Below are 72089 nucleotides of genomic sequence, written 5' to 3' on the forward strand. Positions count from 1 at the left end.
TGTGTGTGTGTGTGTGTGTGTGTGTGTGTGTGTGTGTGTGTGTGTGTGTGTGTGTGTGTGTGTGTGTGTGTGTGTGTGTGTGTGTGTGTGTGTGTGTGTGTGTGTCAGATTAAAGCACAAAGACAAAGAGATAGAGAGAGGAGGATTGAGACGAAGACATCTCACTCCAGAACTTCTTCAGTACCGATAGCAGAAACGTTAACTCCGGACCTTATCAATACTCCAGGTTTTCCCATTTAAAACCGGGTTTCTGGGACATAAATCCATGACTTTGATCAACAACAGAGTTTAACTGAAGCTGTTATGGATCAAACCGCAACTTGATCCAACAAAAAACTTGTCAACTCAGCTCCAAACTCTCCCTCAGAGAGACTTTCTAATTGTTCTCTGCAGCTCCCCTGTCGTGAATCTGTAATTACGTGAGCCAGTGTGACACTGAGGTTAAAAAAAAAAAAAAAAAGCTCCTGTAGCTGTCAGATGTGATGTTGCAGAGTTATTGATCAAGAGAGGACTGAGGGGTTGTGTGTTTATTCAGCCTACAGTGAGGAGGAGAGGAAAACGTCCTCCGAATGCCAATTAGGCCGGTTGATGGTCAGATTATTGTTGGTGACTTGCAGACCTGACAAGATTACCGAGCGGCACATGTGGCTCCTTTAATTAATTTGCCGGCGGCTCGGCTTCACGTCGACGGAGAGCAGAGTTTGCGCTTTCGTTGTAAAAACAAAAAAGTGAGAGTGAGTTGATCTCCGGAGCACATTTTGTTGGTTTCTGCAGAGCAATTTGTCTGCAAGCGAGAAAGTAAACGTACAGCACTTATCTGAGCTAAAGGTTAGCTTTAATCTCTGTGTGTATTTGAAGCACGTCCCAACGGGCTGCAGCCACATTCAGGCGCCAAAAGTCAACATTAGCATTTCAGAGGGCTCTCTGTCCCCATCAGCTAAAATCTTGTACACGTTTTCCCCCCAAAAAAACTCCCCATCGGGCGTTAGACGGGCTCCTGGTGGGGCCGGATGCCATTTCGGCGTCACAAATTAAAAATTCATTATCCTCGATAATTAAAGCAAATATATGAAAGACTGCTTACACTGCAGCTGCACTGTCTGTGGACTCCGGAGGGACCGACGCCTGCAGCCCAGGTGGCTTCTAAGATATTCAAACACACACACATACACACAGATATACATATATAAACATAGCATCTTGTTAAATGCATCCTAAGGGTTCTCTTTACTAATTTAACCCCCCAAAAATACGAGTCATCTCTGCGTTCTTCGCAGTTGTTTTCCTGCAAAATGTAATCACATTTAATTACAGTGTTTAGTCCGATGGCGGTGAAATTATTATTTATTAGGCAAATAAGAGCTCCTTCAACAACAGAAGACCGTCATGTGATCTCTCATTCTTCATAATTTTGGGTATTTTTCTTTTACTTTGAAGAGTGTAGCAATTATAGAATCTGTTATATTAAAAAGCATCCTTTTGTTTTAGATTTTATTCAGAGTGCTTCATGTTTTGAATGGTTTGAAGCCCTTTGGTTTTTAACACTTTCAAACTTCTTTAGAGAGCCGCACACTGCAAGAAATATCAACAATGAAAAGCTAAAATATCACTTTTAGGTTTACCGATGTCACTTTCAACGATTTACTTAAGAGGAAGTTAAAGTTTGAATTTTGGCCATGTTAATATAGTTTGGATATTTATTCCAAAACATGTTGCTTCCTGTAAACTGCAGGATGTTTTGTAGGAAAAGTCACAAAATCATCTTATATTTATGATGTCAAGATGTCAGAATATTTCAGTTTTTTTTAAGAGCAAAAAATTTTAATCTGCACACTATGAAGTATTTTAAACATATGTCTTTGTATGAATTAATTCAAGGGAATAACCACGACGATGGCACATGATTTGGTGGAAAATATATATTAAAAACCCATGTATAATATGCGGTTTAATAACTTTTACATTCTTCTTGCTAAGTTGCAGCTGAAGTCATATTTGAAGCACTTTGCCTCATTTGGTCATAGCTATCTCCATGGATTATTTAAAGACACAGCTACACGAGCTACAACTTGTTAACATATAAATGCTTCTTAATTTGTTTAATGAATTAATCATGTAAGTGTATTTAATGGCCTCTTAATATTTATATTATATATAAGTATATATGTGATATAAAAGCCAGATGCTCTGAACATTGGACCTGATATCAGGTGCGGTCATGGAAGACATCCAATATTAATATAAATGTACCTTTTGATTTGTTACTCTTTTAAAAAAATGCAATAAATATGTTTGCAATAACCACAAATCCTCTAAAACTCCAATGAAGAAATAACTTTATGACATATATTATGATATATTGGTTTGGAGTAGCTTGTTTAAAAAGGGTGCCGATCATACTGAGGGTCTTATTTCTGGGTTTCTAATAAAAGATTTTTCCCTTTGCCCCTCTATAAGGGCGGGGGGCCGCTCAGAGGAAAGGCGATACGTTTTTATACGATACAGTAAAGACTTTATGCTAAGATCACAGCAGAGCTAAGAGCGACTTTTGGTTTGACCAGAGAGAAATATGGGCAACAGGAGGAGCAATTTGGTGACTTTTGTGACAAGGAAGGGGCTTTTAGGAATACCAGAGGGGTATTTTTAGCAACTAAAAACACACTTGGGTAACCAGAGGATACATTTGGTTGAACAGATGGCCTCTTGACCAATCAGAGGGGCAACTAGGTGAAAGGAAAAGCACCAATTGGTTTTAGCCAACCAAGGGGCATTTTAACCAACCAGAGGGGCATTTAAACCAACCAGAGGGGCGTTTTAACCAACTAAAAGGGCATTTAAACCAACCAGAGGGGCATTTAAACCAACCAGAGAGGCGTTTTAACCAACTAAAAGGGCATTTAAACCAACCAGACGGGTGACTTATCCAACCAGAGAGTCGTTAAAACCAACCAGAGAGGCATTTTAACCAACCAGAGGGTGTTTTAATCAAAGAGAAGGGTGTTTTGACCAACCAAAGGGGCGTTTTAACCAACAAGATGGGGATTTTAACCAACCAGGGGAGTGTTTTAACCAACAAGATGGGCATTTCAACCAACTAGGGGAGTGTTTTAATCAGCCAGAGAGGCATTTAAGCAACAAGAAATGCACTTGGAGTAAACAATGGGACATTCAGGCCGACCATAGGGACACTTGGACCAACCACAGGGGCATTTACCAACAAGAAATGCACTTGGAGTAAACAAGGGAAAATTTAGGCCAACCAGAGGGAACATAAAGGAGATAACAAAAGTGACCAGAGGGATACTATGACTAACCACAGAGGCATCTTAACCAACAGAGGGGCGTTTAAACCAAACAGAGAAGCATTTTAGCAACAAGATAGGCACTTGAAGTAAACAAGGGGACATTTAGGCCAACCACAGGGGCATTTATATGACAAGATGGACAATTGGACCAACCACAGGGGCAGTTTTAAGTGACCAGAGGGACATTTGGGTGACGTGAAGGCCGTTGGGTAATTAGATGGGGCATCAAGGCAACCACAGGGGAAATAGTGTGACCTCACATGTGCAGGAGGCTTTTAAAACCGTGTCAGAGACCAAAAAGCCATGTCAGGAGGGGGATTGTTTTTTATTATTATTATATTATATTATATATATATTTTTTGCAGTGCAGTCAGAGTGCAGCAGGACAGACTCACATCACATCACACACACTGTGGTGACAGCTTTTATCCTCAGTGTCACCTGGAGCCTGTAATGTGCGCACATTTCTTCCTTTCTCCTCCTCCAGTGTGAAGGCGTTTCCAGGGAGGAGAGAGGGGAGAGAGAGAGAGAGAGAGAGAGAGGGAGAGCCAGTAGAGCAGCAGTGGGAGGGCTGTTCTCTGGGTTTTCTCTCTCTGGTTTAAACATAGGAGGAAAACAGAGAGCAGCCACGCCGCCCACTGAAACCATTACGCAAAGAAAAGCCTCTCCGAGGAGCGCAGACAGCCGCAGACAGGCAGACATACAGGCAGACACACAGGCAGACACACAGGGGGGGGACTGCTGCATGCATCCGACAGAAGAACAGACAAAAGGTGAGCTTTACATTCATCCAAAAACATCCATGTATGCATGGAGTCTGGCTGAACAAAAGTTCTATATGTGAGGATGCTTTGGAGACATTGTTTCTTTTGTTGGGGTCTGGAGCTGCAGCTCTCTGTTGGGCTTTGTCTGCACACTTCTCCTGCATGTGCATCGGGCTCCAGCCAGCCGTGCAACACCAAATGTAACGTTGCTTTGTGGTTGTGCCATTGGTTTAATGGGATAAGAATGCATCTGCTTTTTGAGAGGTTTTTAATGGACTTGAAGCGTTTCATTTCAGTGTTATTTGCAGAGATTTCGTCACAGTGCTCTGCAGACATGTACAGGGCTTTATCTGAATCCATATGTTCCCTTTGTTGCGTTAAGGGTCCCGCTTTGTGTTGTTATCTCAGTTACTGTACCTTCAGCAGACTGGTTACAATGGGGGGGTGTTAGGGTCGTTGTCACCCATTGTTACAGTGATTGGTTAAAAAGCAATAAAGTAAACTTCTAGATTTACCTCCATTCTTCATCCTTATAAACAGGAATGAGGGTTTTTTTTTGTGTGGTTTGGAGACAATTTGATCTTCTCTTGTTATTATTATCCTCTGTTGTTTTGGTGTCAAATTTAGAGTTGAACTGTTTTTTAAAAGCATCCTTCCTCTGAGGAGATGATGAAATGGTAAGTGGCTTGTTTCCCCCTTCTTTCAAGTGTGCTTTCAGATGTAGAATTTGATCAGATAAGAGCTCCAGCTGAGCCACAGGCCATCAATGTTCTGCTTGGTGAAAGCGATTGTTGTTTCAGTTTTGTGAAATGCTATAAAAAAAAAAGAGAGGATCAGATGAGGAGGATTGTCTGGTCAAAAACTCTGCTTTCTTCTTTTCCTATTTCATTTACATATAAATCTTCCTCCATGAATTCAAAAAACCTTATAATCCCCCCTGCCTTTCCTTTTTAATGCCTGATTTGCTGCTGCTGGACTTCATCCAACATTTAGGATGTGTTTAAACTCTCGCTTAATTCTCGGCTAACTTAATTGCCTGCAGGATTACTGCTTTAGAATGAGAGTTTATGTCCGTTTGATTTCTTGTCCTGCAGCCTGTAAACCTTCACGGCGCTGTGAGCCGTTTCCTCCTCGTCTGTAAAACCATTTCCTGCACAGGTCTTTTTTCGGTCTCACGCCGATGATGACATGCTGTAGATGGCAAGTAGATAATGTATGGGCCTTGACTGTGTGTTTACAGCGGTGTAGATGGCAGCTTTTATTGACAACCATTGTCTAATTGTGAATGTGTTTGGTCTTTCTCTTGTAAAATAATGTCATCATACACAAATCAATTCAAGGATATGCAACATCTGAAGAAAACTTCATTTTGACATATTTTTAATGGTTAAATTTAAGTTGAATAACAATCAACAATGAAAACAGTCAACCAGTAGGCAATCTGAAAATTGAAGCCAATGCAGAAGTGTCTCAAAACTTGCATTCTCTCCAGTGACCAGCAGGGGGCGACTCCTCTGGTTGTATAGAAGTCTATGAGAAAATGACTCTACTTCTCTCTTGATTTATTCCCTCAGTAAACATTGTAAACATGAGTTTATGGTCTCAATCTCTAGTTTCAAGTCTTCTTCAATACAGCATGATGTTCATTTAGTAAATGATGCTCCATTTAGAGTCAAACAGACCATAAAGCAGGGGATGCTTTAGGGCGGGGCTACACACTGATTGACAGGTCGACACCAGAGACGTATACGACGTCTCTACGTCACTCCTCCACAGTCCAAATATGGCCATGATGACTACGTCCACTTCTTATATATAGTCTACTGTGCAACCCTTGTTTGATGTGGCCCTTTTGGAGGTTTTCAGTCAAGTCTCTGTATCTCTAATCCAGTGTTAAACTACTGATTAATGTCAGTATGCGCATGGAGTTTACTGCTTTCTCAAGTGCATTAACTGAACAGGGATCAGTGTCGGTGACTCGATGTAGAGAAAAGAAGTACAACCATGCTGCAGGAAGAAGAAGAAGAAGAAGAAGAAGAAGAAGAAGAAGAAGAAGAAGAAGGATGCATGCACAGTACCCTACAGTTTATCAAGCTGTTGCAGGGAGGTTTACTTTATTGCTGCATTTTTGCTGTGTTAAAGTTCACATGTACAGCGGCTGATAATATCCAAACAACAGTCACATGAGCTGCTTGTTTATTGGACAGAGTTGTGGTAACCTGTCAACCTGCCAGGTAGAAAGAGAGTTTGGCAGCAAGGAGACGGGGCAGTAAAAACAAATCTGATGGTTTGCGTGTGAAACGTGATGTGTTTGACAGGGGGGGTATTAGCGTGTTTATACAGTTTGAGATTAAGAACACACAGAGAAGGAGCTTTATCTCGCCCATAAAACCTGTTATGTTCTGTTATCGCTCCTAATTCTTCATTTTCCAAAGTCCAATTTGCATTGTTCTCCAAACAAAATAAGTGTTCTAATGAACCTTTCATAGATTTGGGCTCATGATACCCTATAAAGCTGCTGAGGCATTTCACAAAAAAAACATTGTGCTCTTTGTTTTAAAAGAACAATGTGAGAAAGAGCAAAGGTCTGGAGCTGCAAACAATAAAGCTATCTCACATCAGATGGTGACATTTGCTCGAGTTCTTGGAAAAAGATAACAAACCGGCCTTCAAGTTACGAAGCACTTTTGTTTGCATGTTGGGAATATTCGGGTGTGGTCGAAATATCATGAATACCTGGAGAAAGTATTACAAACCGATGACAAATGCAACAAATGCAACATTTCTAAAGGTTAATATGATAGATTTTGTTAAGGCGTATCTTATTTATATTTTGGACATGTGTTAGTGTGATAGGAAAGGCTCCAATGACCTTAGAACCCTAAACATGATTGAGATAAGATACGCTATTTGGACAGGACGTACTATTGTGATGTTTTAATGTCAAACACTGGTTTGTATGATATCTCACAAAAAAGTTACTCCTCATTTTTGGCGTCAATTTCCACTCGTTACATGAATACAGTCTTTTCAAAATCTGGTGGAAACCATAAAGAGTAGAGGCTGGAGTTAGATGATCAACAATCACATATTGGCGTCCATATACTTTTGGCATGATGAAGCAACTTTTTTTCTTTTGCCCAACATAATCAAAATCAAATCAATAGCACATATGTTTAGGGATCTGTGTAATACCCCTGCTTTTATTTTGAATACGTTTCTTGGAAGAACCCCAGATTATGCAGATTCATGGGATTCAGTTAGTGCGACTACATCTCCGGGGGAATATGTCGCCTTATATCACCTACACTTATCAATATTTACTCGGCTTTATCTAACAGCTGCCTGATACCTCTTGCGAGCAGTCAGAGGGAATGAAGGTAAACATTGCTTTCAGTTTGCTGAGGCACGGAGCTTTAGACGCGTTCACAGCTTTTGAATTTGTCCTTCAGAGCTTAACTTGTCCTGGCATCTTATTCCAGACTCTCTTTTTTTTTTCTTCTCTTTCTCTTATTTTAGAGGAGTGAGAGGTGTTTTGAAATGTGATGCTGGGAGTTTTGGCATCTGAAAAGGTTGAGGCTTCATTCTGTTTCAAATTGCAACAGGCATCTTATTTCTTTTTATTTGAGTCATTTGCAGGTTTCGGATCTTTCAATGCATTTGCAAAGACTTTGGTGACTTTCAAGCTTTGAAATAAGATAAATCATGTCATGGACGGCTGAGCGATTTGGCCAAACAATAAGATGTAAATGTTGTTTTTAAGCGTGTAATTTAAAACTACTGTACCTCAAAGACTCATCTTTCATCATGCAAATGTCAAGAGTCTGCAGCCATGCTAGCAGCCAAGCTAAATGATCATGCAGGCATGCTAATATGCTCACAATGACAACGCTAACATGCTGATATTTTGCAGGTATAATTTGCACAATGTAGGCTTCAGCTAAGGATGATGGGAATGCCATTAGTTTTGCATGAACCCGTATCCTTCTTAAAACCCTTTGGATATGTGATGCAAACACACAGTCACGTTTAGCAGACTTTTTAATGTTTCTTAAATACACTACACAACCGGCTTTAAATTGAACATCACGATTAAAGTCGTGATGTTCCTGCACTGCCAGCAGCCTTCTGGCCTCGTCAGCACTTCACCTAAATAAACATGACAAGATGTTCATTAACTAGATCAATGATTCCACGTTGGCCTCAGATTGAACGTGTCGAGCCGACGTTTAGGTGTTGGCTGATGGAGGATTCTCCGCCTGCAGGATGAGACCTCCCGCTCGTTGTTTCTGTAACCTCTCCGGGGAACTTCGGTCCAGCTCTGCGGCGCTCTCCATACATCATTTCCCCCTTTATTCCACTTTCCATTTTTTTCCCCAAAACTGCACCTCTGCTGTCGCCTCCATTAATTTCCCTTCTCCCAAGACAGTTGGCAGGTCCGCTTCCACCTTTTCTCCCTCTGCTTCATTTGCATCTCGGCTCCACACGGCTGCCCAAGTGCTTTCTGGGAGTCAGGTGGCTAATTGGTTCCCATCTGTTGGGAGGAAGCGGCCTTTACGGGATCTTTTGTAATTTGTGTCAGGAGTCCCACCCTCCCCCTCTTCCTGCTCTGAATCTGCACTGGTACTTTTGGTTTCCTTCATATTGTTGCAGCAGGTGAGCTCTGGGATTTAGTTGTTTTTCAATGTGGGAGAAATAGTTTCTCGCGCTGTTGGAATGTTTTTGCACAGAATGCATGCTTTACTCTTCATCCTGTGACTCTGCCAGTTGTGAAGTCTTCTGAGGCAAGAGGAGCGACAAAAATCCCCCAATCAGCCACTTTTATTCAGAGCGTCTCCGCTACATCTCTTCACTGCTGCTTTGATCACATAGCGTGCACTTCCCAGTTTTTTTTTGATTTCACAACCGCTTTATCTTGTAGCGTGAGTTGCCTTTTTCTGTGCAGAGATAAAGGTTCAGAGGAGGAAGTGGCCTTGGTCTAGCGAGCGCCCAGGAAGCCAACAAAACAGGAAGTGACAGGAAGCACCCAGATGCTTGTTTCAGGCAGACATGAAAAGGACAGTTTGTTGACGTCTGTGCTACCTGAAGAAAAGCAGAGACAGTTGGCTCTCATCCAAACTGCACTTTACTGCAGCTATTAACATTCAGCATCAACAGAGAGCGCTGTGTTTGGTCTCTGAGGGCGGCCATTCAGGTTCAGCTTGTAGCTTGTGGATGGTAATTACTGTTTGCATATTTATTTAGTATATGAGTGTGGCCAATTTTATACATGCAACAGCATATATCACACATTTTTGGGACCAGTAACCTCAAGAACTGATGATATTTTGGAAATGAGACGCTGATTCTCAAACGTTTTCTCTTTCCTCCTTTGCAAGGAAACAATATAAGCACATTTGCACAAAACAAGTCAAGTTAAATGTTTTTATTTTATTGAAATAAGATACTAAACGTCATGAATTGCAAAGTTTCTGTCGCGCAAATAGTTCAAATTGAGTTGTAGGACACTAAAGAGCTTGATACTTGTTTTTCTTCACAAAGTCACAAAACTATTCTTCTTGTACTTAACATGTTCCTCTGCTGTCTTGATAAATATTGCTAAACTTAATCTTGATTGGAACCATTGAACTTTAATTCCACAAAACCGCTGAATTAGTCAAAGACATAAACTGACCTGGTCACAAAGATGTTTCAATACCTGAACCTGTGTATCCGGCATGTTTTGATAGGATACCAGTCATAATTCCCTCTCTAGTTTCTTTTCCATATTGCTGTGAAAAATTCTCTCTCAAACCAGTTTCTTGCTAGAAACGAAAAGATTACATTTGAACACATCCTACACATCCCATTCGCCTAATACCCATTTTTACCAAATAGAGCCTGAACGCATCACAATGCAACTCAATGCAACCTCCGTTAACATTAAGGTTAAGTGAAAAAGCTAAGTTCAAGTACCTTTTTACTGTAGGTTTAGGTATTTAGGTATTTTATCTACCAAAAAAGCAGCCAAAACACACCTGTATATTAACAATACATATGTAAAAAAAAATGTCTAAAACTTCACTTCTAGTAAGAATTAACAGTATTGCATCCCACAAACTAGCTGTAATCCCAGATTAACATTAGTCTCCTTTTAGTGATATATACTGACGTATATTTCCTTGAGACCTTCTCCTCTCCTCCCCCCATGCCTCTGTACACCTTTACTCATAATAAAATAAATGTCACATGATCCCCCTCCTGAGAGAGAGTTGTGTGTGATGAATCAATTTCAAGCTCTTTTTTTTGAGCGCTTCCTGACAAGTGATGGCGGGGGGGCGCCGGCGTTGACCTTCTGTAATGAGGTAAGGTCTCCGCATCTGCCAGCGGGGCTTCCTCCTCCTCAGCAGACGGAGACGGTGGATGGGCAGACTGAAAAACAGCGCTGCATTGCTTGGGTAAATTTAATTTGCCATAAGAAAATATATAAACAAGAGAGAAGAAAAAGAAGAGATGAGAGCCGGATGAGCTTTAAAGTGGCTATTGAGGGAGGATGATAGAACTAACCGGCGGCGTTGGACCTCCAAGGTTATCCCACAAACTGAGCTGCTCTCAGATAATTGCACACATCAGGAGAAGTGTAATTTAATGCACTTTATTGTGTTTTTTACTTAGTTTTTTTCCGCAGCAGGGCTTGTGTGCTGATACCGCTGTTTGTCTGACACTCCATTTGTTTAGCCGCTATATCTGAAATGAGGCTTGCGTGCATACAAACAGGCATATTGATAGGCTGACTCGTCCATCTATCCTCACTGACGGTATTTAACTTATTTTTTCGGGAGGAAAGCCTTGAACCTGTGGCATCTGGCTTCCGCTTGCTACCTCCTCTCGCTCAGGATTCCTGAGAAGGATCCAGTTGGAATCAATCACCGTCTCCCCCCGGTGTTCCCATTGTTTTGCTGGGTGTCTCCTGCGATGATTGATCGCTATTTCTGCTCCCGGGATGGATTGTAAACGGAGACGAATGGTGAAGGCTAATGCATCCTCTGTTGTCAGAGGCAAAATCATTTACCCTGCTTTCACAATCCATTAAGTCAATGAGAAGAAGGAAAAAGTTGGATCTGCAGAGGTGGTTTCACTGCGAAAACGACACTGACGGAATATTCCGGCAGTTTACAGAATCCGTTATGGACATTCATTCATGTTTCAAAGTGCAAAATCCAGTGATTTTACTCCAGAAGCCATAGTGGCTGTAGGTCAATGGTGCATGGGCTGAAATGACATTTGACTTCTTGTAAAGACTAAAGCACAGGTGTAACTAACAGCATGGACAGGGCTGCAACTAACAATTGTTTGTACTGCTGTTAATCTTTGGATTACTTCTTTCTAATCGATTGATTCATTGGTTTGTCGAAAAGGGGCCAAAAATTCTGAAAAGTACATAATTTGCAGAGAAAAGCAACAAATCCTCACAAATGTTTGGATTTTGCTTGATAAATGATATATACAGTTGTTTAAAGAGGTTATGGCTGCAACTAACAGTTGTTTGTGTAATTGTTAATCTGTGGATACCTTTTTTCTCATCAATCGGTTATTTCGTTTGTCTAGAAAGTGCCAAAAGTTGTGTCAAAATATGTCATGGTTACTTCCAAAACCAAAAAAATTTTCATTTTCAAAGATATTAAACACAGAAAAGCAGCAAATCCTAACATTTAAGAAGCTGGAGCCATCAAATGTTGATACTATTTTTGAGACGAGGTGTGCAAGTAACAATTTCTTTCTTCATCTTTAAATCTGAGAGACATTTTCTCAATAATTGGATTTATCTCAATAATTGGATTTATTGTTTCGCCCATGATGTGTCAAGAAAAGGTGACAACAGTCTAAAACCACCAAATATTTCATCATGTATCACATCTGATGAGAAAAAAAGCAGAAAATCCTCACATTTAAGAAAATGAAACCAGAGAATATTTGACATTTCTGCTCAAAATATGATCAAATATTTGCCGTTTTCAACACCAAACATAAATGATAGCTGGGTTTCCACTGGAGTGTATCAGTAAGTCATGCCAGTCTGCATGCACAATACCAAGGCCCTTAAAAGTGCTAAATGGAATGCAGCCGTTTTCAATATCAGTAGTTCCTCCTGTGGTTTTCCTGCTTTGACATGTCAAAACGTCCGCTTCTTCTAGTCCGATGTGCTTCCTCAGTGAATAAGAACACTAATAGAAATGGTTAGATGTTTAATCGTGAGAAAAGATGAATTGTGTAAAGGCTCCAGCGTCATTGCATGAGCGTGCAATTATGTAAAAGAAGATTGCTGCGGGCCTTTTTGAAATTAGTCTGTGGACGTGCCAGCTGTTGTTGCACAATATACACAGCTGCAAAAGGGGGAACCGACAAACAGATGGGAACAATTCCTTTCAAAATAAAACGTCCATGCTCCAGTGTTCCTCATCTATACCCGGCTCCATCTGCAGAGAATAAGCACCTCAATGGATGCTTTTGTGTGCAGACGAGTGTGCATGAAACATGTTCCAGCCTTCAGGTCTCTGCTCCTCTGAGTCACCTGCAGTCTGGTGTCAGACCCCCCCCGAGGTCGGACCGTCTAGGTGCCATCACACCTTTTTCTATTTCTATGATCATTTGGAAGACACTTGAAATGAAACATTATTTTGTTAGTTAATTAATGTGCTTTGTTGCAAAGAGAATTTTGCAATCACTTAGATCAAACGGTCAGACACGGACACTGATTGTCTGATCAGAGCTGCTTTCATTTTTAGAGCATGAGAAATTCAGCTTCTTCACTCGATTTAATGAGACATTATTCAAACTTATTGGATTATATTTCACTGGGTTCCTGCTTGGTGTGTAGCATTACAATATATTAATTCATCAATCCAATATCATTCGTGCAAAGAGACATCGATACATTTAATCATCTTAAGACGATGCATTTATTTTGAAATGACCTCGATACGTCTGTGTCACCATTTTCTCCTTCCTGCAGAGCCCAGTTATAAAACATATATATATTTTTTGTGAGTGGATATTAATGAACTGAATTAATATTATCTTAATTCCAATTCAATATAAGTCAATATATTTGTTCAGCCAAAAATCAGAGATTTGCCTCAGACAGCTTTACGATCTGTACAACACGCTACATCCTCTGTACTTGGACCAATGCATCGTAAAAGATAAACTCCCAGTAAACCTGTTTTTTAACTGGAAAAATTGAAGAAATCTCAGAGACTGGAGATGGAGCTCTTATGGTGATGAAATGTGTGATTTACACCCTTAGTACCTGCAGCAACATGCAAGAAAAACAAGAAATTTGTCATATTTTGTTTAAACAAGGCTTAAGTGAAAGGGAATTTGCTCATACAGTGAAATACTATATGCACACACAAGTTAGTGCAGTATTTATAAAACGTACAGTGCTGAGATCAAGACAAATCACCGACACTAAACCCGTCAGAGTCGTTATGGTTATGAAACCGATCATGAAAGCCACAGACATGACGTTGGAGCCTTTTAGGGCGTTAATAAAGGCTGTTTTCCTTCATAAACCTTGTGTGTAATTGGGTTTTTTACGAGCGAGCAAAGACCAGAGGAGACTCTTTAACTTTGCGGGTGATAATTGTTGTCATTACACCGGTGAATAAGGAGCTTTTAATTTGACGGGGGCGTGACGCGCGATTCGCCAAATGACCCGGATATGATTGACGAGCTGTGTGGGTGTTTTTATGGTCGATTTACGGCTTTGCATGATGATCCAGTGTTGGCTGGAGGAGCGCTTGATGTTGTTGTTGGGTTTTTTTTTACCCTGATGTGTCGCTTTTGATCAGATGCCCATAGGACGCTGGGGAGGGTGATGGATGTGTGGTGCTGTAGATGGATGAGCTTGTGTGTCATCATTGAGCTGTGAAGGTTCCACAGCTACATAACCCTCCACGTGCAGTGCGGTGATTATGGTGATTATTATGCTTTGATGGAGCCATAAAAGACCCGTGGGAGTCATTTACAGGTGACACACATCTGCACATGACCTCTTGACCTTTCAATGAAAAGGTGGAGTTAACGCCTCTCATTTGGCTTTTGATGCACACCGAAACTCGGTTCTAAATTAGTAAAAAGAGTATTGATAAGGTCCGAACTATGCAATCGGTACTTCAGAAGTACAGCGTGAGACACACATCACGTCAGAGAGAACACAAAGACCCAAAGTGTTTCTACATGTTTCCTCCAGTAGATGCTGAGAACTCTCGTTGTCTCAAACTCAATAAAACCCTCACAAGTTAAGGGAGGAAACAGCAGCAGTTTATCACAACATCTGGACAACAAGGAGAACATCTGTCTGCACAAATGATCAGTGTTCTACTGTTTGGAGATCAGCCGTCCATCCTCGTCCACTGCAGGCAACGTTAGTCTGATCAGAAGAACAGGATCATCAATGAAAGATCATCACTTTTGGAACTTTTTGTATCGCTGCTCAAGAAACAGTATTTATTTACATACACCATTAATAAAGCAATGTTGATTATTTTCTTAATAAATAGTCTTTTTTCTTCTCACAATATAATCAAAAAGAACCGATAAGGAACCGAATCGATAAGAAGAATTGATAAGAATACTAGAATCCATAAAACCCTAACGATACACATCCCTACATACCTGACTAATACACGTATATTCTCTCTCTGCCGTTGGTCCGGTTGGTCCGTATATATCCGGCGCCGTCTGCTCCGTCGTCATGCAGCCGTGTGGTTGGCATCCACCAGACACCTGACCCACTTTTCCTTTTATTCCAACATCTGGGGCTGTCTGCCTCCGCCCCGACTCGCACACGCCTCCATACGCCTCCATTATTTATCACAAGGACATGACACAGTCCGGGACAACGGCTCCACATGAAGAGAAGAAGCAGCAGTGTATGTTGTTTAATGATTTAATGGAAGCTATGAAAGATAAATCTACTGTTATGATTTTATTTGTTTTAGCTTCTTGTCTTGACGTCTTTTTTTTTTTGCCATTGTCCACACATTTGATTTTCAAGTTTGAAATCTGTCTAGCCTCGTAAAAAAAGGATTTAATTGATTCTAGTACTCTTATCGGTTCGGTTCCTTATCGATACTCTTATTGGTTCTTTGATTTTTTGGTGACAAAAAATGACAATGAATTAAGAAAAGAATCATCATTGCTTTATTAGTTCCAAATTCATTCTCAGCTAATCAATTATCTCAGTGATTATGTTTCATTGATGATCCTGTTCTTAGAATCAAACTAACGTCTCCTGCAGTGGACAAGGACGGACGTCTGATCTCCAAACAGAACCGTAACTCCGGACCTTATTAATACTCCAGATTTTTACTAATTAATTAAAGTCATAATAAAGATATTAAAAAGTCATAAATATAAGAGAAAATGTCTCAATTATGGTATAAAAAGTAATTATAATAATATAAAAAATCGTAAATATAAAATACAATGTCATAATATAAAAGTCATAATGATATTTAAAAAGTCATAAATATGAGACAAAATGTAAAAGATTATGAGAAAAAGGCATAATAATGATATTAAAAAGTCATAAATTTGATAAAATATCATAATTATGAGATGAAAAGTAATGTTGATGATATTAAAAAGTCATAAATATGACAAAAAATGTCGTTATATCGATCTTATTTTTTTATTTACCGGCAGAAGTGGGCTTCCATATACCATATATACCATATACCACACTAATTAATACCTTTCTTCGGGTATCCCTACTTGAACTGCAGTCAGCTGATGCATTGTGGGTGTATTTCTTTTTAAATCCAGGACCCGGAGGAGAGTTGTTCGTATGGTTGTTATCCCTGCGGAGGAAGGTCTTTGTTAAAATGCTTTTTTGTTCAGGGTGACTTCCTCTTTTGAACCTGCTGCAGCTCCTGTAATGTCTGTAGGGTAGAGGAGTCACAACACACGCCTGCTGTTCCTCTCATACACAAGGACACAACCCTTAAAGGGATGTGGTTTGATGCAACCTTGGCAATGAGCTCCAAATGAGGAGAGGAGGAGGGTGGGGGAGAAGAGAGATGAGGGATCAAGGAAAGGAGGGCAGATAAAAGAAAGGCAGCATGAGGCTCAGAGGCAGGTGAGCAGCGGGGGAGTTCATCTGATTTTATTTCAGCACTTTGGTCCGGAGTTAAACAGCAAAGCAACTTTGGTTGGATTGAAAGTTGGCATTCGGGGTTCCCAGAGGATGCATCCTAATGACTTTAATAAGCTTTTGAATGTTTGGGGGCTTTCATAACTATCCAATTTGGTTCAGTTAAGACAATCTAGGATCCGTTTTCCAGGTTAGTCTGGTGTGAAAAACTGGCAATTGAACCCTGTTGTGGACGGAATAATCGAAACCATGACCGCCAGAAAAGGTTTTGTTTTTGATGTGGAAGCAAATGACCCATCCACAGGATTGTATGTAAGCAGATCTTTGATTTTAGCATGATTTCAAAAGCTAAACTAATAATAAATCCATCTGTTGATCGGTAATCGGTTCAGGAAGCGAACATATTCATCTGTTTTTAAGGCCATGTACATAATAGTATTTATAATATTTACTTTATTTATACAGCACCTATAAAAGCTTATTATACAAAGTGTTTTGACGGACAAAGCAAAAGCAAGGCATTATAAGGTAACATTTAAACACTGATAAAACTGTACAATAAATGAAACAATAAAACTAATCAATACAATACGAACAACAAAAACATACATATAAATAAAGAAAAAAAAAATAATATAATTTAAACAAAACAAATGAAAAAAAAAGAAATAATAATATAAAAGCAGTAAAAAGGTGGGTATTTTACCTGATTAATAGGTCCAAAATTGTTCTCGTTATAAATGTGTGATGTGATTGTACAGTTATACGCCTCATGAGCTTGTCCATGGGCTCCTTGACTTTCATACTATGACTTTACATCAGTCGTCTGAGAGCGTGCTAAAGGGTCTTATGTTCAAACCTGTCTCTACGCTTATTAATCATAACATGTGCAACATTTTCAGTTTATGAGATATCGTGATATGAGACTAGATATCGACTTAGATTTTGGATGATGTGATTTTCTGAACTCACCAGTCCGTTCTAGCCGGTCTATTATTTGCATTTATCCACTTTGTCATTCTATCCACATCACTCATGATTATCTATAGAAACATCTCATTATCCCATCGAGGTATTTGGTCAAAAAAACATTGTGATATTTTATCTTCTGATCCTCCTTCCCTACATGCAACACATTCCCTCTCCTTCTCATTTTGTCCACCGCTTCACATTTTGAATCAGATCTCCGACTGCCGCTCCATCCATTCACACCGTAATAAAGACGTACTGCCTTTTTGGATTTACCACCGCTCACTCTGTGCAGCGCTGCCAAACGAGCCTGTCCTCGCAGCCAAATTTATACTCTTGGCAGTCGCTCCTCAGATCATTGTTGGACGTAAAACGGATCGCGGGTGGCGGCGATGGAGGAGGAGGTGTTGGAATGGATAATTTACATTTTCATCCAGAAAGGATACAGGGACAGGAAATTAGATGTTTTGTGTGATTTGCCTTCGATTGTGATAGACGAGTCTGTCACACGTAACACGGGAGAATTCTTCTTTTCTTATGCAATCCACACACTAAAAATGGTTTTCTGTATAATGCAGTATAACAGGATGTTACTATGGAAATCCATATCCGCGTGAAAAAAAAACCGAGATGAAAACCTTGACTTGATAGTAAAAATATACCTATGGAAAGTCATCATTATGAGATAATAGTCGTAAATATGAGAAATTATGAGAAGAAAAATTTAAATTACGAGATTAAAAAGTCAGAAATATGACATTAAAAGTCAAAATTATGTAACAAATCATGGTTATGACATGAAAATTCATAAATATGATATAGAAAGTACAAGTTATTGAAGAAAAAGCCATTATTATGAAAAAGTTGAAATTCTTAAAATAATGTCATAATAATATTTTTAAAAAGTCATAAATATTAGAGAAAATGTCATAATTATGAAATGAAAAGTAATAATAATAATACCAAAAATATATATAATATGAGATAAAATGTCATTATATTAGAGAAAATATCATAATTATGAGATTAAAAGTCATAATAATGATATTAAAAAGTCATAAATATGAGACAAAATGTGAAAATTGAGTAAAAGGTACAATAATGATATTATAAAGTGATATATTTGATAAAATGTCATAATTATGAGATGAAAAGTAATGTTCATGATATTAAAAAGTCATAAATATGAGATAAAATGTCGTTATATCGTAAAATTATGACATTTTATATTTTAATTCAAAGAAAACATCCTCCTGGCCTCCAGGGAGTCTGCAGCAGCATCTCGTTTACTTCATCCTTCACAAATCCGCTGAAGCGCTCCGTGAAACGCTTCACCAGCCACCTCTCTTTTATTTTAGCCTTAACTGTTTTTTAAAGTCTGGATCAGAAGAAAAACACAAACACGATGACGAAACCAGCCAGCCAACCAGCCTCTCCCTTCTGCCACATCAGGCGTCCCAGTGTCGGTGCGTTGCCATGGCAGCCGGCAAGGCTTTGCCCAGCACCTTGCCAGCGGGGAGGTCGATGGTCACATGTGGCACAGCGGCATCTGACCCGCTCGTATTCTTACACAACACACACACACACACACACACACACACACACACACACACACACACACACACACACACACACACACACACACACACACACACACACACACACACAGAGAAATGCAGCGGTATTTGTATAATTTTTTTTAAATAAAGATGCAGATAATCAGTTTAGACTGAAACAGATATTGAAAATTTAATATTTGTAAAGACAATTTTTAATTTATATTTAACTATTTTATTTATATTTTTTAAAATATTTTTCACAATATATTGTTATGAAGCTGTTATATTTTCCAGGATTTTATGTATTAATTTAAATATTATATTATACTTATATTTGAAAATATGTTTTTTTGTAAATATTTCAACTTCAATTCTATAAAAAAATGATATATTATATTGAAATTATATTAAATGACATTCAAATTCAACAATATTTGTTCAATATTATGCTTTTTTTTCTTAATAAGTCAACTTTAAATCAACCAAGAGAAGCTTTCAATCACATCACATGACCAAAGATTTATATATACAAAATAGTAGTTGTACCTTGGACATAGTATTCTTAACTCAAGATCACCTTACTATTTTTTTTCTGGAGCTTTCAACCACATCTCAAAGTCACATGACCTGAGAATGGAATACCAGGTGGTCATGTATAAATAAATATGCATTTGATGAACCATCTCCATGACTACTAAGCAACCTGCATCTGCTGACAAAAGACCCTGAAAAAGCTAGTAAGTGGACATGGAGTTGAGATGTTATATCATTTATTTGTCAAACGAATGAACTTTGATCCTTAACTTTTAACTTTTTAAAGGTGGCGATAAAACTTTTCTTTTTTTTTCAAAGAAAAATAATTCATTTATGCATGGAGACATTTTCAATAAGTAGAGCATCAACTCCTTGAGGTCAATGGCATCCCCTGCTTTATGGTCTGTTTGACTCTAAATGGAGCATCATTTACTAAATGAACATCATGCTGTATTGAAGAAGACTTGAAACTAGAGATTGAGACCATAAACTCATGTTTACAATGTTTACTGAGGGAATAAATCAAGAGAGAAGTAGAGTCATTTTCTCATAGACTTCTATACAACCAGAGGAGTCGCCCCCTGATGGACAGGAGAGAGAATGCAGGTTTTAACACACTTACCGCTTTGGCTTCATTTTTCAGAACTGGATAAAACATGTTTGAATTATTGAGCTTTAGCGGTGGTGGTTTAGACAGAGCCGGCTAGCAGTTTCCCCCTGCTTTCAGTCTTTATGCTAAGCTATGCTAATCACCTCCTGGATTTAGCTTTGTACTGAACACACACGTATGAGATTGATATTGATTTGTTCATCTAACTCTCAGCAAGAAAGTGAAATAAGCATAATTCCCGAAAAAGTCAAAAAGCCTCTCCACTGGCTCTGAACGATTCTTTCCAATATGGATTAATATAAGTTATTTTCTTGACTAATCGATTAATAATTTTGCATACAAACAAATTGTAAAAAATGTCCATCTTGAGTTCCAAAAACCTAAAGAAATTCAGTTTACAATGACATAAAAGTGAGAAAACATTCAGCAAATCTTCATATATGAGAAGCCGGAGTTTCTGCTTCGAAACAAAACAATTAATTAGTTATCGTGCGTTAAAATGAGAATGAAACAAAACAACTGTGCTGCAACAACTTTTGAATAATAAATCTTTTCAATAATGGAAATGCTGCATATCAGCATCAGATACTCACTGCAGCACTTTTATGTAGCGTCGTATTGTATTGTTGTACTGAAGCATCAAAGGCTGCATGTCAAACACATCAGTTGTCCTCCCTTTCCTTTCTGCTCCAGACCCCCATTACTGTGAAAACCTACTTGTGAGCATGTTTCCGCACATTTTGAATTAATTGGATTGTAAATTGATCCTACTTTTGGAGCCGAAAAAACCCCTTGAAAGCCGGAGCTTTGGCTGCATACAACAGTTTAATCTGAATACTAAATGTTATTAAAAGCCTCCGCCTGCTCCTCCTGTGTAGGACAGTGTGTACCTGGTAATGAGAAAAAAAATATATATAAAGCCCCGAGGGCCTATTGCATTCATTGTGCACCAGCATGGTATAATTCAGTAATTAATTGCCTCAGTGCCTGGATGGCTCTGTAATGGCTTGGCGATAAACACTATGCCTTCACAAGGCTGCTGTACTTGTCTTTCCACGAGGAAAAAGGAAAGCGTGGAGTTCAAACAGTAATGTTTTTATAATGACTTGATAAGAACGTCGGGGTTATGCAGCGGCACATGTTCGCGTTTCATAGCTTCATTTTGGAAGAAAAACCTGAATCCAACAGGAAGAAATCAAGGCCTGAAGACTGATTATTGTTTTTGTCATCTATTTAGTAATCGATTAATCTTTTAGTCTATAAAACAAGTTTCAAAAGCAAAACGTGACGTATATAAATGTCCATTTATTTCAGTTTTTGTCCAAAATTGAACATCTTACATTTATAAAGATATACAACAAACAAAAGCAACAAATTATGCCAATTTTGCAACCATTTAACCATTTTTTTTGCTAAGTGGTTCAAATGATTGTAATTAATTACCAGTGGTGGAAAGTCTCTCTAACCTTTTTAAGTACATCTATTCGAATACTTTATTAAGTACAATTTTCCTGCAAATATTCCTGCAAATATTCAACTTTTTATCCCAGTACATGTTACTTTACTCGGCCTGTCTTATAGTAGAAATCGTAGTTTAAGGAGTAAAAATGTTCAGTATTTTATAATTAAAAAGTAAAAAATACAAAAAAAGTAAAAATACACACGTTTTTTTTAAATTATTTCCCTATTTTGTTGCTCATCTTACGACCTTTCGACACCTTGAGTATCCCAACCTCCACGTTCAGCATTCAGCCTCCATCTACAACAAACTTTATAAGACCGACAACTTCATTTAAAGCCTCAATCTTCTTTATTTTATTGCAAACAGCCACTTTTAAGAGTTTTAGATAATTTGCATATTTTGCATGTGACATTTCAGCGCATACGTCACCTCCGCCTCACATCTCGCTCTGCCGAGGCTCGGTGGAAACAGAAAGCAGACGCTCCTCACAATGTAGATGACAGGATAAAAGGAGAAAACGGGGGAGAATGAATGAGGGGAGGGAGGGACAGCGGGGGGGGGAAAAAAAAAAATGGAGAGAGTGATAGAACGAGAAGCGAAAAGGCCAGGGAGGGAGGACGAGCCATGTCTGCCTTGTCTTGACATTTCTCTCCATCTCTCATGGGAATGAATATCCCCAATATAAATGTTCCAACTGATGATGGAGTGGGACAGGAGGAGGAGGAGGAGGAGGAGGAGGAGGATAGTGTTTGATGTGTATTAGTTATTACGTGCAGCAGAGTCGCCCTATAATTCGGTTTCAGGTTGATGTAATTAAAGGCTCCGGGTCTCAGCAGTTTTCTCGGGGCTAATTTGTTTAGGACACGCTGATTTCCTCCCCCCCCACCACCTGCAGCCGGTGACGATGGCGCTACACTGATTCTGCCGTCTTCTGTTGCCGGTGGCCATGGCAACAGGAGGGCCCACAGGTGTCCATGTTGGTATCTGTGTCGAGCTGGCTGCTGCCTCTCACCGGGCTGGATTTACATTCGGCACTTTGCAACCAGCTGCTGGAAAAGAAGTTCATAAGACTTTTTTTTTGGTGCCAAATGAGACATCGAGCTCAGACTCAGATAAAGAGACATCTAAAGGGCTGATCACAGATCACCTGGAAGCATCAATGGGTTTATTTGAAGCATTATTTATTTAACATTAGATAGATGAGAAAGTGTCATGAATTTAAAACTGTTTATTGACAGGGAACATATTCTCTCTCTCTCTCTCTCTCTCTCTCTGTTAGAGACACAACTCTTTTTTTGTGCGATCTGTTTTACTCTTCTTATCTGCGATCAGGCCAGTGGATCAAAGCAACCCCGAGACATTCTAACCACATTTACACCTGGTATTAACCAGGCGGCAACCTTCAGTTCTGCAGAGTGAAGCCGATGCGGAAGTTTCTTAAAGCTGCATTCTCTCTACTGTCCACCAGGGGGCGACTCCTCTGGTTGTATAGAAGTCTATGAGAAAATGACTCTACTTCTCTCTTGATTTATTCCCTCAGTAAACATTGTAAACATGAGTTTATGGTCTCAATCTCTAGTTTCAAGTCTTCTTCAATACAGCATGATGTTCATTTAGTAAATGATGCTCCATTTAGAGTCAAACAGACCATAAAGCAGGGGATGCTTTAGGGCGGGCTTACTGTGATTGACAGGTCTCTACCGCTATCAGAGCGGTATACGGCATCTCTACTTCCTGACGCCAGATTCCATATATGGTTACTTCTGTTTATCAGTTGCAAAAAAAAACCACGGTGACTGTTGTAATCCAAGATGGCGACTTCAAAATCGCCGAACTAAAGTACATTTCATTTCCACAAGAAAATATCTGTCATGAAATCTACTTCCCTTTTGAAAGCAGCACAAGGACTTCTTGTGAAAATACAGCCAGGTTTATCCGTCTAAGTCACAGAATGAGGTCGCACAGTGAGTGTCTCATTCATTCCTGTTAACTGAGTCGACACGGATTCCCTCCAGAAGGAATCTGGCTCGTGTTGTGTGGAGTTAAAAGAGTCGAGAGCGTCTCCGTCCTAGACAAGACTGAACTCGCCAGCGTCAGATGTGTGACGCCTGGGGTTTCCTAGAGGTTCAAAGCCTCACAGTTTGGACATGAGCGCCTTGTTTTTTACTTGATGTCACCTTTCAAGGATTTCTGGGTAGAGATGTTTCTCAAAAGTTAACTCACACTTGAGTTTGGAGCTGGCGATGTTTTCAGATTTGAAGGTGAAGACAAGATAATGTTACTTGTTAGAGCTCTAAATTCCCAGGTTTTTTTGGTATATTAACTTGATCTCTTTTTAAAAGCCCTGCTGAAAGTTGGGGATTATAAACCACACACAATTTCCCAATTTTTACCAGGGCAATTTGGTTATTTCGAAGAGAAGCATCATTTTCTAAGGTGCCCTTCTGAAAATTGCTGCCATTACCTCCCTTATAATTCAACCACTTTGTAGCATTAAGTCTGACAGTTCTGCAGCGCCACGCCGCAGCTTTTGGGATTGGTTTTTCTCCACGAGGCGTTTGATAAAAGGTTAAAAAAAGCTTTATCTGCATCCAGAGGCCTAACCTCGCCGGGTCGGGGGACTGATCCCGCCGCTCCGCTTCCTCCCAGACAGCCGATGATAATCTGTCCACTCCTCGGGTGGCCCTGAGTGAAAGCAAAAGCTGGCAGTCGGATCAAACGAACCCTTTTCCTCGCTGTCCTCCCCCCCCTTACGTTTCTTGGAATATAAATACATTTTTCAGCTTTGTTGCCAAAAAAGCAGTGGATAACCGGTGTGCAGGGGGGGTTTTCATTTTGCGAGCTGCAGGTTTGGTAATCACAGAATCTATAAGTGGCATCGACGGGCTTTTCTTGATCTCTTCGAGGAATTTAACCTTTTTCTTCTGTGCACTTGCTATATTTGAAATCCCACAGGCAGGATCTTTACAGGATTGCATCTGCAGGGTGTTTACACTTGGCCTCAATATGAGTGTTGGCATCTCCTGTGGTGGCTGTGTTTACTAAATACCGGTCCAGGCAGGCTTTTCATGTATATTTATGCCCAATTAGATCAAACTAAATCCCACAGTAGGACTGGAGCAGCAAAGATGATTATTAATTGAGAGTTGAGATCTCTCTTTTTGTTGGAATTTAATCCTAGTGTGTGTTTAACCATCACCACAGGAAATAGTCTACTGAGGGAGCTGGATCACCTATAATAAACCACTAGTTTTGCTTGCTTTTAAGCAATTATATACTCCCAATCTGTCATTTTCAAATATTTTCACTGGGAAAGTTTGCGTGGAACTGGGTTTACAACCAGAGACTGTATATAAGAAGTGGACTTGGTCAGCGTGGTTTGTGGAGTACAGTTTTGTAGCCTCTAGGTCGGCATTTTGGCCATCGCCATCTTGTTTTTTTGCAACCAAACACTGAATACGACTTTTAGGCAATTACAATGTTGTGCATGAACTGAAAACACACTGGTTAAGGTTTAAGTGGTGAGACACCTGCTTTATGGTCTATTACTGAGGGAATAAATCAAGAGAGAAGTAGAGTCATTTTCTCATAGACTTCTATACAACCAGAGGAGTCGCCCCCTGATGGACAGTAGAGAGAATGCAGCTTTAAGACACTTCAACATTGGCTTCACTTCTCAGACAAAGAGGTTGCTGCCTGGATCCAACACTTTGCTTGAATTTACATTTATTTCTTGAGTTTTGTGGTCATCCTCTTTTCTTTTTTTTTTCTAGCAGTAATCGAATGACAATGTCAGTAAAACCTCCTTTTTTTATTCTCGTGCTTTGATCAGACGTGACCACATGATGAAAGTTGTTGCAGAGTTCACATGGAGGTATCGAAGGGCTTTTTTTCTTTTTTTTTTTAAAAAGGGGAACTGATGAGCTTAAGAGAGAGACATGGAGATGAAGGGTCTGCCTGACAGATTATTCATGAGTATCTGCCTCGGTACTGTATTGTATGTGTGACTGCATGTTGAAGCCGCCATGATTACCAGCTCTGGAGATATATAACCCATATCCCCGACTCGATTTTCATATTGTGCACGTTCATTCATGATGTAACTTACATTATTTTTTATTCTTTTCAAGCTTGAGATATGTCCTTGTGTTCCGGCTCCTCATATCTTACCCGAGCCGGTCGTAGTCCTTGGGGCTCTTGTGCGTGTCGTGCTGTTCAGCCTGTCTGTTGGCCAGTTGATTGAAACATGCCCGGAGTCTGACTCTGCTGGCTGATGACACACGATGCCAAGCGTCTGATTTATGACCTCTGTAGCAAACTTACTCTCCTGCTGTGAAACTTCTCTCCCATCTGCTTCCCTCTTTTATTTTTTTTGCACAGGGGAGTCTGTGTTTTTGGTTCGACATTGACACTGTAAAACAGCTTCTTTTTTTTTTGCGGTAGCTGGAGGCTGTTCAGGTCCCACTTGCTGAGTTTGCATTGTGCACTCCATTGACTGCGCATTGCCTCCCATTGACTGATTCTTTGTTTGTCTGGTCCCATTTTCTTTTTTTTACGACGATCACATCGGATGTCACCGGCATTGATTAACTCGGCAGGCCTCATCAGAGCTTGTTATCCTGTGAGTTTTCCCACTCGAGTCATTAGCATTTAGGTTTCTGTGCAAAATGCTCCGCCAGGTGCTTCTGTAGCTCAACGGAGTCCATGCACACCTGTGCTGCTGTCAGAGAACAGAGAGCGATGTGTCAATGCGACAGTTGCCAAATCGCTGTCAAATCTGTGCTTTGACAGGTTATTTATCCAACTCTGCAAGTACTAAAAAAGATAAATCTTAATAATGATATACCTGTTAACAGAACAGCTGTGACCGTCGCTCTGCAGACAAATATCGATGCAGTATCTGTCACGTCGCCCGTAGGCCTCAGTGAACCCTTTTTGAAGCCTGCAGTGTGAGTTTACACTGCTTTGGGCATAAACTCAAAAATTTGGCGTCTGTGTGGAGCAGGAACTAGGCTGAGTAAGTGGCAAACCACCATGAGGATGATAGAAAGAGACAGCTGTCAATCAAGCCGACACGGCACCAAACGTGACCCTCTTTCAGCCTTAATTTGACATCATGGAACTGTATGTATCATGGAAAAATGTCACTTATTTAGAAACATATTTGATTGGCCAATGCATCACATTTCCAGATGAGGTTACATTGCATTCTTGCAAAAGTATAGCCAGGTTAAATGTCTTCCTTGTGCTTTAAACTGTGAATCTAACAAGTATTTTCTTACGTAACCAACTGATTCCAGAGCCCAAGGTGATGTCATGTTTACATGATAGCATGCTATGCTAATATTTTCCATGTTGCATATAGTACCTTTTTGTTTATCATGTGAGTAATAATGTCAAGCATTATTCTAAATTCAACATGTTGAAGTTCTTACGCTATTATTAATATGAAAGCTACATACTATAGTTTAGCATCTTTTATGCTTTTCTAATAATAATCTAAAAGAAACTTTAACTTTAAGCAGGCTAGTATTCTGTTCCTGCATTCACCTAAAAACAACAGGAAGTTTTGCATGTTATTTTGATATTTTAGCATTTATCTCAAAGCAAAGATCCCAAGCTTTAACATGTTAGTATACTACTCTAGTATTATCCTAAAAGTACCACGCTTTAATAACATGCTAAAGTTTAACATGTTAGTAGCTTATGCTATACTATCAGTACATATGCTAACGTTTAACATGTTTGTATGCTATTTAAGCATTAAACATGCTAAAGTTTTGAATATTAGTATGCTATTCTAGCACTAAAAGTATTCTAGCATGCATTTAAAAGTAACAGGCTAAAGTTTAACAAACATTCAGAATGATATAAGAAAGAGAAAAGAAGCAAATCCTCTCATAAGCTGCAACCAGAAAATGTTGACATGTTTTGCTCAAAATGGATTATTACAGTTGTTGCCAGTTGACTACCTGATTGATTGACTAATCACTTTAGCAGCATTATCCGTTAACCCTGGACTGCTCATTTAGCAGAGGTTAGACGAAGCGTATCTTCCACTTCTTCCTCACTGGTTTAACACCCAGACGTCGTGATTGCTGTTCGTTCTTTAACGAGATTGCTCTGACAGTGTATGTATTTGTATCTGACACAATGGCTCTGTGTCACAGCGTGCACGAGGAAGCGCTGCATTCAAATCTTTTTTGCATAACATGTGTCCTCACTCTTGCAGAAGGAAGGACGGTGTGTCCTTTAGTCTTGATGTCTCTTTAACGTCGGCTACATGTTGTTGACCACCAAGACAACACCTCTCACTGTCAGCTGCAGGTCCTACGGCTTTGCGGAGATCCATTGCTTTCTGTTTCTACCTCGGGCTTTCTTTCAGCCACGCTTGGTGTCAGATATTCTGGCTCAGAAAAAATAATATTTTGAGGCTTTTCATTAGAGCCAAGGCTCGAAAGCATGTGCGAGAGGCTGTCTTTGCTTGAACACAGGTAGCCTTTCATATGTTTGGCCTCAGGAGACGCTGTTGAAGGTCAGCCTCGTCCGATGTGTATGTACAGTGTGTGCGCGCGTGTGTGTGTGTGGTTTTATGTTTGACATTTGTATTTTTTCTTTTTTCTCCTCATTCTCGTGGCTACAGGGCTCTTGTGTCAGGCAACATGAGAGTGTGGAGGTTCAAAGAGAGAGATGATGCTCCGAGAGAGAGAGGGAGAGTAGTGCTGGAGATGGAGAGGGAGGTAATCACTGGTTTGTCAGTGATGGTGTGTGTTTGATGTCTGTGCAGGTTGAAGGGCATCATCCAGCTCATGTGGATATAGAGACAATCATATGAGGCTCTTCTGGGTCTGTTTTCATTTTCTTTCTTTCTCGTTTTTTTCCACCCACCACAATCCTTTTTTCGCTGCGAACGCTGCAAGAGATATCCACAATAACAGCGGAGAACATTTCCCTCACACTGTCTGAGACCTCCAACGAGAACATGTAATTAAACAGACAGCTTTTCAATCTGAAAATGATCTTCTATTTCAGTCTGACATTGTAAGAAAGGGCTCTAACGGAGCAGTAACAAGATTTATATCTGTTCAGTTGATATATTTTCCAGTGGAGATGAGGTACGGTAGCGGAGGCAATTTTGTGTTGATCATAGAAATATGTCGAGATTCCTGCAAGTGAGCATCAATGAGCACAAAAGCAGATATATTTCAGTCTCTGAAAGGTTTTAGATTTGTGCAATAACCAGGACTTAAACTCGGAAAAGAGAAGTTGCTGTTTGGTATATTTAACCCTTTGACCACCAAAAACAAAATACCAAATTGTCCCTTTTTCATAGGGATCCAGAGGCCCGACATTGTGCATGCTGGCTCACTGGAATGGATGAGACACACTAAATAGAACGTGATTAATTCAATGAGTTACACCTGTGTTTACCCTGTAATGACGTCAAAATCTAGCTGCTAAGGAAAGGAGCTATTGGTTTGGCAGCAGCGGCAAAGATCTCAGAAAATTATCAAATGAAGCTTTAGAGTGCAGGTTTGACACATTTCAAATTAGTCTTAATTGACCAAACAATCAATCAATTAGCAACCATATAATCTTAAATGAAAACTGCCCAAAATTTGTTTTGTAACAACAACCGATTTCCTGACAACATCTGAGTAGAGGTCAACACCTGGAGCTTTGAGACACACACACACACACACACACACACACACACACACACACACACACACACACACACACACACACACACACACACACACACACACACACACACACACACACACACACACACACACACACACACACACACACTGCAGACACCATGCAGCTTTAATCCTGACAAATTGCCACCACGAATTACTGCAGTCTCTTTCTAAAGCCCTTTTTATCTGCCTTCTCCTGTCCATTCACCACACACACACACACACACACACACACACACACACACACACACACACACACACACACACACACACACACACACACACACACACACACACACAAAGCTCCCAGATTCATTCTCCGATCTATAGCCCCCCAACAGGAGCCATTATTTTAAGTGAGCGTCGATAGGATGCTGAGAGCTACACTCTTTTTATTGTTCACGCACAAATGAGCCGTGTGCTTCTGTGTGAATACGTGTTCTGGCTTGTAACATAGGTGGTGATGAATAACTGGCCTCTGTAATCTGCTGCACAAAGTCCTATATATATATATATATATATATATATATATATATATATATATGTATGCATATGTGTGTCAGTGCTGCAGGGCTTTGATGTGGGAGCTCCTGTTGTCATCCCTGGTGTCGTTACCAGCATCACCAGGTCCCGCTCAGCTGTCAGACGGCAGCGCTCCCTTTAAAGACCACAAGCTTGCCAACCGGGGATAAAAGCATGTAGGAATATCAAAGCTTATTTATTTGGCAACATCTGGGGACATTTTTTGGGAGGAAACTATTGAAAACTGTCCTTTTTTTTTATGTGCCATGGTTCCTTCCTTCAAAGACCTATTTTTTTATTTCTTTATAAAGAAGCTGACAGTTTCCCCCACATACATCGCAGAGGACCCGGTTCTTGTTTCGAAAACCACCGTGGTGTTTTTCTACCTCAGCTTCCTCTGGAGAGAAAGGCTTTAAGGCTGTTTGTTTGTGTAGAATGTGAGAGCATATGGTGAGAATAACACATAAGGGACACAGGGATTTCACAGAGGAGTGCTTAGTTGACACTGTTTATTGTTGTAGACATAAAGCTTTGTTTATACTGGTGTGAAGCAGCTATGAGTATGCACAGAGGAGTTGTTGCATTATTTGCATTGCATTATTCTCTGAAACACCAGAGGGTGTAAGAATAAAATGTACTATGAAGAAGCAAAAAGTGTAACCAGCAAAACGCCATTAACCAACCTCCAAAATGCTGCAGAGGAATTGTGGATCGTAATTAAATGTAAACTCATATCTAATATACACAACTTTTACTTTATCGTTTCTAACTTGCATTCTCTCTCCTGTCCACCAGGGGGCGACTCCTCTGGTTGTATAGAAGTCTATGAGAAAATGACTCTACTTCTCTCTTGATTTATTCCCTCAGTAAACATTGTAAACATGAGTTTATGGTCTCAATCTCTAGTTTCAAGTCTTCTTCAATACAGCATGATGTTCATTTAGTAAATGATGCTCCATTTAGAGTCAAACAGACCATAAAGCAGGGGATGCTTTAGGGCGGGGCTACACACTGATTGACAGGTTGCATTCCAAATATGGTAACTTTGTTCATCGGTTTGCGTAAAAAAACAACAGCATGGCGATGGGCGTAATCCAAGATGGCGACCATGAAATCACCAAACTCGAGGCTTCATTACGTCAGTCCACAAACCAATGGATGACGTCACGATGACTGCGTCCACTTCTCATATACTTCTGTGGAAAAAAATCACAATTTAGCTAATTTTCAACACAACTATTTTTAACAACCCCATAAACATAATCCGTTGTCGTCTGCACCACTCTGGAAAATGTTAATTAACATGCGGCTGACAGCCTTCCACCTACAGTATCAGCATGAGGTCCGTCCTGATGGATTCGTCTCAGTCCGTCAGAGGAGGACCCGACCCGTGACTCCGGAGACGCCTGCCAATCAGAGTATCGACCCGTTTGTGTTTCCACCAGCCGGAGGCGTCCGATCCGACATCCGTCTCCGTGAAATATTCCTCTCCTTGGCCGAGCGTCAAACGTGTCCTCAGCCTCGCCGCTGTCTGTCTCACTCAAAGAGATGAGGAGGGAGGGAGGGTGTGAAAATAGCCGATGGAAGACATCACGGCCATTTCTCAAAGTCAGAAGTGAAGCAGCAGGTGGCCTCCATTCTCACTTCTGCAGCACTCACAGAAAAAAAGACTTTCACTTTGCTTCAAAGGCTTTCATCTAAACGTCCTTCTGTAATAACAACAGCTGTTCCTAAATGATTTCTGCTATCTATACTACTCATTTCCTTCAGTTTTTTAAGATTTCAATTTGCCTTTAATCAAAGGATTAAATATTCTTAATTGGTTAATACTCAAATGATTTGGGATTATAACAAAGAGGTATTTCAACTTGCTTAGAAGATGGACTTAAAATAGAAAATTCTGCAATTAGAAGGACAAATTAAGAAGCCGAATGTTACTGAAGCTCACTCGCTGCCAAGAAACACCCCTGATTGATAATTATGGTGGAGTTTTAAGTGTGGAGCAATGATCACTGAGAAAAGGTAGAAAATGTATCAATTCTCAGATATATTGAATTCTCTCTTAAACAAAGCAGACAAATCAGACCAAACTCCTTAATCTGAATTTAGAAATGATCTATAGTGGTTATTTGCGTAAAAAACACTAAAATTCCAGAAAAATTTAAATGATAAGGAAAAACAAGATTGTATTTGTATTGATTAAAAACAAATATTGGTAATAGCAGTTTAAATGGTTTATTAATAGCTGCTGAGAGTTTTAGGAAGTTAAATATGTCATATTTCAATCTGTTTTTATATTACTGTGAAAACATCTTCTTCAAACTGGATTTATTGAACAAAAAGTATTCAGAGCCCTGAAAGACGTCTTTAACGTCCTCAGATTGAGCGTCCGCTGTACACGTTGGCCATATTAATTCATCGTGTTTGCCCACATAAAGACTGCTTGCATCCTCTAAATAGAAAAGTAAGCAGGCTGATTGTTTATTCTCCAGTGTCCCTTTCAATGACTATCAGCAGCCTGTGTTGACACAGTATGGATTACCGGACACGCAGCCTGTCATTGAGAGATGATGCTGCAAGTTTTTGTGCCTTTTACTTTTCTTAAAGATCTTGTTTTAAATGTCGTTAGTGAGACTTTATTGCCTGGCTGCGGCACACACTTTGCTCTTTTCATGTTACAAAGAATGATAGTCCTGTTCCTGTTTTATTGGCATTTGGCAAAAACTAAATTGCATTTAATGGGAAGTAGCTGTAATGCGTCAGCTTAAGAGGGGTTTCCATGGAGATAATCCACGGTTTATAAATATGACTTTTACCAGGGAGGAAATGAATGCATGAACTTTATTGAATCATGCGCCTCTTAGTGAAAAGGTCACCATGTAATGTAGCATTTTAAAGGATATAATAATGTTTTGTTCTTGACCTAAAGATGACTTTCACAGGTTTAGTTAGTTTGTGGCGGTAAATTACAAGTTATTTTTTTGTTCAGGGCTTCAACTAACGATTGTTTTCATAATTGGTTAATCTTCCAATTACTTCCCTGATTAACTGATTTAATTAAAACCTAAACAAAATACAAGAAACTGGGTGATTTTTTGCAACTTGCACCAAAAAACAAACAACCTGTAGGTGTGTTTCTGCCACTGAATCATCAGTCAGCTGCAGAGAAAACCGGTTTGAACACTTTCTAACCGACTCGGGCCTCCAACAGGCTGCATGAAGGAGGACGGCTGTGTTTGTTCATGGTGGACGTGTTGGCTCTTGATCTCGTCCGGTTTGTACTCTAAAGGCAGGATACTGCTGTCACCACATCGTTGGATTATATATATATATATATATATATATATATATATATATATATATATATATATACGCTTTGTGGAATTTGTTCCAGTCCGGGTGAGTTTGTTTTGGACCATCAGAAGGGTAAAATCATAGTTTGTTGTATTGAAGTTTGTCTTAAGATCATTTTGAGCATGCATTCTTTGTCTGAACTTATTGTGGTAGCAGGGAAACTGTTTGTGTGTTTGTGTTGTGTTACAAGAACTCATTAGATTGTGTGTTCTCGTGGGATTTCAAGGCTTTTCTAGTTGTCCTCCAGCTGTTCAATATGTTCTCCTTTCTGACTATCAAGGGTAATACAACGTGTGCATGTTGATGGTAATAGTTTTGGAAGCATTTGTATGTTTATTGTTATGCTCTGTTCCCAATTTAACATTGTTTTTTAGTGGCTTTCAAACCGGTTTACGACTCTGAGAACACAAAAAATGTAAACAATTCAAAAATTGCATATTGCACCACTGACAACATTCCTAAAAACTAGGAAACAGGGTTAAAAAACAGCAAGAATTGAACCTCTTTTACCTTTTTTCTGTTATTGAAAAATCTATTTTGGCCCTAAAACTTTTTGGTAATTGAGTTTTTTTCTACTACAAAAATAAAACAGTAGACAAAACCTAGTGGATATAAAACAAACTAACACTAACACCAGATTAAGAAGTCCTGTTACATGCTAACTAACCTATAGTTTAGCAGAGTCGCAGTAACTGTAGAGGAATTCATGGCTTTAAATTACATATTTAATTCATTAATTAGTTAAATTGGACAAGAAAGATGAAGACATTTTGTTACTGATACATCTTTTTCCCTGCAACATCTGGGTTTTCCAAATACAGAGCACAGAGTGCTTTAGAAGCTATAAATTAAGGTTTTAAAACATACATAAACCGCATAACAGATGTATAATATATATGCATTTCCTGTTACTGAACTCTGCATGTAGTCAGTTTTGTGCCGTGATAAATTACACTTTATTTGGAAGTTATTCCACACAGTTCTGAAGTGCATGCTTGCGTGCAAATAGTTGCTCAATAATTAAGACTTCAAGTTGAAATCAAGTTGTCAGAAAGCATGAAAAGAAACCAAAATATGCAGCTTATCATACAAAAAAAAAAACCCCACTCCTTGAGGGAAGCTTATCCTCGGCTCCCTCGGGCTTGTTTACTGATTCTCTTTGACTTTGTTTTTTCCTCCTGGAAGCACAGATGTGTGGGGGGGAGATTGCTTTGTTCGGTAAATGACGTCTTCCGCCTCGTTTGTTTGGGTTCACCCGTAATTATCGCGTCGAAGCGACCAGAGAGAGACTCCGAGGTGTCGACGGGTTGACAAGGTGACATGAAACAGTTTGAGGGCGACTCTAAAAATGTGCCTCTTCGTCACCTCGTTACTTCCAAAACCCCCTGGTCTGTTTTTATGTTTTCTTTTTTTTTGATTATCTCCCAGAGCGCCTCGGAGCGTTGTTTCTCCACAAAACAGCAATGATATGACAACGTCTGTCTCCTAGCAACATGCCAGATCTCAAATTGACTGAGAGACTCTTGAAAGCGTTAGCTCGCAGCGTCGCCGTGAGTGCGATGGATGAGCGAGTCGAGGTGCAGCTCCATGAATCTCTAATCGGGCTAGAAGTGTTTTCTTTTATTGTATTTCCTTTTTTTTTTGTATTTCTTTTTCCCCTGAGCGTTATCCTTCACAATGCAAGTTCTTCAATTCGTAGCAACACACCTAAACTCAAGCATGCACACACACAAACATCCCATGCACACACACACACACACACACACACACACACACACACACACACACACACACACACACACACACACACACACTCACCGCTGTGCTGCTCGCTGATGTGCGAATGATCTTGCGAACAGGGGTCGTGGTGCGTTCGCTGCCTGCTGCGTCGGATAGACTCGAAGCAGCTGCATGAAAAGATGCACGATGTTGAAACCCGTCTTCTCAGGTAACCGCCTCGCCAGGAATAATTCTTATTTACCGCCCTCCTATCAGACGCCAAGGTAGATTTCACTGCACGGCCTCTGATTTTTAAAAATGTGTTTTTAAGAGCCTCTGGAGAACTGGAGCCCCGAGGCCTTTCCTTAGCAGCACATTTTTTTATCATCCACTCTGTGGTGAACTCTTTTATTTAATAAGTGAATCAAAGTGTTTCATTCCACTTTAGCTCTAACTATATGATTTCTGGCGTGAGAGGAAAAAGTGCATTATGTTATGAGTCATCTTTCACTTGTTGAACTTTTCAGGATTGTTGACAGCACAGTTGTCCCCGCAGTTATTAATCATATTTCTTTTTAAATAATCCTCATTTTCCATGGCCGCCATCAGCAGCCTCGTAGCTTGATTAACAGTGTCAGCGCTGTTTGAAGTTTGTGCAGAGCTGCCATGCTTCGTCTTTCTTTATCTCAGGTCTCCCGGATCTCTATTTGGATCTGTAGATGGAGATCAGGCCTCCGGCTGCACAAATCACAGCGTTCACCTCTTTCATCTGCTTTGGAAATTGCACAATTTTCTCAGTGTAGAAGATGCCTTTCATCAGAGAGCGGTGATTTGTTTTGCTGATGAGAGTTTTTTGGACTCTGCGTGACCTCGCTGAGGATTGATGGGATGGTGGAGGAGCATCACAGGCATACAGGTTACTTTTAAGAAGTAAATAAAATATAGTTACTGTATCTTTAGACACTTTTATAGTAAAACTTTCTAGTATATACGTAGAACTGTTGCCATGTTTTCTGCGTACCTCAAATATAATGAATAAATTATTCTAAATGATGCATATTAACGTGATTTTTATGTTTTATCACTTTCCGAACTGGCAAATAAAAATGTTCAATTAATTCCTTTTTCTATTAATTTCTATTTTTTTTTACCAGTTTTTGCGACAGAGTACCTAAAACAAATAAGAGCTGAAATATTTGCGATTAAAATTTTAATTTATATATATATATATTTTTATGATGAAGTCTTATATTCATTATTGCACCGTGTGTGTGTATGTGTATATATATATATATACATATATATACATATATATATATATATATATATACCTTTTTGTACAGCTGAAGCTTGAAGTCAAAGCAGTAGTAAAAAAATTGTGTGTAGTGTAGTAACTAACTTAAGAATCTCTGTATAAAACCTGTGAAACTTGAATACATAACATAACACAATATAAATATACATAAACTTGAATACATAACATAAACATAACACCAACTTAAAACAACAATATATTTTTATGTGCAGAAAGGGCAGCTGTGAGCTATGTTTTTATTTTGTGATGACCTGCACAGAAAACACCTCAACATGCAGGCTGGTCTCATCCAGCATTCATATCTATACCTACCAAAAATGATGCAGTGTTATTCATATATATATCCCACAAAATAGAAAGTGCATGTTATCCACGTAATCTTGGAAATATAAAAATCGTTAAATTCATTCAACTCTTTTTAACAAGATAGATAGAAAAAAACTTGCACATGCATCAATGTTAGCTGTTTAACTTGCAACAGTCTGAATTTTATCAAAAGATCAGTTCAATCAGGAACAGTCTTACCGAAGAATAAGTTAATATGACTCTTCATTTAAAGTAAACTTTTCAGTACCACACTTTGTCTGTCCGACTGTAAACTTGCTCAGTTTTTTGCCTTTAGTCTCTCTTTGGGTAAACGTTTGAGGACACTCTGGCCAGAGAGGTAATTCAATCAGCACTGCCTCTGCTCTCCATTTTCCCAGGTGGAATAGTCGTTGTCAACTGTGGAAAAGGTCTCCTGTAGTCAAATATTAGCTTTAGAGAATGAAACCAAATACCTGGAGAGATGCACCGGACAAACACCCGATGTCCTCCGCTCACCTCCTGTGGTTGGGCGTCGTCCCGGCGGTGCAGGAGTCGGTGTCACGCTCTGACAGATCCGACGCTCGCTGGCTCCTCAAGCTGGAAATTGCCATAATGTGTCCTGCAGTGGTCGGCTGCACAGGCCTCTATCAGGGGCTCCATCTGCATTGACACACACACACACACACACACACACACACACACACACACACACACACACACACACACACACACACACACACACACACACACTGCATCAATGTACAAAATAAGCTCACTTTTATGAACGTATAAATGTGTGATAGTAGAGCATTAATCCTCGGCTGCAGGGATTTACTTCCTTTTAACCACAAGCATGAATAAGGTTCAAAACTGATGTTTGCCGATCAGGTGGACTCACAGTCTGCGGTCCTGTTCAACCCAGTATGGAAGTGTGTTAAAACTTGCATTCTCTCTCCTGTCCATCAGGGGGCGACTCCTCTGGTTGTATAGAAGTCTATGAGAAAATGACTCTACTTCTCTCTTGATTTATTCCCTCAGTAAACATTGTAAACATGAGTTTATGGTCTCAATCTCTAGTTTCAAGTCTTCTTCAATACAGCATGATGTTCATTTAGTAAATGATGCTCCATTTAGAGTCAAACAGACCATAAAGCAGGGGATGCTTTAGGGCGGGGCTAACTGTGATTGACAGGTCTCCATACTTTACACTGTAACCTTTAGTCAAGGACTGTTCTCTGCCCTTCTCGGCCGTGCAGTTAACAGGAAATGTATGAAAAATGGGCTGCAGTCTAAAGTTAATTGGTGAGTTCTGGATTAACTGGAGGACTGCGGAGCGTAAAAAGCAGCTGCTGTTGCCCTTTAGCCTCCTGCATGACTGTACTTCAGCTGTTAAAACTGTACTCAGGATGAAATGTTGAATGTGTGGGGCTGAGGATAATGGGGCACAGCAACTATGTATATGCAAATGCTGGCTCAGCACATTACCAACAGTAAAGACTTAAGACGAGAAGACATTTTTATTTAGACGTGTTTGTTTGCGCTGTAACATTTATGTTAATGCAAAGATCCCATGTCCGTTCTGTTACCAGCTCAGCTTTTATTCACTGATGAAAAAGGTTAATTTCATACTTTAGCATGCGTAAGTGACAAGCAATTGGCTTAAAGTCAGCACATGCATCATGGCACAATGCATTTATCTGTCATTTTGAAATGAGTGAATGTCCATTGGCCCGTAATTGGAAAGAGCCACAAATCACACGGACGAACGGAGTCAAAGTGGAGCCGTTCAGTTCCATTGTTTCTGGCTCATTTAGTGGTAGAGAAAGTGTCTGATCCTGTCAGTTTCTCTGCAGTTTAGATGTCTGATGAAGGAAAGATAGCGTGAGAAAGAAAAAGCTGAATGAAGGACGGCATATTGGAGCATATCGGTTAAAATCTCACCGTGTTTTCAGTCCTGTTTGGTTGTCATAGATATCGCAAAAGCTCGCCAACAGATTTCAATAAAGTTTAGTTGAATGTTCGGCAATGAGCCAAGGATCTGTTGGTGCCGCTCCAGCTATCTCTTTTGTAAAGGATTTATTATTATGACCAGATATGAGCTGCATCCAAGTGTCCAACCTCTGGCTTGTCAGGTCAGCGAGAGCGCTGGGTTTCAAGGATATAAAAGGATGAAAACATCCATCTTTATTTTTCTTTGTGGTGCAGAACAGAATTAAGATTTTTGTTTGCAAGCTTCAACTTATTTTGAACACAAAAGAATGACGTCCTCTACGGCAGCATGATGTGACCAGAACTCAATTCGTTTTTTTATATTGATTGAATAATAGTAATAATAATGCTCAATTTATAATTTTGTCTGAAACCCAGGGGCATAAATACAACACTAATACCAAAATAAACAATAAATGAATACAAAATAATTAAATTGTTCAACACTTCTAAACTTTCCAAATGTCATTGGACGGATTTGATTAAATTCTGGTATTCTAAAAAACTAAACAATGATTGAAATCTCCCAAAGAAGAAGCTGGTTAATGGACCTGCATTGTGATTTATTTAGTCATACTGCGGTATCCGAAGTAGAACGTAAACAACAATTAAATATTACATGTATTTATATTTCTAATACTTTCTAATTCTGATATCCATGTGAGCCTCACAGCTCCAGCATCACTCGGGCTCTACATGTAACTCAGGTGTTGTAGCTGAGATGACATCATACCAGGTAACTTTGCACCTGCTCCATGTGAACATACGTGTTATAACGGACCAGCATGCACATGCACCATATGAGCTGTGACATCACACTGTGACATCATCAACTCGTTGACATTTCACTCCTTCACACCCCCTCAGGGTTTCACACCCCCCCCGCTGATTCCAGGTAGTTTATTATATCGAGCGGGCTGTGTGTGTGTGTGTGTGTGTGTGTGTGTGTGTGTGTGTGTGTGTGTGTGTGTGTGTGTGTGTGTGTGTGTGTTTGTGCATGTGTGTACTTCTGGCTGTGTGTGTGTGGTTGTTTTGCATGTGTGTACTTCTGGCTGCGGTGGTTATTTTTAACTTCCGTCTGCGAGGACAAGTGCACTTTCTCCTCGGCTGATTGTGTGTGGAGGCCCTGAGGGAACGTGTGTGTTTCTGCTCGCTCCTGTGTGGGTGTGGTGTGGGTGTGTGTGTGTGTGTGTGTGTGTGTGGGTGTGTGTGTGTGTGTGTTGTTTGGGTGTGTGCGTGTGTTCAGTTACTCCCATTGGGCCACAGGCGTGTTGGGTTGGTGGGGGCCGCCGCTCGGTCACTCTGCATCATTACCAAGTCATACGTCCTTCGCCTTTCCCCTGACGAGGCCACAAAAACACTCAGAATTATTAAAGAGTCGTGCATTTACAAAAATAGACCCGATAGAGAGTCTCAATTAAATCCTAAACTTTCCTTTTTGATGGTTTTCTGCTAAATTTGTATCCAGATTTGAGAATCACTGTGATTTAAAGCTGCTTTAGGACATTTCTAAGGGCTGTATTTTGTTGTGTTTCTATGTAGGTGTGATCGAAAATAGGTCACAAACTGATTGGAATCCAGGTCGCTCTGGTGACAGCTCAGTTGAACCAATAAATCATAGTGTTGAGTCGCAGCCGTGGTCGCACCTCAAGAGAAGACGTGTTTTTCCTCAGATTCAGAGACACTAGATGTTGACACTAGATGTTGGTGTTTTCATTGTTGCCTCCATCGTGAAAGAGAGAGTTGATGTAGAGCGGTGAGGCAGAAACTGTAAATAAAAATCCTCAGATATGACAGATTTATGATGCCAACATAGTTTGTGATTTATATTCTGCTGAATAGAGCTGCAGCAAGTCAATCAATTGAAGCGATCTGCAGAAAGTGAATCAACAGCTATGGCTATTTCTGTAAAAAAGTGAATATCTCTCATTCTTATGTGATATTAAATAAAATAAAATAATGTGCAAATGTAAACCTGGATTTTGGGGGAAATTGTAGGCATTCTTTGCTGTTTCCAGACATTTGTTGGACCAGACAATCAATCAATTTGATGGAATAATCAATAGCACTCAACTCAACTGCATTTATATAGAACATTTTGTACAATCATGCTAACCAAAGTGTTTCACAGAGCAAGATTAAAACAGCTCAGACCAAAAACAAACACAATAGACAGCAATAAACTACATTTTGCAAGACTAAAAATGACAACATACTGTTTAATTAAATGTTAATATAAATAAAGATCACCAGAATAAAAAGGCTCAAGAGACATTTTACGAACACTGATGATTAAGACAATAAATAACGAGGCGTCTCAAGTATGAGCCAGGTTCCAAATATATACCTTCAGGTGTCTTCACATTTTTTGTAAAATGTACAATTTGCACAAAATACAACTTCATTTCTTGGGTTTGGATTTTGCATACAGCACAAAATTAACTTTTGTTGGAATGTTGGAAAAGCTACTACTTGATTTGGATCCTATATAGATGTTTTTTCTTTTTATTATGCAGCTTTATTCTAAGGCTTAACATGTAGAAAATGAGTGACAAGGTAGCTGTGGGAAGGAAAAGACGGTGGGGGAAAGGGAAAGGTGAAAAGTATGAAGAATTGATGCAAAGCAGAAGAGGGAAAGCTTTTCAGTCAGAAGGGAAGGAGGAAGGCAGGAGAGAGAGAGAGAGAGAGAGCGACTGGCTGTATGGGAATATTGAGCCACAAAGCATTTATGTCAGATCAAAGCTAATCCTTATCTTTGGGAAAAAGGATTCAGTAATACCCCGGCTGTCTCGCCCCCTCAAGGGCAGCTCTCTCTCTTTCTCTGCTCGTATTCCTCACTCCTCACTCCTCAAGAAAACTGCCAGGATTTTCTTTTTTTACCGCTCCTTTTCTGTCCTCGACTTTGACTCGGTAGCGGTGAGGAGAAACTGGGTCAGCAGAGAGAGAGGAAGCAGGTGGCAGAAGGAAGGAGACGTACATGATGCCGATGGCGAACACGGAGTTAAGCTCTTTGCATCCTTAGGTCACTTCCTGTTATCTTACTGCTAAAGTGACACACAGCGTTTGAGCTTGATGAGGCATCGTGGTTTGTTTTACAGTAAGATTGGATTACATTTTGTTTTCAGTTTCACTTAATAACGCTTAATAACACTTTAAACTTTTGAATTGTCGGTCTATGTATTCTAAGTTTGTATTAAAATAAAGGTGGAAAGAGTCAATTTTGTTTATATTACACGTCTTATTTTTGGATATTGAAGATATTATAAGTGTTCTTCAAGAAACTATTATAATAAAACCCTTATCACAGAAGGTCATTTTGAGTGGGTCCCTGTTAAATTGTAGTGTTACACTCGTGTGTGATGTTATATGGTTATAATTAGGCTTCCCCTTCGTAGTCAACTAATTGGTTGTTTTGGGTCTTTGAATGACTATTACGAGCACATATCTAGTAAACAATATATTTTAAATGGTGCTTCTGCGCGGTTCTTTGTGGAGCAATAAATCAAGTGAGAAGAAGGGTCCTTTTCTCATAGACTCCTATACAATCTGACTTATTTTTGCAATCCAGAGGATTCGCCCCCTGCTGGTCAGTAGAGAGAATGCAAGTTTAAAGAAACTTCTGGATTGGCTTCACTCGGCAGATCAGTAGGTTGCTGCCTGGTTTCAAGGAGTAACATCAGAAGCTTGTAAGCTGTAGGTGTGTGATTTCAACATTTGACTTTGAGAAACATTGCTGAGAACATGAAACCCTTTGAAAGACATTGTTAACGTGTCATGTAAGGAGAATATTAAGCTGGAGAACATTGATAAGCTCCTCTCGTTTTGCGTCGGCTCCACGATTAATTAGTTTGTTGATAGACGTCTGTCTCGGGGGAGTCGCCCCCGATGGTCATTAGAAACAATGCATGTTTAAGGCGCTTCAGTATTTGCATTGGATAACATGTGGCCTGGGAATGTCTGAAGGACATGGATTCAGACAAGGGCATCTTGAGACATTGAAGGATCAGTCGATGAATTGCTTTCAAAAGGATTCAGGTTTTGATAAGAAGATCCTATGTGGGATTTCGATTCCATCAAATGCTATCAAGTCCTCGTCTCGTTGCACTTATTCAAGGTCGAATTCGATCATCCTCTCTCGTCAAAATGAACCAAACTTAAGACTCCAGACGGGATAGACTGCTCCGAGCTCGCCTGGTGTGAGCTCACTCTTATCTGTCATTGCCACGTCGGTGTCCCCACGGGGCGCTGTGGCCACTTTAATTGCCTGAGATCTTGTTTTCCGATAAAGGACTGAGATGTACGGTGTCGCAGGGGCAATCAGTGGTCACCTTTTTTTTTTTTTCCATTTCTATCGCCACTGTTCTCTCCATCTCTCTCTCTCTCTCTCTCTCTCTCTACACTCCATCTGTCTCACTCTTCACTCTCGCTGTCTACCAACGGTCGATGCCCGGAAGGGACACCGGCGAGGAGAAAAATCTAGTCATCTTCTTCTCCTTGGCAGTTTTCACACTTCTTCAATTTGGGCAAAATAATAAGAGGAAAAGTCGGCATGGCTCTGTTTGGTATTCATTGTTTGCTTGGTGTTATTTTGACAGGGTTTAATCATGTGCAAAAGGAAACTATCGCTGCTTCCGCGTGGATTAACACGGTAGACGCGATTATGCAAGAAGAGTAGGAGGAGGAAGAAATCGTTTTTGGAGTCTGTAGCCTGAAGGAGACAGTTTAAAGAATTAGCAATACTTAACACAGATACAGAGGCCAAGGGTCGCATGAACTCGACCCTCCCGCAGTCAGCTTGGCAGCTGATATGTACGAAGTGTGCTGAACATGATAATGGGTCTATCGTTTATGATGCATCGCTTGACCTCTGCACCAACCCTCAATCAGAGCTGAATCTATAAGCGCCCTGCTAATGTTGGTTGGCTTCATGACAGTGTTAAAGGACAAATGTTTGCAAGTTTTAGCTCTTTAAATTCCAATCATGCATACTTCTCATTATTGCGTATTTTCAGATGCTTGGGAGGCTGCCAAACCCTGATTCGTGAATGTGTGCAACTGTTTTGTGCACACGCTTTCAAGTGTGCAAGTGTACTTTCAGATTTAGTTGCATGCATTTCTGTGTTTGTGCACTTGTTTTTAGAGGGTTGATTTTGTTTTAAGGAAAGGATAGGAAATGTAGCTTTGGTGTCCTGGTGAGAGTTATGATTGTGGTGTTAAAGAGATTTAACACCACAAGTGGGGACTGCAACTGTATTACAATGGTTTTGGTGTTGTTTTTTAGGGGCAATACTGATACCAATAACTCGCAATCAGGGAAACTGATATAGTAACTAATATTTAGTGCCAAAATTTTGTTTCAGTGAACCTGTAAACTTTCTTCTCCAAGCTTAGACCAAAGCAATTTGAGCAGATATGCATTATGCTTTTGATCGTTGCACGTCATCTCCAGAAACCTGCTTTTCTGACCCGATGGGACATTTCTTTATAGACTGAGACATCCAGATTTGCTGGAATGGATTAAGCTTTTTGGGTGATTTACCGGTTTGTTGACCAGTTGATTGCTGTTTTGCAAATCAAAATTGTCATACCAACAAATTACTCTTCATGTCTGGTCTTATTCTGTGGATCTGTAAAATAACACCAAATCAACTTCCTGTCAAAGTCAAAAACGTGAATCTCCACAGAACATTTTTGTTGCCCTTTTCTGCATAAATCAACACAAGTATTAAGGCAGTTGTTCCTGTTTCTGCACTCGTTGTCTCAACAATGCATTCTCTTCTCTTCTGTTGCAGATGGATGAACATGTTGCCACCAAAGAGCTGTGACGTCGCTGTGAAGTTGTCGATGGACGGTGTGTTTTCTTAACTTCACTTGGAGTTGTGCAACCTTTCTACTAGACCTGTTTGACGTACCTTCTCGAAAATAATCGCTGTTGTCTGCCAGTCAATATAATAAGACATCACCTACCTATCTTTAAAAAAATAAAATAAAAATGGAGACTCTTTCCCAAGACTCCATCCTGGAGTGCCAGATCTGCTTTAACTACTACAGCCCCCGCCGGCGGCCCAAACTCCTGGATTGCCGTCACACGTGCTGCTCGGTGTGTTTGACCCAGATGCGCAGCAGCCAGAAGGAGATCCGTTGTCCCTGGTGCCGCAGCGTCACCAAGCTCCCGCCGGGCCTGTCCGTCTCCCAGCTCCCAGACGACCCGGACATCATCACCGTCATCGCCATCCCTCACGCCTCCGAGCACACGCCCGTCTTCATCCGCCTCCCCAGCAACGGCTGCTACATGCTGCCGCTGCCCGTCTCCAAGGAGCGGGCGCTGGGCCTCCCCGGGGAGCTGGGATGTCGTTTCCTGCCCGGCGGCCAGCAGAAGGGGATGACGGTGGTGACCATGCCCGAGCAGCAGCCTCTGGGCCTGGCTATGGGTCTGGAGGGGATGAGGATGGGGCTGGACGTAGGCGAGGGCGAGAGGAGGGTTAATGGCCCCGTTGGAGGAGCAGGAGGGAAGGGCTCCACGTGGTCCGGCGTGTGCACGGTGATCCTGGTGGCGTGCGTGCTGCTCTTCCTCCTGGGCATCGTGCTGCACAACATGTCCTGCATCTCCAAACGCTTCACTGTCATCTCTTGCGGCTGAGGGCGGTGGGGGAGGCTGCTCGGACTGCCGCGGACCCCCCCTCCTGGATTTCCCCTGCTAGCCCTGCTTCTCCTCAAAGACAGGACTCTGCTGAGGAGAGGGGGACTAAACTCACATCACGGGCGTCCAAGGAAACTCCAGAGCAACATAAGTAGATTGGAGATGAAGAAGCCATTGTGTCCCATTTCCTTTATTTGGGAGACTGAACTTGAGATGGAAATAAAGATGCAAACCTTCACTTCCCTCTTTCCGGCCCAGAAACTCCTGTCCTTTTCCTGTCCTTCCGTTTTCTCTGAAAGAACGCTTTGGGAATTACTCCAGAAATGTTTTTTGGCCAGCTGAAATGTGTTTTCCCAGCTGATATGTTTTTGGCTAAGGGGGCCCGATCTAATAACTCACTCACAATCACAGCCGTTGGATTGCCTGTTTAGTCTGTGGTTGGTAGAAGTGCATCAGTTTTCATAGTGTTGTTTCGCTGAGTGTAGGTTCCAAGTGCGCTGTCTCCAGCCGGTGCTGCAGTACTAAAGGGTTCGGACTTGGCTGCTCTCCGTCCTCTGATGCTGCAGGAATTAACTGTGCAGGATCCACGTCTGGCTCTGTCTGAATCATCGGGGAAACTCAAAATCAACACAGCTTTTCTGTTGTTTTTTTTCTCCCTTTCATACAACCTGAGAACAAACTGTTGCTATAATGGGTCCATGTAGTTAGTAAAAGGACGGACAAAAACATGGATTGGACTGTTCATTCATGCCATCTTATTACCGGCCTAGACAAAAAAAACATGGGATGTGTGTTGCTTAATTAAGGTGGAAAAGTTTGTATTAGTGATGAAACGATTAGGCAATGAAAATATGAAGATTTGTCATTTTCTTGCTTGTTTACTAGATTTTTTTTCTGTAAATTCTACATAATTGGACACAACTTATTTGAAATCATCACTTGGGCTCTCAAAAATTGGGATGGTAACGTTTTTCCGAAAGAAAAAAAAAAAAGAAATTAAGAAATGATTGATTAATTGGTAGTGAAGATGATCACTTTCTGTCCTGTTTTGAATGTGGTGGTAGCACTTTGTGCAGCCTTTTATTAGGATCTTAGGTTCCAATGCTTTACAGGCTAACTGAAACAGGAATTATTCAAAATACTATATTTGCCATTGAAAACATTTTAAAAGGAACAGTTTGACATTTTGGTAAATGCACCCTTTCACATTCTGTCTAAGAATTAGATGAGGAGTTTGACACGTCTCTCATATCTGTGCGCTATACAGTGAACCAGGTGGCGATTAGCTTAGCTTAGCATAAACTGGTAGCAGAGGGAACATTAAGACTGGCTCACTTTACCAGCACCTCTAAAGCAGAGTTAGAAACACGTTGTATTGTGTCTAAACTAAAATGTAATGTTGTGCTAGATGCTAGGCGACATGTGTTACAGCCCATAACTCCAAATAAAACCACAGCTATAAATGTTTGTATGGTTTCAACAACAAAAAATATATTTTTAACAATTTAAAGCAATTTGTGATTTGAATCTGTCTTTGTTGATGTGTTTTCTAACTTTGAAAAGAGCACGTGCTACATGCTACATGCTACGTGAGTTGGTTGCAGCTCAAAACTCCCCATGAATCCACAGCTTTAAATTGTAAGGTTTACAAATAAGCTGTGTTTTCTTATTGTGTTTTTTTAACTTTGAAGAGGAGCAGGGTACAGACAGATTTACATTATGCTACATGCTAATAATACAATAGTTGCAGCATGTAACCCCTCATTAAACCATTATTTCATTTGACTTTAAAGATAGCCAGGCTAGCTGTTTCCACCTGCTTCCAGTCTTTAGGCTAAGTTAACTAAGCTTATCGCCTCGTAGTTATAGCTCTGTATTTGTACTTGGCAAGAAATCCAATAAGCGCAATGTCAAACTATTTCTTTAAGTAAATAGAATTAAAAATAGAAGAAAATTGGAGATGAAAGGCAACATTCTTGTTCTTTCTTCTTTGTTTCTCTTTTCCCACGGATGCTTAGTGTTTTATCTTTCATCGATTATAGTTAACTGTCCATCTACTTCTCACCCTGACCTGCAGACCTCCATCGTCCAAACACACACCGTCCACTCCCTCCATCTTAATACCTTTACTTCATTTCTAAACCGGTGGATATGGGCTCAACCAGGCGGTGCCGTGTTTGTTTGTGTGTGTGAGTAATGGGTCAGTAACGGGTCAGGAGTGGGCGGACGCTGCAGGATTCCAGTTAATGACGGCCGCATCGATTTATCTGCTTTTGAATATCTCTCGCATCCGCAGAGGTGGATGCTTCTCCCTTTTTCCCCACTTTTATATGTTGAGGCAAGCAATTTGTCTGTTTACTGTATCGTTAAAGCAATGGAGTGTACAGTGCACACAAACAGGGTCTTGTACAGAATGATTGTAATTTTCTTTGTTTTATTTTCTGATAACTTTCTTATTTTAACATGTTTTTACTTGGTTATTATTAAGATTATTATTAAGAGGGAGCTATTTTTCAGTACACTTCAGGGCACTTAGAGATGGCATGACACACCAGTGACACAATATAAGGAAAATAAAGTGTTTGGGATTTTTTGGTATTACGTATATAAAGAATTATATACTGTACCAAAATGCTATATATACTATAATGCGTTCTGTATATCCTCAAATAATTCCAAGATTAATTTAATGCATCACTGAAGCTTTTTCTATAAATTAAAATAACTTGTCTTTGATTTTATTGAAAAGTGGGGCTTATTTAAAAAATATATCTTTATTTCCCATGATTTAACCACCTTTTTTTATTTTTTAAAAAGAGCAGAACTTGTATTTAATGTTTTTTATTTTTTATTTTGCATCTCATATCAGCACGATTTCACCGCCTTTCACCAAACAAAAGTCTTGCACTTCTTCTGACCTCTAAATCAGACTTACATGGATTGAATCCAAAACAATAACAGGACATTTGGCAGCTCCAGGCTTCCTGCGCTTGAATATTCAGTTATGAAAGCGTTCAGGCTTCAATAGGACAACTGTTTGATTTGCAGATGCAGGTTGAGTTAAGTTCATCTGAGCTGGTTCATGTGGGACATACTTGCCGGTTGCAGCTTCTGCTGTTGCTATGAGACTATGTTAAAAGTCTCATTTGAAGTGCGGCGCCACTGCTTAGCTGGAAGTTGAAATATTTTTAGCTCTGAGCTCTCGGCGCTCTGTGGACTCTAAAAAAAACACGTGTTAATTTCTCAGTACTTGAGGTTGAAGTGTTTTCTGGCGCCACCCGTGATAACGCTGAGGAAAAAAGGAAATCCCTGTTAAAATAAGAAAAGTGCATGAATCATTTTTCATGAAATCTTGATGAAGGCAATGTGAAGTGACTATTATTAAGGCATTCTTTATACTGGGTTTATAAGTTGTAAATGATGGCTTTATTTTACTTAATGCTTTATAAATCAGTATTAATTTATAGGAACAAGTTTTATGTTGTGAATGAGTTGTTCGGCTGGTGAAGCTCTAAATCTTAATCTTACCAATATATATTAAGCATTAATAATGTATAAGGCCATTTCCTAAAATAAGCAATTCTTTATGTTATGGCTTAATAGAAAGTCGCACTAAGAAATATCTCATTTTGGGGAGAATTAAATCAAAGAATGGACGCAAATATTAGCTTGTTAGCTTCATCACTCATGTTTTAACCCCATGTTCATGCTAAGTGGGCAATGGTTGTATTAAGAAATGATCCTGCCAAATCTGAACTTGGTTGCTTGGACATTTTTTACATAAAGCCTCAATATCGGCTGTTAACATCGGGGAAAAAAGAAGAAGCTCTGCAAAAAAACAATCTGTCGTAAGCATTGTTTCTCTTAAAACTAAAAGAAAAGTGCAGGGATTTTAAAGGAACTAAACGTTAGAAGGGACGTCAACATATCTAGTTAAATTGGAGATTTCTTGCAGGAAATACAAACACAAACCAGTATGAACAGCACTAACATGCTCTTGGTGATTCTCCACATGGGGTTCACTCCACTCGTGATAAATGAGACTTTAGTCATTTCTGTCTGCCAATCCATCATGAACGAGGCTCATGAACGTGATGTTGGTTTTTTTCACCCCCATACTGTCCATACACTGCTGATATATGAGGTTATTGATCTGAAGGCAGTAAAATCCAATTAAACACTGTAAAATGCTGTCGGCCCAAAAAAATCAAGGATGTACACGTTTGGCTTCATGGCTTCTCGTATTTATTCCTTGTTAAATTAAATATTCTCCAATAAAATATCACAATGAAGAGACAGAATATTCTTGAACTGCTTCATCTTCAACATAAAGTTCTGCTCTTGTCATAATTCAACCTTTTCAAATGACATTTTTCCTGTAATTTGAGAGAATAATCCTTCCTGTCCTCTGTGATTCATCTTTTTTTCCCCATCTTGAAACATCAAAACATTTTCCACAGAAACCTAAAGAGTGACGACTGGAGAAGCGTAGAAAGGTAAAGGAGGCTTGTCATTTCTGTGCCCGTTGTGTTTGTTATGAAAAAAAAAAAAATGCCGTGAAGTTCCTGTTGTAGTTTCCTGTTTGTGTCGGGGTCGAACGACCGGCTGACGCAAGCAGCCGCTGTTTTTGGTGAAATATTAAAGAAAATGCTCTGAATCTGAACAAGGACTCCAGCATTTTTATTTAGCCGGTTATGGATCTTATTCATCTTTAACATAAACGTCCATTTGTAGAGAAATACTTGGACTCCACTATAAGATATTTCCTTGATTTATATATCGAAGTCCTATATTTAATGGTCGAGTGAACTCAGTGGAAAGCAGGCTCTCTTTGTTTACCCCCAGGAGCCTCTTTTCTCCTCAAATATGTATTGATATAGTGTCGTGGGTAATTAACACTCTCCAGGGACCAATTGCAGCCGACTTTTTGCTGCAGAAAAAAAAACACCTCTATTGCTCCCAGGCAGCACACTCATCACGGCCAGCACCTCCACAACCAGCCGTCTCTACTCACTCTTAACGATGGCTTTTAATGACCACAGAATAGGTTTTTATTTTAAATGCATCAATCAGAAAAGTGTGTACTTGAATCAAGAGTCCGACATTTATTATGATCAAACTTTTGCCGAGGTTTCTTTTTTGAGGACGCTCTGCTGATTACTTGATGCATAGTGGCTTGTTCGGAATAAAAGTTCTGTTTTTTAATCAAGGCCACACGTGATGATTTAATGATATATAACCTGTTTTAGGTCCCAAACTTGTCCACACTATCGGACAAAACAATCTCACACCAACAGCAGTTTTGTTATCATATTTGGAATGCGGAAGAGTGACGTAGAGACGACAACCTGTCAATCACAGTAGCCCCGCCCTAAAGCATCCCCTGCTTTATGGTCTGTTTGACTCTAAATGGAGCATCATTTACTAAATGAACATCATGCTGTATTGAAGAAGACTTGAAACTAGAGATTGAGACCATAAACTCATGTTTACAATGTTTACTGAGGGAATAAATCAAGAGAGAAGTAGAGTCATTTTCTCATAGACTTCTATACAACCAGAGGAGTCGCCCCCTGGTGGACACTAGAGAGAATGCAGCTTTAAGACACTTCCACATTGACTTCGCTCTATAGAACCATAAGCTGTTTCTGCTACTAGTTGATGACTGTTTCTGTCAGTTTGCTGGATGTGAATAATTAGATTTTAGTCACGCACAGAGACAGAATATAATGCACCTGGGAGACCTACGGTATTTAAGGGACTCGCTATATAAAATCTTCCCACGCAATAGAAAAAAAAACACTTTCAAAACTTGTTTTTAATGCGTTAAATCAGAATTTATGCAGCCAGGAAAGTTAAGTTCTATAGATGTTATAAACTCTCCTGCCGGCGTGTTTGTGTGAAAGTTGCAGCTTTGATTGGAGTTTCCTCAGCTCCACTATACTTTAACAGCTACTTCACACTCCTAATGTAGTGATTTTCCTCCCCATCAGATACGTTAAAAGATTTAAACTGACTGATCATCTGCATGTTTTATTCAAGTCAGGAAGTCAGAAATTCACACGGTATTAAACGCCGGGTTTGTCAAAGGAACTGCTTTCTCATATCACCGTATTATGCGAGCGCTCTCCAGGATGTATCATCAGTTCACAGCAATAGCTTGGCAGGCTGTCATCTGTTTAAGTCTGGCAGCAGATGAGACTCCTTTTCCTCACACTAGAATAAAAAAAAAGATGGTTTCTATTTGTAGGAGGCAGTGTTGGGTGACAGTGTGCAACAGAGTGAATAAAAGCAATATCATATTTTCAGAGAACACTCGTACAGTTTGTCAGGCAGCCGAAAAAACTTAAATATTTGAAAGGATTAAAGGACAAAGTTCACAAAGATGGAGGAGTCTGACCTGGAACCTTATTTTATAAGACATGGAGAGGATGAAGCGCAACATTCTCATTTTCGGAGGAGAGGGAAATGTTTAAGTCTCGAAAGTTACAGTTGAGAGCCAGTGATGGAAAGTAACATTACTTAAGTACTGTTCTCAAGTACACATTTGAGGTACTACTTTTACTTTTGGAAGCAAATATTCTGCCTTTACTCTGGTCCATTTATCGGACCATTTTTACTGCCATTTCCACATAATCTTATATTATTTTATCTTAATGCATGTTATCAAAATATAAATACATGTTAAATACTTTTTAGATGCATTCAGGCAGAGTTGAACAGGATCTAATTTTTTTCTATCATGAGTAAAATAAACAGAATGAACGCTAACCTTTCATTTTATATTCAATGTTTTAAGTAAGCTACAATTATCAGAACAATACGAAAATATTCCCAAAACTGCAGTTCCCTAAATGGCCACTTGAGGCATCAAAAGCGAGTCAATCCCCATAGACCTCCATGTTAAAAATGCCCAACTTCACAGCAAGAATAAACATGTTTATTCAGTTTTGATCTTTATAGCGAATATTGGAATTCATGACAACTGTAATGGGGTGATTTTTTATATAACTCACCTTGTAAAATGTATATTAAGGATTAAAGTCAGGCATAATTGAGGGCGTGGCCTCTTTAAGGAGCACTTTTGCTGCTGAACAAAACCAGAGTCAGTGTATTTTTAGTACAATTAGTCGTTACCTGATTTAATGTTGATCACATTGTGGCCTTCGATATTGAAATCCGTACTAAAGCACCTTCACATGGAAGCTTATTCAGCCAGAAAATGAACCCTTGTCCGAGCCCTCATTCCAGCTTCCAGGACCCGAGATGATCAAACAAATTGAAATATGAAAGCCAAAGAAAATGACCCTCACTTAGCCGTGAAATTCAGCGTACAGATGAGGAGGAAAATCAATTCTGTTACATGTGTGATTGTTCCTTTGATGGAGGTAATGACATGTTAATTAGTGTGTGTGTGTGTGTGGGTGCTGCTCATACATGTGACCCTCAGTCTGCGGGGTTTTTTCAGGATACAAAGCACCTCATTAGCATTTTGACAGCGTCCAGCATGCAGGAGGACATTACTAATCAATCCCACGCCCATGAAATTCAGACGCTGATCTTTTTCTGGAGGCCAAGAACAGTTTATATTTCTGAACCTTGTGCCCGAAGAAATCTCTGCCCCCCCGTTTAAAACACTCTAAAGTGGAGACAAAGCAATTAAGAAAAACATTGAATTAAATGTTCTTAGTGTTGAAGCACTCTTCGGAGAATTAAACCTCAAGGTTACTTTATCACAGAGTTTTTAAATCCCACCAATAGTAAAGTTAAATGGTAATTTAAATGCCCAGAGCAAAATAAATCAATGGGTTTCCTTCCAAATTGAATTAAAATGCCACCCACTAAGAAATGAGTGCTGGCACCACAGTTTTTTTTGGGGTTAAATGAGTCATTTTAAGACCTTTGCTTGCTTGCATGATTTCTTAAAATTTTAATGATAGTAAATGTGTTTTAATATATTGACCCATGACATTCAGACTTTTAAAAACTGGATGTGAAGCAGTAACATTTTCCCAAAAAATCACTTACATTTCTTTAATTATTCATTTTGTTTCTAATTGGGACTCTGATCCTTGAAAAACATGAAGAAGCTCCCAGGGGTCAGTTTACTGAGTATTGGACACAAAATGGGGACAATGCACGTCCCCAAAATGTAAATCATTACATTAGATTGAAGACTAGTTTTTTGTTTAGGTTAGGGTAAGTCTCCAGGAAACTAATGAAAGTCAATGTTATGTCCCCAAAAGTCATGAAAATGTGAATGTGTGTGTGTGTGTCTTGAAGTTACAACCTGTTTTAAGCTTGATCCAAGAGGGGGATTTAACATGTGATATAACTTAATATAGATTTATTTTAATTCACCAAAAGAGAAACAAGATAGACAGAGAAACAAGATGCAACCAAACCATTAAGTCTTCCAGTTTTCTGCAGGGCGAGACAGAGTTAATTAAAGGTGCAAGTAATTAAGTTAAAGTAGGATAACATCGCTATCTTGTAATCTTTACGTGTGACGTTCTTCTAAAGTTAATGTGCAATTATGAATCCCACAGCATTTCTTGGCAAGAACTGGCCTGTGTAGCTAGTTAAGGCAAAAGGGATAAGTTAAGGTTAGGCATTGACCTCAAGTATTTAGGGTTAGGATAGAAAGATATGTGAACAAATAATACCCTGTATTAAGGGACAATTTTACTTTCATAAAGTTGGAAAACTCACAAGAGTCAGATAGAAACAAAGGTCAAATGATGGTCAAATTCAAAGAAGCAAGGCTCGGGATATCCTGCCTTAAAAACAAAAACAAAAATCCTTTATTTCCTCCAACTTGACAAAACTCCCTGTGAGCCACAAGAAACATTTGACTAGTGTTTTAAGTAAATTAATCAGATTCTGTATCAAAATGTATTCAAAACAATTACACATCTCCATGCCAATGCAGTCATTTCCTAGCCAGGTGATGCTAAAGTATTGATGATGTTTTGATGCATTAAACTATAAAAAACGAGGTTTCTCAGTGACGGGTCAAAAGCTCAATTCTGCGTGCACTTCTGCATGGATAGATAAAAGCGCCTCAATGCATTTGAGATACACCCTGATATCCATCTGGTTTAATCCAGCTCAGGAAATGACTCTCATCACGTCGCTCCTGCTTCTTCATTTCTTGCACGTCCCACCTCAGAAACACGCACTCCCCGATTGTAGGCACGACACGTCCCAATCAGCAGCAGACCTTTGAGTTTCACTCAGATATTTTCACACTGTGGCCTTTGCCATGAGCAGGGCAGATGGCCAAACAGATCCTGAACCACTTCCAATGTTTTTCCAGCATCCAACTTCAACACTCGACGGGCCACAGCTGTTGTGGAAAAAAAGTTGTTGTTTTTTCGGATGCTGCTAATTGCACAATAGAATTCACGAACGCGCATGAAAGTTCAGGAGGTAACGGAGAGCTCATCGGGGGATGGGGAAAAAAGAAAAATATGGATTGTATTTTGAATTGATGTATTGGCTCCCATGTGTTTGTCTCATTTTCTTCACAGAGGATGGCCACGAGGTAGCGATGGGGTATAAACAACAGATGGTACGCTTTATCAACGGCGAGCACTCGGCTCCTCTGCTCAGCCTTCGTGCTTTGTCTTTGCACTTAAGTATTGTTTTCTTCAAGTCCATTCCAAACCAGGCTTCCTTCCTTCCTCCCACCCCTCCCCCCAAAAGCTCCAGGACCTGAAGTGCGTATACGTGCAGTCATTTCCCATCCACTCCCTCCTGGAAATCCCACTCTGACGCCCGACAATACCCAGATTCCCTCGTGCAATTACACTTCAAGGACTTAATCACACCGGTTGACACGCGCCGCTTTTTTCTGCCCCAGGATTCTCCTGTTTTTTTACCTCTCCGATTGACTCCCCGGCTCCGACTTAATTACTGATTTAATAGGGTTTTTTCGTTTTCCACTCAACATCTGTCTCTTCGAGCCCGTCGGTGTCTTCAGATCGCAGGGATACCCGTTAAGAGAAGGTTTAATTAGCAGTGTGGACAGCTGGGAGTGTTGCTTGTATAAGAAATGGCCTTTTTGTTGGAGAGTTCTCTGTCAGTCTTTCTCAGGGATTGCTGCTGTGATGAGGACGGAGATGGGTTTCAGAATGTTTTATGTGTGTGTGTTTTTCTTCAGGCTCTCATTTAACCCGTCACTTTAGCTTTTCCACTGCAAGGCCTTCTTATGTAACATTTAACGTTCCCTTCTTATAACAAGGCTGTCTCCGTTTTGAAATACAAGAGTGCTGAGAATATTCAGTGATTTTAACAATTGATTAATCCTTTTGAAGTGCTATAGCAAATAAAAAACCCTCCAATGGGAACACTTGCAACTCCATCTTCAAGGACAAGATATCAAATGAAAGACAGCACCTTGGACTCTCTCATTTATTAGATAAACAATTAAATAAATTAAATCAAACGCAATAAATCAATTGATAAATATTAAGTCCTAGAATTAATATTAAAAAACAAACTTCACTCATAGCGGAACACGTTTTTTAAGCTAAAGGCTAAAGCAAAAAAAAAAAAGCTTTACAACGTAGCTAGTTGTTGAGAAATTTCACTCAAAACCACAAATGTCAACCTCAAGGTGGCGCTAGAGGAAAAGTATTCATCCTCTAGAGAACATGAATGTATTTACTAAATTTCATAACCATCAATCCAGTTGTTGTGGATATTTTTCAGTCTGGACCAAACTGCTCTGCAGCTAGTGTGGCTAAAAGCAAAGATAAGGGATGACAATAAAATACAGGATAAAAGCAATGTTAGTGTGCATGTGTATAAAATATTCTGTGAACACAAACACACACATGCACACACACACACTCCTCTTGGAGTCTCTCCATGAGGCTCTTTTGATCTGCAAACCACAGAAGAGCTGAGTGGCTTGTTTCCGTCTGACCTTTGTGGTTTGGAGAGGAAAAGCATCAATTGGCATCAGTCTTTGTGACGGAGCGCTCGTCCTTCATCGCTTCGATACTGCGTCAATGACGATGACAACAAAGGAAGTAAACAAACCGGGGAGCAGTTTGGAGAGAGCAGACACTTTTCTTTATGAGGTGGTTCGGCAAATTCAACCCTATGTTTATTCGTAGATTGTGTTCTATGAAACAGTTTTATGATTCTGACTTCAAAATAGGTTTGAAGACCTGAGATTTGCAATCTATTACATTGAACTCTTTGTTAGCCTCGTTCTTATATCAATATATAATCGTTATTGTCACAAGGTTATGCAACCGTCAGCAAAAAACATTTTATAAAATCTAAAGGAAACCCAGGGGACAAACAATGAATAACCTTGAAGGATAATGTGAATTTACTCTTTTAGTGCATTAATAAGGTTGCTGTTTGAAAGTTTTGTCAGAGCGTCCTTGAACACATCACAAAAGAGTTTGGGATACAGTTGTTGCAACTGATATTTATCGCATATCAATATTTATATTTAATAACTTTGGAGATCCTCTGAATTTCCTTTTTTTACCCCCAAAAATGACCAAATACCTGCAAAACTAATGACATTCACACCAGCATTATCTCTACTTTATGTTCAGTGCAAATTAGCTAATGTCAGCATGCTAACATGCTAAACTAAGATGGTGAACATGGTTAACATAAAACTGCTGAACATCAGCATGTTAGCATCGTCATTGTGAGCATGTTAGCATAGCTAGCAAGGCTGCACATTCTTAAACCTCGGTTATACTTTTTGCAATGCAACAAGCATAAATCAATCTTTATTTTTGTTGATTTTTATCCTGTAGCTAGTGCAACACACAGAAGAAAATATGTATAATATATGTAAGTTTGTAAATTGCATGGGCCTTTAAATGACTGCAATACTATTTTCATTTGGCTCAAGCTCCACTGACACAAACCTACTACTACTTATTTCTTCATGGCTGTTTTTTCCTATCTTCCTCAGCCCATCAAATGGCGGTGACCTCCCCATCGGAGAACACATCCCGGCCAGCGTTTCACACCCGGCCGTCCACTCTTTCCCCCCTGTTGCGCCGGTAATCGCTTAAATCGCTGCTCCTCCTCTCTCTGACCTGAAAGGCTCTCCGACGCGTCCGTTTGTCCCACTGGGCCCCACATTCCAGCCATCTTTTCCACCTTTTTTATTGAGCCTGTGTTCAAATCTGTTGACGGAGAGACACAATAACCTGTTGCTCTTAACAACAGTTATTTTATCCACTCATCTCTGCACTATTTATAGCCTCAAAAAGATGGCGTATCAAATTTATTCCCCCTCTCTTCTGAATTCAGCAAAAGCTTGCAAACTCTGTGTGCCCTCACTGGTCCCAAGAGGGTGTTTAAATGCATTTTTCTACTCGAAAAACACTTCATCCTCAATTTTTGGTGGTTCCTTAATTAGATTTGCGTCACAGATTATTTGCCGTCATCGGTGACAGAGCTGTGAAACGAGCTGAGGATCAACGCCGCAGGGAGACGACCTTTGCTGCAGGTGTTATAAATGTACATTTGCATATTTTTATATGAGGAATGTGGTTCTGGCTCTCTCTTTCTCCCACCCACGCGCTCTTAACAGCCTCGTGTGTTTTGATAGTTCAAAGAGGCATAAACTGAAAATTAATTCTGCAAAGCGCCCACTCTCTCCATTTCACTGACGTTTCTTGCCGTTTGCCGATGTATTTTCTCCGACTGTCCCGTCGCAGGTTTAATTTATTTACCCACTTATTGATTCAGATAGTTCCCAGCGATGCAAATTATTGGACTATACTGGAGTATTGACTGTGGAAAAGCTTTTATTGTGCCATCATCACAGAGGCCCCGCGAGCCGATTTCTGCAAGTGGTGCATTTCTTATGCTCACAATCATAAAGGCAGACAAGCATTATTATGCACACACACACACACACACACACACACACACACACACACACACACACACACACACACACACACACACACACACACACACACACACACACACACACACACACAAAGAGAGAGGCAAACACCTGCACTTGCTCAGTGTGAGACGAGCCGCTTTTCTTCTCAGCCCTGCTCCAGCTTGTCTAATCCATCAGTTGTGGATAAAGCGCTACGCCAGCCGTTTTCACTAAATCCTCCACCGTCAAAGTCATCATCCCGGCCTGTCTGTCACACACCAGACCCCTTCAAAAGATTTTAACATTGCACTGCACACACTCTTTGTTTTTGTCCCTTTTTCTAAAGTGTCAGTTTGCCCAAATCCCCCCCCCCCCCATAATAACTCACTTACTCCTAGCTGTGTGACTGAGCTTTTTCATTTGTCTTCACTTTCTGCTGTCAAGTTGGGCCTCTTAACATAGGAGCCTATGGGGATTGACTCAGCCTCAAGTGGCCATTTGAGGAACTGCAGTTTCCTAAGGTTGAAGCCGCCCTCGTCAAGTGGACCTATAATACCTGGTCATGTAATGACCCCTTAACAAAAAACTCTGCAGATCCTCGTCTGGTTATGCATCATCGCAGTTCGGGCAGCACACGCAGACGAACAACTCCTTACATGCAGCTCCCCAGGTTGAGCTAGCAAGGGGGTCAAAGGTGAGGGAAAAGGCAGAAGAATTTGACATGAGCAAGTTAATAAGGAAGGTGTCATTATTTAATATTAATATAATACATATATGAATATCACTTAGATAATAATCTGCATGAGAAATAAAGAGAAACTAAAATATGTTTTATAATAATGATCTGCCTATAGTGATCAATCATAGTGTTTCCTGTATGTCTCTACATTTATTAACAAAATTAAGGCAAAATACCTCAGAAAAAACTAACCATAACCAAGAAAAACTGTCAAAATTAAAAAAAGCTGAAAAAGTAGAACCTTGTGGGGACCAGATTTTTGTCCCCAGAAGGGGGGTGAGTCCTCACATGGCATTAAAGGTAAACACACACACACACACACACACACACACACACACACACACACACACACACACACACACACACACACACACACACACACACACACACACACACACACACACACACACATTCATTCATTTTGACCTATAATCATAGCTATATACTCTTAAAGACACAGTAAGCTCTGATTTAATAAGGACATTCACACCCCACTTGACCACCTCAGTAACAACCGTCTGTTTGGATAAAATAAAATAAAATATGGGGAGACCACTTATGTGCTTTAAACTCCCTAAAATAAAAGCTTTTATACAAAAAATCGTTCTTGTCACATTTACTTCTATTTTTTATTATGATTGGGTCCCAACACAATCAACTTTATTATATTCAACTTCCTTTTAAGGCTCACCTGATTCAAAACATCCAAACATAATTAGAACACGAGAGACTGATGTGTTTGTAATTTATTACAAACTGCACCAGGGATAAAAAAAGATCAAGCATTTTAAAGGGGTAAGACATACACAATATTTCATTTATCCATCAAAGACAAATTTTAATGACTTTGATAAATGTCAGAATTAATTTCAGACTCTGGCTTGTGCTTTTAAACTCCATATCCCCTCTGGATGTAATGTGATGTGTGTGTGTTGTTAATAGAAATGTACAAAATTCTGCAGCGAGAATAATCAGGAATGTCCATACGTACAGCTCATAGATAAGAAATATACATTTAGATTAAATACAGTTAGAGTAAATGCCATAAGGTAAAAGTGCTAAGTGTTTTTCTTCACTGGAATGCAGGAAATGTGCATTTACGAGTTTCCTCCTTTTAAAAGATTCATCAGAACAAGAATAGTCTTTCTAGACGGCCAGACAAGCCTGTAATTATCCTTTGAAACAGCTGAAAGCATGCATGCATGCCTTGAAAGATAAGAAGAAAGAGAGAAAGTCATCCTTAAAGAGAACATGAAGCACATGAGACAAAATATAGAAAATTACATTGAAGCAACAACAAATTACAGTATTAAAATATTCTTTCTAGTAATGTGTTGGATTAGTACAATTAATTATTAATACCAATTTCAAAAATGGATAACCTTAATCATGCTATCAGCTGAAATAAGTTGACTTTTAGCCTAGGGGTCAGGCTTATTAACACATATTTGTTCATATGTATTACCAAAATCTCTCCCTATATTTTTAGTATTACAATATTGTTCATTTAAGGCAGTATAAAATTATTTTAGACCACTAAGAGGAGAGAAAGACTTTAATACAAACTCAAAAAATGAGTTGATATTTGATGATCACCAGTAGAGCAACAATAGCACACTACTGAAAATACAATACAAATACAATTTTAAAAAAAGCAAGCAAAATACTTTGTCATACATCACCTGCTTTACCAAAACACTATGAAAGTACACGGTACTTTTGCACCAGAGGAAATCCTCCCTTTTCCTATTTTGTGCTGAAAAACAATCCAACATGATCGAAAAAATATATGAATTAATAACTTGATTGATATCCACAACTCAAAAGCAGATTAAAACAAAAGTTTACCGTGTTTGTAGTTCAAAACAGGTTTCATCAGCGACAGAAGACATTTCAAAACAATAAATACACCTTATTTTAAATGTTAGAATTGCATGTGTATGTTTATGTATAGGGGAGGTTGTTTTCATAAAAGAGTATTTTTGTAGTTTCAGGGATTTGGTATATAACTTTTTTTAAATTCTGTGTTGAAACTTTCAAGACTCTTATATCAAGCTTGACATGTATGTAGGAGGAATATAAATATCGATTCAAAATATCAATACTTTTGTATAAAAAGAAGATTTTTATATATTACCTCTACAGAATATACAAGTGTTGCTATATCTTAAATGGATAAATAGCATTCATAATCTTAAAATGAGCCTTGGGGAATATTTCTAGAGATAAATAGTAATTATTGTCTTTAATGTGGATGATTCATTCAGGATGTTATCTGTGATTAGTGTTTTCACATGTAAGCAGCGACCGAGTTTGACCGTGTCTGAGGCTCCGTTTTCTACCTGCCATCGATCTGTTTACGCCTCTCGGCCTTAATGAATGCACCGGGGAGGCTGGAGAGGCGGCGTGACGGATTAAAGGAGGTCATACTCCTTTCCAAAAACAAATGCGCCTCATCCTGGGAATATGCAGCATGCAGCTTTCTGCGTGGGCTTCGGCCCGACGAGATGCTCGCTGATGATGCACCGATTTCTGTCCGCCCGAATCCACCTTCAGCCTGACACAAACCGGATAAAGACATGCTCATGACGGGACGTTCAAAGTTATTCACCTGTGTAAACCGCTGTGGTGCCCTTGAGCAACATCCTAATGGTCGGGGAAGGAAATACGTTCTGTTTCTTTCACAGGGAGAAAGTCAGTCTCAGACGGTAAATATGAGGTTTGTCATGTTAAATACTTGCTTAAATACTGCTGGTTTGTCACCACTTTAACATGTACAAACAGCAGAAACAATGGGAAACTACCGACTGTAGACAAACAAAGATAATTGTTTGAAAGTTTTAATTGTGATTTTCATACACAAAGGCAATTAAAGTGCTTTAAGTAATGCATAAAACACATTAAGAGTAACTACATATTACGATGCAATCGCACAAATCAAAAGCAATAACACTTTTTTTTAAATGCATAAAAAAGATCGATTTGAATCAGTTAAGTTCTTGTGAAAAGGAATGGAAAGCATAGACTGGATTTAAATTCAGTTATACCTACTCTAGAGTCATAATATTTTATCCTGCAGCATTAAAATGATCTGAACCAGTTTTGTATTGCTTCATATAAAGATTCACACGCTATCAGACAGTATTCAGTAGATTAGGTATCCGGCAGGTGGAAACCAGACGGAGGCAGCTGCTCTTCACTCACATGGCTGGATCTCCGTGAAGTGTGTCGATGAGTGATGTACGCTGGCAGCTCCCTCGACTGCCGAGTTTTCTCACAAATAATCCTGGACTGATTATGACAGTCGCCTCGCTCTCCATCCATCCCCCTCGCTCTGACGGCGATGTAGCCCGAGGCTCGCCCTTCGCTGCTCGCCCTTCAAAGCCCCCACCTGAGGACGTGGATGTCGGCGCTTGTCACGAATGACCTCTGGTGCTTTGTGTCGAGGGGGAAATGACCTCCCGGCTTCCTGACCTCAAGACCTCTCTGATATCTCCACTGGTTGTCTGTAAAATCGTATCTCTTTCAGATATTCAGGTTGGCTGTCACAAGTAATGTATAATATATGTGTCTATCTAATTAAACAAGATGAGATACATTAACATATAAAGTAAAAATGAGCCTTCATTTATGCCGCAGATGTGAGAAACAGATGCCTGGCAATCCTCGACGAGACTCAAATATTGATTTTTTTAAAATGCCAAACACAGGTAGGACTCTTGTGCACACTGTCACACAATTATTTTCCATCTCAGGACCCCGCTGAACACTAATTGGACAGACGGCAGTGAAGAAATGTCAACTGTGTGGACAGATTATTATGTGAAATGTTGAAAATGTTTCAGTACAGAGTATGCTATGGATGAGAAAACATTTAACAGTGGCTGAATAGGATTTTCAGCTGTATTTATTTGAGCCTAATTGACTGATTTACTTCTTTTCTTCCCTTATGGCTGTGTTTTACAGGTCACATAACCAGCCATCTGCAGGGTTTAACACATATTGGTACATCATTCTGAACACAGTCTCAAGGCAGTTCTTGAAATAGACATGCAATGCAATCTCTTGGTTTCGTGTACAGGGCCACAAATTGTTTTTTGTTTTGCTCGGAGTGACTTTTTTTGCAGACGATGCTACGTTAAAAACGAAAGTACAGTTTTGGCAACAAAATCACTCAGTTAGGTTTTGGAAAAACATCATGGTGGAACTTCAAATAACTCGGTAGGGTCAGGTTGAGGCCACAACACCAAGAGTTAGGTTTAGCTCATTTCTCAACCAAGATAGAAAGAACAGAAAAAGTTTGCAGAGAAAGTATCGATTATTAAACGTGATCCAAACTGAATCTCACCTGAGCTTCTCCGTCCACTGAAATTATAGGAGATTCTCTGACTTTTCATTTCATTTTCATATTTCATTTCTATCTACCTTGCACAACTACTGCATTTTGATAACTCATGCCTCAGGCCAATGCTTAAGGAGTAAGATTCAGCCATCAGATGGTACGTGTTTCCACATGGAAGGCTGATGACAGGCTGTTCGATGCTGGAGGAAAGCAAACTGCAATCGCTTATGAATACATTCGGCTGGAAATCGATTCAGAAATCATCAAGAGACATCGGAGTAGCCATTAGCAGCGTTGATGTGCCCTCAAACACAACTTTTGATCACAAAATAGGAAAGGTAAGACCTAATTTACGCTTAATTATTCGGCTGCTCGTTCAGTGACTTTTGGTCATAGAGAAATGAAATGTAGCGGCTTCTAAATGATTATTTTTTGCCAGTTAAGTTAAGTTTTACTGATTTAGGAGGCTAATCCTTGGGATAACTAACATTAGCATGTTACATTATATGCCCTCTTAATTGCTAGAAACAATTTACTTCCCACTTCTGAAAATGACTGGTAAACATCCTGTGCTAACTAAGTGAATCATAATGAGTTTTATGTGACAATCTCTTTCATTTACTTTGCAGAACATGTGCAACTTACTTTTGACAGCTATATAAGAAACTTGCTGCTTTGTCCACTTTGCAACTGATGTCGTGAGTTAGTCGACACAAAAGTGCATTACATGTGTGCGTGCAATCCCTTCAAAAAATGTGCTTCTTCTGCAGCCTGCGTCTGCACAGCTGGGCTACGGTGTGCGTGACTGGATGCACACAAGTTTGCATGTCTTCATGTCTATCTTCAGCCATGTTTGGTGGCTTCAGGCTCTAGGGACGAGCGGTCGTGTGAAGTGGAGGCAAGGGAGTCTGCACCTGCTGATTTAACTTCACCTTAGAAATAGAAATAGAAATCACCTTCAGTGTAATAACCTGCTGAGGTGAAAACCTGCAGCCATAGGTGGGCTGTGTGTTGATGTGGGACATGGTTGTCATGGGTTGTTAATTAGTGAAGGAAGATTATAAAGATAGTGCATATGTTTTTAAAAAGGGCTGTCTTGGTGTCAAGGTAGGGAAATCTGAAATGATTAACAAGTTACATAATGGGTTTATTTTTTATTGTTTTATCTCTTCAGGCCTATGAATATGTTTCAAAAATAATCTGTAAAGTTCAAATTTGTCTTTGTATTAATGACTATTAGCACATTCAAATATATTAATATATATAGTATTGTTTTAAAGAATCAAAAGCCAAAAGAGGTCGGGAATCTCTACGTTAAAGTATAGAAGGTTCTATATTTTTTCTATATCTTCATAAATGTTGGCTCTTAACACTCACAATGGGGAATGACGCAACCGAATGTACAGTCCAGTGGTTTAAATTATCTCTATGAAGTTGTGGGAATTAAAGGAGAAGATTTAAACATCAAAATTCAAAGCAGCAGAGGCAGAGACTGAGAATGTAAATCACATTTGGTGAATGAACACAAATTAGGGGATATGATGAGCAATAAATTGTGACACAAATGTTTCATATGCAGGCAAAAACATACAATAAATGTTAGTGTTCACCACTGGTTTGTTTCACAAAAACAAATGTACTGTGTTTCCTTTAGGTCTAGGTTGAAAAATACCAAATGATTTAAGGATGAAAAGTAACAGAGACAATAATACATGGAGCTGAGTCGCAGAAACCTGCTGAGAAGAACCATCTTTCAAAGAAAAACATGGGAGATTTCTTCATATATTTATTCATCCCCCATAGGTTCATCTCTGCAAGGAGCCACATCCACAAAAACTCGATCTCTGTGGTCGGACGAAATAAAGAAAGCTGGTAAACAAACTGTCCTGCTGGGATTCTCTGGATTGGCAGCTCAATAAGAACACCATCACAGGGACGACCACCAGCTCTGAAAACATATTCCCAAACCCAACTCCTATTTGACAACGGCTTCATATGAACTCCTCCATCACGCCCCCTCCAGTCCCATCGCTGCTTTTTTCTATTTGTCGAAAAGGGTCTCGGATACCTAATACGCTGCGTGCCAGGTCCAATTTGTCAGATCCAGTTTGCGTTATCTTGCTTCACTTTTCTTTTTTTTTTTTTTTTTTTTGGTCAAGGCGCCTGGGTTCTTTCTCCTGGAGATGAACGACACAAACAAACAAATTGGTCAATCTGAGAGAGAGGAAGTAGAGGGTTTGGAGGACCGGAGGACTGGGGGGGATTTTATTTCTATTATTTAGCCTCCCTCTTTCTAATCCATTTCCTTTGACAACTGTAGTTAACACTTGCTGGATCACTCCCCCCCTCCATCCGGTCATTTCAATCCACAGTCGTAGGCTCCAAGACGAGGGTGTCTGACACTGCCATTAATAATAAAAGGTGCAAAGCAGGCAGGACTGACACAAATCTCACCGGATCAAAAAAAAAACACTGAAATGCAGAATAAAAAAATGTCTTCCCTGACTTGAATAATTCTTTTTTTGGTATCAGACAAAAAGCAGAACATGTTCTTGTGTTCCTTTGTCATCCCTACCGTGGCAGTGTTTCCTATTTATCTCCAGTGTTTGATGATGATCCAGCTCTCTCTCTCTCTGTTATTTTATTCTGGAAGTGGGTCTGATGTGCAATGCTTTGATGCTGCGTTTGATTTTTGGCTTGTTTTTCCCAAAATGGCACAGATTGAAAGGGATCCGTCAAAAAAACAACTGTCAGATTTGCTTCCAATCACTCGGTAATGTAATAATCTCGAGTATTATTTATATCTTGACAGGAAATGATGAGCTTTACTTCTGGAATAAAGACAAGAAGAACGTTATTGTCAGCATTAGCTGCTTTCAGGTGATAAGACTCCAGACTTATCTTATTTCAGTAAACAATTTGTCTCTCAAACCCAGACTGTAGAGCAGCCATCATAGAGTTTGTTGACGCTAACAAACGGGAATAAAAGTACAAATATGTTTTCTTCATTTTTTTTGTCGAAAATGTTCTGCAGCGCATTACACGCTTGTTTTTTTATCATTATCTCACCGTTCATTGTGTAAACACAGCATCCGGGTTGAAACAGAAGACAAACCTTTAAGCAATCAAGCAAAAGAAAGAAGAAGAAAACAAAAAGTAATTAGCAGATGATTGCTTAAGAAGTAAAGCTATGTGCATTAGCATCCGCAGCTGTTACTCTAAACCTCTGTGAGACGCTCATCTGTTCTCGACGGCTCGAACCCCGACGTCAAAAGCTGATGTTCAGCTGCAGCTTAAAGAGATAAAAAGCTGCAATAAACCCATCGCTGCACTCATGAGCTGGGCTGAAGGGGAGGACGAGGAGGGAAAGACAAAGATGGGGGAGAGAGAGAGAGGAGAGAAGGGAATAATGAATGAAAAGAGAAAGAAGCAAGTGTTGAACTGCAGGGAGAATGGACAGAGGTAGAGAGAGAGAGAATGAGATAAGAAGAGGATCAGAGAGAGAAAGCCCGGTAGCCATCTGGGTCTGTATATATATGTTTCGCTCTCTAACTCCACATGTCAAATGGGTTGGACCTGCTCTTCCCTCCCAGGGCTTGGAGTTTGCCTTTTTCTTTCCCCCCCTCAATCTCCAGCAGAGCAGTGTGTGTGTGTGTGTGGATGTGTGTTTCTTTTTCACTTGGCATTAGGGGATGATTCACTGGGTCTGCTGCGGTTTCCCTTCAGCAGGATTAGAGCTGGAAGGCTTCTTATTATCCGCCGCCGTTTGAGCTCCGTTCGTCTGTTAGAAAAGAGCAGTGGAGCTTAAGACAAATTACCCCCTCAGTGGCTTTTTGGGGATGGCACCGCTGAAAACTGGAAATGTCCTCCGGGAGACGCTGGCAACTTGGCGAAAATAGGATGGAGAAGTCTGTGGGCGAGGAGGGGGTTTGGAGGTGTTGTTAGGATTCATTTTATGCAGCGGGATGGGGTAAAATGTGGGGAAGGGCATCGAGGAGGAAAAGAGACCGCAGGACATGAGCTCTATATGCAGACAAAACGCTTGTGAGGGATTTGTGGTGAAGCAGTGATGGAAGTAAAGTCACAGCAGCACAGATCCTTCTCTCAGTGCAGAGGGAACAGTTCACAGAATAATAAATACCCTAAACAGTCGCGTAAAAACAGAAAGTTTCTTTATCTTATGCTATTATGAACGGAAAGCCTTTAGGTTTTTAAAGTTTTTTTTTCCAGAAAAAAATTGACATTGGAATCCCCTAACTTTAAGAAATTAAACTAAAGACAAAGCAAAATAAGCAGGGGGATTTTCTGCGATAGCTATGAGCAGAAACTTTCGGAAAATGCATTTTTAAAAGTGAATATCTGCTATTATTTCGAGTTTGAGCATTTTTTTATATTTATTCTGAACGATTTCTGTGGTCAAATTAATTTTATTCATGAACCAGCGTTTAGAATAATTTTAATTAATAAAAATTTAAAATTTGCTACCAGCACTGTCGACGGTTTCATAAAACAGAACATATTCTTACTTACTTTTTAACTGAGTTAAATGAAAAGATAAAAGGCACTTTTTTGTAAGAACCAGGAGCGAGGATGCATTTAGCTTAAAGACTGAAAGCAGATGGAAACAGCTAGCCTGGCTCGGTCCGAAGTGCAAAAATAAACTTTCTTGCACTGGTCAGTTGTAATATTGTGTTCTATTTTTCATCCATAAGATGTCTTCTTTCAAACAAGTGAAAAGAAAAACATCAGAAATACACATTTAGGTGTTTATTTTACTACTTTGTCTATTTGTGTCTGTAGATTTCTCCTAAATTCACCTAAAGTTAGCATTAGATATTGCCCTTATTTAGCATATTTAAATGTAACGTTTCAGAAAACTTGTAATACAAAAAATAATGGTCTTAATGTTTCATGGTGGCTTTTATTCATACATTTTTAACCCAATCATCTGTGGCGTCTCCCTTTAAAGCTGTATAAAGACATTGTTTGGCCACTAGAGGGCAGAAATGCAACACAAACTAAAGAAGAGGTGCTTCTCTCACTTCAGGAAATGGCCTCATCCAGTAACAGCGTTTCCTGATGAGATACGGTCGGAGCTTAGAGAGTGTTTCCTCCAAACTACTGATGAGGAAACTTTTGATCTGATGCAAGGGGGCGAAACATGAAGATTTGTAAAGCCTTAGCGCACTGTTGTAGAATGTTAAGATAAAGAGAGACAAAATAGAGGCAAATCCGCCGGTAGTGTAATGGAAGCGTTCTGCTCAGCATGCAGAGGATGGGGACGGTAAAAATGTAAATCCTGATGATATTACAGGCTCATCCTCTGTGCAATTTCACTGTTGAATGCCACCCGGCAGGTAAACCAGAGCCGCGGTTACAGACTCGTTGTTTGTGTTGCCTGTGGAAACTCACGGTGATGTAAAACATTGCACACATCACTTAGATTCTCAGCCACCTTTTGCTCTCGTCTTTGCTTTCCTGTTTCCTTCCCCTCCTGTCTTAGACTGGGATCACTTTGATAGACAAAAGCAATTAAGTAGTTCCAGATTTTTATTTTTTTGAATCCCACTGGCAAATCCATAGATGTAACAGTGAAAGCAATCAAATGAAGCGTTTTTTTTTGTTTTTTTGGGCTACGTGCCCTCGAGGCTCAGGTAGAGCGTTTTAATCAATGCTTAGCATTATCGCTGCAAAACAAAATAAGTCAAGCAAATTAAGCACTCTAAGAGGAGAAAACTGGAATGAAAAGTGATTCAACTGCAATAACACTTTGGAGGACAGTTGGGCGTATGATTGCAGATTTAAATAGCTGCTTTATCTTTTGAAGGACTTGCATTTCTGTCACGCTTCGGGGGGGAAGAACGCATAATGCTCCTCACCGCCAAGAGAAGCGCTTTATTATTGCAGAGCGCTGTGAAAATTGCCACCCAGATGTTCAAAAAGCATCAATGTGCTCGAGGTAATTTAATTACAGAAGAGATGCAACGTTATGTTTTCATTTTTTATTACCAAGAATACAAAAAAATATCTACATTCACATACCACTTACTGCAGCATGACTGACCACATAGATTTCAAGTAAACTTTACCCAATCAAATTATCAAAATGTACCTTCACTTCCATCCCAGTCTGTAAAATCCTTTTTGTTTTGTAATATTTTGGTGTTTGTGTTTTTGCTGATTTATTCATTTTTTGCTCATCAAAAACGTCTTTTTTAATTAATTTTTTTACATTTGGCACTTAATGCAGATTATCAGCGTCTCTGAAGTCCTCAGGATCGGAGGATTTAAGCCACACAGTGTCTCCAACAGGACGGATCGAGCCTCTGGTCGGCACGGCGACGGATCCGAAAATGAAAAGGCGACTCGGTCATGTGCTCGTCCAGATGTGCGCCTGCTGGGATACATCCACTTCCCATAAAAACAAAAATGGCTTCCCTTGTTTCCCGCTTGTTGTTTTTTGTGGAGGAAAACAGTTACGATACAAATATGATACAAAAACAATAATAATACGATAAACATATCAACCTGGAGGAAAAAAACAACCCACATGGGATTACAGCAAACGCCGTCTCCTGTATGCACGTCATGTGACATTCAAGAGAAACTCACACAGAACAGAAAAAACAAGAGCGTTTACGTCATGTATGTTACAACATATATGTGATCTCTTAAAGACTTTCCTCACGCAGCGGCAGTTTAAGTACAGTGTTGGTTTTAAAGTACCCAAATAAGTTAGCAAAAACAAAAAATATATATAAATACAGCACATGGAACGGAGAAATAAATAAGGACCTGCCACAGATGAGACAACGAAAAAAACAAAGACTTTTCTCTGTCTTTTCTCCCGTGGATCAGTTCAAAAGGTCTCTCTGTTTTTTTTTATCTCTGGCATAAATCGCTCCACACTTTGAACTCCGCCTGTGGCCGGAGTCAAGGCAGCGGAGTTTACATGTGCTTTGAAGCCGTTCCTTTAAGGGGCCTCTAAAGGCTGCCAATCCGGCCTCTAAAGGCTGCCAATCCGGCCTCTAAAGGCTGCCAATCCGGCCTCCGGTCTCAAGGCGGGTGGAGGTTTTAAACCAGCTCACACTGCTGCTGCTGCTGCGGGCATCTCAGAATCAAGCGCTAACGGTCACGGGTTTGTTCGTGAGCACATCCCAGCTTCGTTGTGCACACAAACTTTGTTGTTCGTGTCACTTCTCTGATGTTTTTTTTTTTGTTACGTCTCTCTGTTTTTGTTTGGTGTGAATAAAAGAAGGCTAGAAGGTTCTGCATTTCTACCACATGGGGGCAGAGTTTGTCTCCAGCACGCCGTACATCTCCGCCAGTTTTTTAAAGCGCGGCCCCCAGTCGTTGAGGTAGTCGTACTCGTGGTCCGTGTTGGACGCCCCCGACTGCAGCGAGCTGAGCGACTCGGCCACCGAGCCTTCCCCCTCGTAGGCGTAGGTCTGCAGGGAGTCGTACGGCGGGGCGCACGGGTCCATGTCGGCGTCCAGGAGCTTCGCCAGCACGTAGCCGTGGACGTTGCTGTCGCTGCCGCCGCCGCCCACGACGCACGCCTGGGGGACGTAGCGCGACAGGCTCTCGATCTCCGGCAGCATGTCCTGCCTCATCTTGCCCAGGTGGTGGTGCGCCTCGCGCGGGTTCCACATGGCGGCGATGTCGAAGGCCTCGGTGTCCTCCTCGCCGCCGCCCTCGTCGTCGTAGCGCACGATGTTCTCGTGGACGTTCTCCTCCTCGTCGCAGAGGTAGGGCTTCTTGCGGTGGGTGCGCAGGGAGAGCATGAGCAGAATCATCACTGGGTGGAGGAAGAGATGAGAAAGAGTCAGGGTTTTATGGATGTCCATCATGTATTTGATCCACCACGACATACAATTTCAAATTAAAAGCTCAAATTAAAAAAGCTTGATGAATTTCTTAGCTAGTCGTTTTTTGACTTTTGGTCAGACACAACCAGTAACAAGATTTCACTTTGGATTCTGAGAATATTTTATAATTTTTTTATATAAACGTGAGACACTTCAGTCATCTTTTTTCATGCACTGGTCACTTTAGAGATTTAGAGAAACATGTCTTCTTTTAGACTAGTAGAAAGAAAACATCCAAAATATCCATTAGATAATACCTCATTTGCATATTAAAAATAACATATCACATAAACTTGTAATAAGTTTTAAGGTTTCATGGTGATATCAATTAGTTTATTCTTTTGATCTATTCACCTGTAGTGTCTTCAAAATGTACGTAATCTTATAAAACATATCTTTAAAGGCCGTTTTCTCTAAATGAATTTGTTCTCAGACAAAACTTTACAGTTTCATTCCTATCTATATTCTGAAGGATTTCACAAAGCCTGATTTATACAACATGTTATTACCAAAAATATTGAAAAAAGGTTTTTTATTGCTGTTGACAGTATCTTCTGATTTATGGAGTGATACAAAGAGATATCCAACATTCCCTCTGTGAAAACCTTTGACTCTAACATGTCAACAAAATGAACCTGACTTTATCCAATGTTTAGATTTATTTTTTGGGATGCCTCTACTAAAGCAGTTAAATAAATAAATAAAAAGTTTAATGTTTAATGACAATAAATACAAAATTGCTGCTAATTTGAACACAGTAAGTTTTTTTCCCATCATTGCACACAATTGCCTTCTCTCATTTTCAACAAATGCCTTTTAGCATTAGATGCCAAGCATGAAGGCAAATAATCCAGAAAAACCTCATGCTGTTGCCATAAACTAGAATTTCCAGCTAGGAAATATTTTCCTGGTCAGATTGCATTTAAAAACTGTTTTTAAAAACACTTTGTAGAAAAGGTTCTTATGCCACAGGTGCATAAGAAGCAGCCAGCTAAAGCATCTCCCCAGTGTGCAGGATTAAATATGAGTTTCTTTTTTTTGCATCCTGGCAAACGTCTAGCGTTCATTAGCACCGGCTGAACCTCCAGCATCACACCGTCTCCTCCCCAGGAGGCCGACATGGAGCCGCCTTATCTCCCCCTGCAGACCGGTGCATGTGAGCAGGACGGCTCCACCGGGAGGAAGCAACGCATTTACTCCACAACATCTTTGCTCTGATTGTATCCATTATTATTAAAATGTAATGATATTTGTTAGAGCTTAATAATATATCAAATGTGCCATTAAGTGATGATACTTTATTTATATTGTTAATATAAATGACTTGTTCTTGGATTTAATAAATGAACAAGGTAAGTACCTAC

At 39.9% G+C, this 72089-nt stretch overlaps 2 protein-coding genes across 2 annotated transcripts in view; one reads left to right on the forward strand and one right to left on the reverse strand.

Moving 5' to 3' along the window:
• The first annotated feature begins 3857 nt into the window (after positions 1 to 3857).
• On the forward strand, positions 3858 to 47567 carry rnf152 (ring finger protein 152). Its single transcript, XM_054623056.1, has 2 exons — positions 3858 to 4078; positions 44046 to 47567. The coding sequence occupies exon 2, from the start codon at positions 44246 to 44248 to the stop codon at positions 44891 to 44893; it is 648 nt and encodes a 215-aa protein (XP_054479031.1). The 5' UTR covers positions 3858 to 4078; positions 44046 to 44245; the 3' UTR covers positions 44894 to 47567.
• Positions 47568 to 70134: 22567 nt separating this feature from the next.
• The window catches only part of LOC129110578 (cadherin-20-like), a 21629-nt gene continuing 19674 nt past the window's right edge, over positions 70135 to 72089 (reverse strand). Inside the window, exon 11 of the mRNA XM_054622685.1 lies at positions 70135 to 70655. Coding sequence (XP_054478660.1) covers positions 70135 to 70655 — 521 coding nt within the window. The remainder of the gene's footprint in view (positions 70656 to 72089) is intronic.

This window comes from Anoplopoma fimbria, chromosome 21 (assembly GCF_027596085.1).
Source record: "Anoplopoma fimbria isolate UVic2021 breed Golden Eagle Sablefish chromosome 21, Afim_UVic_2022, whole genome shotgun sequence".
Lineage (NCBI taxonomy): Eukaryota > Metazoa > Chordata > Actinopteri > Perciformes > Anoplopomatidae > Anoplopoma > Anoplopoma fimbria.

Excerpts from the sequence above, each read along its gene's own strand:
- rnf152 (XM_054623056.1), top strand. The coding sequence starts at position 44,246 with ATGGAGACTCTTTCCCAAGACTCCATCCTGGAGTGCCAGATCTGCTTT.